Here is a 72,089-nt window from a genome sequence, read left to right on the forward strand (position 1 = left end):
ACTCCTGGGAGTTTAGGCATGAAGGCTAGCAGGTTCTATAGCCATTAGCAGTTCACAATGATTGTGAGTAATCAGGGGTGGCCCTCACAACAGGAAAGGATTCATAGCCCTGGCCCAGATGATGTTATAGGCCTGATTTGATAACAGGACTGTAGAAAGCTGGCTCTGTATAAACTGTCAAAATGAGATATAGGCCCTCATTACAACATTGGTGGTAAATGCCGCCTACCGCCGTGCTGATGGCCGCCAACATACCGTGACCGCGCGGTATATCGTTACGGGTATTATGACACACACAGAGAAATCCGCCACTATACAGACACCAACACAAGTCCACCAGCTCAAAGGTCAGTGATAAACTGGCGGTACCACAACCCACACCGTTACAGAAATATGCCCACAGCATCATGACCCACGAATCACCGCAGCGGACATTCAACCGCGGTAAACCATTGGGGGTACACACCGCCAGGCTCAAAATACACACACAATAACAAAACAACACCACATTGGACAATTCAAACTACAAGCACCTGACACACATACACACACCACACCTACACACCCAATCCAATATAAAACACCCACCCACAATACCCACAACCCCTTGCAACGAAAAAAAATATTGCCAACTGAGAGAGAGACAAGCCAGGAGCACCCACTGAATCTGAGCCACATAACACCATCACCCATACACCATCCACGCACCTCACAGCACACACCCCAACACATCACCCCACACACTCTCACACATACCACTCACACTACACCCATGGCACCACAAAGACACCCCAGGTTCTCAGAGGAGGAGCTAAGGGTCATGGTGGAGGAAATCATCTGGGTAGAGCCACGGCAATTCGGATCACAGGTGCTGCAGACGTCCATTGCTAGGAAGATTGAGGTATGGCAGAGAATCGTGGATTCCCCCTACGGGGGAAGGTGCGTTCCGTGGTTGCAAGACACCAGGTAGCTGTGCAGAGGATTGGTGGTTGACCCCCACCTTCTCCCCCACAACTAACAACATGGGAGGAGCAAGTCTTGGCATTCATGCATCCTAAGGGCCTCGCAGGAGTAGCAGGAGGACTGGGCGCTGGTAAGTCAAATCTTTACTACTATATCCCCCACCCTACCTGCATGCCATCACAAACTCCTACCCCTACTCTCAACCCCATCACTCCACCACCTCACATATACCCCACCATCACAACCCACCCATCCGAATACCAAGCCCTGCATGCAACACCAATGCATAGACACCCATCACGGACCTGCATGGACACCCATCACCACAGCATGCACACTAGTGACAATCACTTAGCCAAACCAAGCACAACTCACACAAGCCAAAGCTGCCTTGCTAATAACAACCACAGAGGGAAACATATCCGTGCACAAGATGGCACACGCAGATACAATAACACTGCATTTACATCCTCACAGGACCCCCACTCAACGTCACCGGAGAGGAGGTGCCAGCCACATCCAGTCACCCCCTGAAGAGGCCCACAGTGATGAGAGCAGCTCTGCACGCCTGGATCACGATGACCAACCCGGCCCATCAGGTACCTCTGGACAGTCGGTGACCCAGCCACAGTCCCAACCCACCACAGAGCCCTCCCCCCTCAGGAATCACCAGCACAGCACCCATCCAGCGGGCCCATACCTCTGTCCCCAGGACACATCAATCAGCATGGTGTCCACCACTACAGGAACCCCAGGCAACCCCACAAACACAGGACAATCAGGGACCTGGGGTCAGTGGCAGGGGGCACACAGTTCAAGGGACCGAGGCACAGGACAACAGGGAAGCTGGGAGGACTGTTGTGCGACAGGGGGAGGACAGGCCCAGCGAACCCACTCTCCACGAGGCACTTGCAGGGATCCTGGGAGCATACCACCATTCCCAGGAGACCATGGGCCAGATACTGTACAAGTTGCAGGAGACCCAGTGGCTGCAACAGGGACAGTACCTGGGGATCAGGGAGGACCTGAAAGACATCCACACCACCCTGGTCACCATTGCAGGGGTGCTGGCAGACATGGCCAACACCATGAGGCGAGGCAGTGGCACACCAACGGGCCCCTGACACTAGCCACCCCGAAGAACAGCCCTCCAGCTCCGCCGGCACTAGTGGAAGGAGGCCCCGCCACACGACCAACAGGCCACCAGCACCCCACCCCCTGCAGAAGGAGAACCACCCCGCAAACGGTCCCTGCGATCCAGGCAGAAGCCAGAGAACATTGCTAAGACCCCTGCCAGGAAATAAGACTCTCCTGATTGTCACCCTTCTGTTCCACTCTGTCACCCTGTCCACCTTGAAATGCCATTGCTCCACTTCCTATGCCCCCTTGGACAATGTACCTGTGATACAAATAGACTGGACTCTACCCTGGACTTTCCTCCATCAGCAACCCAGCCCATTTCAATACCCCCTCCACTTATTAGCACCAAAATTAACACCCTTTGAACAAATTCAAGTATGGAGTCTGTGGATTATATGACACATGTATTAGTTTCACAAACTGTAAACATTGAGGCCCTGATTCTAGCCCGCCAAGCGGGAACCGCCAGAAGACCGTACCGCGGTCACAAGACCACGGCGGTCATTCTGGGTTTCCCACTGGGCTGGCGGGCGACCGCCAAAAGGCCGCCCGCCAGCCCAGTGGGAAACACCCTTCCACGAGGAAGCCGGCTCCGAATGGAGCCGGCGGAGTGGAAGGGGTGCGACGGGTGCAGTAGCACCCGTCGCGAATTTCAGTGTCTGCTAAGCAGACACTGAAATTCAAAGTGGGGCCCTCTTACGGGGGCCCCTGCAGTGCCCATGCCATTGGCATGGGCACTGCAGGGGCCCCCAGGGGCCCCACGACACCCCATACCGCCATCCTGTTCCTGGCGGCCGAAACCGCCAGGAACAGGATGGCGGTATGGGGGTCGGAATCCCCATGGCGGCGCAGCAAGCTGCGCCACCATGGAGGATTCCCCAGGGCAGTGGGAAACTGACGGGAGACCGCCAGTTTCCCGTTTCGGACCGCGGCTGTACCGCCGCAGTCAGAATTGCCCTGGATGCACCGCCAGCCTGTTGGCGGTGCATCCGCGGTACCCTACCCGCTGGGTAGGAATGACCGCCTGAATTTCTAATCTGCTGTAATATTGACATAGGTATAACCTGTAGTGGGCAGCAATAAACACACCAGGAGCCAGAGTGGGGCACATAGATCTGAAAACCGAGATGCCAAAGGGTACAGTAAGTGGCCATAGACATAGGGAAATCAGGCTGCCGTGTTTAATGTCAAACACAAAACTGCAATGGAAGGTGAAGTTACAGTGTCTTACCTGTGTGTCATTGGAAGTACTGTTGAATGAGTGTACTCCTGTTGTCCACATTTTCTTCCTCTGCCTCCTCTTTGTCACTGTCCACAGGCTCCACCGCTGCCACACAACCATCTCCAGGCTCATCCTCCTGCAGAAAAGGCACCTGGTGTCTCAAGGCCAGGTTGTGCAACATGCAACGATGATCTGGCACACCTTCTAGGGTGAGTAGTACAGGGATCCACCTGTCAGATGGAGGCACCGGAATCTGGCCTTCAGGAGGCCAAAGGTTCTCTCAATTATCTTCCTTGTTCACCGATGTGCCTCATTGTAACGTTCCTCTGCCCTTGTCCTGCCATTCCTCACTGGGGTCAGTAGTCGTGAGAGGTTGGGGTAACCAGAGTCATCTGTAAATATCGAGGGATACCTGTTAGCCACACACTCACCCTTAGGGCCAAACCCACACCCATATACCTACATCAACTGGGTGGGGACCATGGGCTCACCTATGAGCCACACCCTGTGTCTCTGGAGTTGAGACATCACATATGGAATGCTGCTATTCCTCAAGATAAAGGCATCATGCACAGAGCCAGGATACTTGGCATTGACATGGGAGATGTACTGGTCTGCCAAACACACCATCTGCACATTCAGAGAGTGAAACCTTTTTCTATTCCTGAACACTTGTTCATTTCTCCAGGGAGGACAAATGCTAAATGTGTACCATCTATATCACCAATGATGTTGGGGATATGTCCCAGGGCATAAAAGTCAGCCTTCAGTGCAGCCAAATCCTCCACCTGGGGGAATACGATGTAGCTGCGCATGTGTTTCAGCAGGGTAGACAACACTCTGGTCAGCACGTTGCAGAACATTGGCTGAGACATCCCTGATGCCATGGCCACTGTTGCTTGGAAGGAACCACTTGCCAGGAAATGGAGCACTGACAGGACCTGCACTAGAGGGGGGATACCTCTGGGGTGGCGGATAGCTGAAATCAGGTCTGGCTCCAATTGGGCACACAGTTCTTGGATTGTGGCCCTATCAAGTCTGTAGGTCAGGATAATGTGCCTGTCCTCCATAGTCCCCAGGTCCACCAGGGGGTCTGTACACAGGGGGATGTCCCCATCTCCTATTCATCCTCAGCGGTTGAACTCTAGGGTGAAAAACAGTGAGCAGAGGGTCATATTCACACATATGTGAAAATAAAAATGCATTTCTTCGTTTACAGAAATAGTATGTGAATTCGAGAGTCAGTTGATGTGCCAATGTCTGCTGTGATGCAGTTAGGTGCCATGGCCTGTGCCCCCCTGATATGGCGGCTGCCTGACCTCTGAGGAGAGACAAGTGTAAATGGGGTAATTCCGCTGGCGTTGTGCGCCGTTGCGGTCGGTGGTCGATGACCGCTGCGCAACTTCGCATTTGGTATCATTGGGCCCTATGGGTTCCAGGAGCCATTGTCGAAGTATGCCAGTGGTGACGGTACGCACAGCCGCGGACGTGACCGCCATTTCCTATCTGTTCACTCACTTGCTACCTGACCTTCAACAGGAGGGCCCCCGCCTTCACTTTGGAGGAGTTGGAGAGACTGGTGGATGGGATCCTACCCCAGTACACTTTACTCTATGGTCCTCCAGACAAACAGGTGAGTACACTGTGAGCATGATGCGTGGGCCATGAATGTATGGATTGCTGTGTGTGTAAGCCTCATGTGGAGGGGGCTGAGGGGTCCTGGGCAGAGTGCTGCATGTTTGGTGGTCAATGTCTGTACATAATGGGATGGGAGGGATATTGTGGGCCATGAGTGTAATAGTCCGGACTGTGTTACTAATCCCTTTTTCTATGCATATTTTCCTGCACGTCAGCGCCCATCAGTAATAGGGTATTTGGCGTGCCATCGTCAAGGAGGTGTGGACCCTGGGGGTATTTCACAGGCAGAGCACCCACTGCCGGAAACGGTGGGAGGACCTGTGCCGCTGGGCAAGGAAGACAGCGGAGACCCAGCTGGGGCTGGCCTCCCAACGAAGAAGGGGTGCCCATCATACTCTGACCCCCCCTGCTGTTCTACATCCTGGCGGTGGCCTATTCGGAGTTGGATGGGCACTTGAAGGCATCACAACAGCCACAAGGAGGTGAGTACAGATTCGGAATCATGACTTTGCGCGCGTTAAGGTTTTACCTGGGTGGGAGATGTGGGCTGTGGGTGCCCCTACGCCAGGGCGAACATGGAAGTGTAGGTCCCTTGTTGGGCAGGCTCTGAAGCACTCCAACCCCAATAGTGTTAGTGGGCATCTACTACTGGGCAGGGTCCTGGGGGTTTCAGGTGTGCAGCTAATGGCGTTAGGCAGTGTACCCCATGGCCTCGTGACTAGCTTTGTAACTGGTAGTGCATGGCCTACTGCATAGGGATGATCCCTGTGTCGTGTACGCCAACGGTAGTGTTGTTGCTGGCATTGACCAAGTGTATCCTCTGTCTCTCCTCCCCCCCTTCTTGTTTTGTCACCCTGTCCTTGTGTGCATTTGCATCATCTGGCGGAGGAGCAGAGGCACCGGTGACGGAGGGAGCTGGATTTCACATGGGCCTGGAGGCCAAATCCACCGACGGTGAGGGCACCAGTGGGACGGAGGGCAAGGGGAGCACCACAACGGAGAAAGGAGGGGACACTACCGACAGCGACCCCTCCTCCGATGGAATCTCCCTGGCGGTGGCGGACACCTCTGTGCCCACTCCAACAACAGGTACAGCCACCACCCCGTACCAGCACTGCCCTCCCAGCAGCCCCTCAGCGTGTTTCACATGCCCGCTCACCCTGGAGGGTGGGCATCTCCTTTGCCCCAGACACCTCAGGCCCTGCCCCAGTCAGCCCTGCTGCCATCAGTGAGGAGGCTATTGACCTTCTGAGATCCCTCACTGTTGGGCAGTCAACCATACTGAATGCCATCCAGGGTGTCACAGAGCATTTGCAACAAACAAATGCATACCTGGAGGGCATTCACTCTGGTGTGGCGGCCCAACAGAGAGCATTCCAGCCTCTACCCAGTCCAAATCCCCTCAACCCCAACCTATCCCAAGCACACCTTCAGACCAGCAATCACCCAAATCAACACACAGAAGTGGCTCCGGCAAACACAAGCACCACACTTCACCTCACAGGCACTCACACAAGCACCAACTTCCACTGTGTCCCCCTCCTCCTTCTCCCCCAACTCCCTCCCAGTAGCGTCTCCACTCACACCAGTATGCACTATATCCTCATCCACTACCTCCATCACAAGCACGCCTATCACTACATGCCCCTCACTGGCAGTCACCATCCCCACATCCATGCACACGTCACCTGTGGCTTCTCCCACTGTGTCTGTGACCCCTCCTCCCAAAGTACACAAACGCAAGCACACACCCACCCAACAGCCATCCACCTCACAACAGCATCCAGCTCATGCAGCTGCACACAAACACAGCAGACTGACACCTCCTACAACCAGTCTCTCTTCCTCCACTCCCAAACCTTCACCCTCTTCCTGCCCTAGTGTCCCTAAGAAACTTTTCCTCACCAACATTGACCTCTTCCCTACCCCGCCACCCCACTGTCCTTCACCTCGGGCCAGGGTGGCCAGAACACAGCCGAGCACCTCAGCCACCCAGTCCACGGCTGCTGTGGTTTCTGCAGCTGTGAGAGGCTCCAAGGAGGCAACTGTCAGCCAGCTAGTGTGCCACCAACACCTGCCATGGCCAAGAAGGGTCCGTCACCTGGCAAGGGCAAGAAGGGAACAGCATCCAGCAAGGGGAAGGAGTCAAAGACTCCAGCTGGCAGAAGCAAGGAGGCACCACCATCTGCCAAGGGCAGGAAGGGGCACAGAACACCAGCTGTGGCACTTCGGCCGTCCGAGGCTGCAGGTGAAGGCCTAGAGGCTACCACCACAACCGCCAGCATCGCCACCTGCACCGCGGCCAGCACCTCCACCTGCACCGCGGGCAGCAGCACCACCTGCACCACCGCAAGCAGCACCACTGCCAGCAGCCCCAGTGGGAAGCCATCCAAGGCTGCAGGTGAAGGCCTGGAGGCTACCACCACCACTGCCAGCACCACCACCTACAGCGCAACTGCGATTCACTGAGCAGCCATCACTGCCGGAGAGCAGTGTGTAATGGTGACTACATGGCCTGCAGTGCGTCCTGGCCCCTGCAAAAGCTGTCGTTGTGACACCCAGGTGAGAGACTGTGACCTTGCACTCCAAAACATCTGCATCACAGGGCACAATGCCCCCTCCAGAACCAGTGGAAGAAGCCATCCACTCACCGCATGGGATGCTATTAATTGTGTTTGACCAATGACTTCGTGTTTCACCACTGCGCATATTAGTTGCTCAATGTTCACCAGTAGCACATTATGGTGGTCATTACAACCCTGGCGGTCGGTGTTAAAGCGGCGGTAAGACCGCCAACAGGCCGGCGGTAAAATTTTAGCAATTAGGACCGTGGCGGAAACCGCCAACAAAGACAGCCACTTTAACACTCCGACCGCCACAGCCGTACAAACAAACAGCGCGGCGGTCACTGCCAACAGACAGGCGGAGGACAAAGTACCGCCCACAGTATCAGAACAGGCCAATCCGCCACCTTTTCCCAGACGGATTCACCGCGGATAAAAACACGGCGGAAACAGGATTTAGAAGGGAAAACGCTCACCTCCTCGCACCCCACGAGGAACGAGGACACCATGGACCCGGAACTCCAAATTCTCCCTGCGATTGTCTTCCTGCTCCTCTACCTGGAGCACAAACGCCGGCGGCGAAGACCACGGTGAGTACTGCACCTACGACACAGGAGAGGGGGGAGGGAAAAACAGAGACACACACACGCAACACAACCCAACCCCACCCTCACCCACTACAAAACACACACTAATACAGCATGATACATCACAGTTACACCCCCAACCCCCCCCGGAAGAATGCAAAGACAATAGAAAATGAGTGTAACCATTGTAATATATTAAAATCAAGTAGGCAAAAATATATATATACACCATGTACAAAATATATACCAAGCATAGTAATCCAGGTAGTGCTCCAGTTAAGTCTGTGGAACACTGGGCCCACACGGTATGGGCGAGGCCCACTCAAGATCGCCGACCATGACGGAGAGAACACTGTAGGGGCATCAGATAGCAATAAAACAGGCACCTCAGGGGAAGGGAAAGAGGGGGGCACCTCAGCCAGTTGAGTGCACGACGCCAAATCCACGAGGGGGGCCACATGCCCACTGTTCAATCCTGGGGAGTGCAAAGCCACAGTCTCTCAAGTCTCTACAGTGGGTGGTTTGCCCACTGTTCAATCCTGGGGAGTGCAAAGCCACAGTCTCTCAAGTCTCTATAGTGGGTGGGTTGCCCACTGCTTCATCCTGGGGAGTGCAAAGCCACAGTCTCTCAAGTGGATAACAGTCTCCACTGGTTCTGGGGGGGGCATGGTGCCCAGAGTGCTTCATCCTGCTAAGGACTGAGGTAGTGGATGGATCTCTCCACTGGTTCTGGAGGGGGCTTGGTGCCCAGAGTGCTTCATCCTGCGAAGGACAGAGGTAGTGGATGGATCTCTCCACTGGTTCTGGAGGGGGCATGGTGCCCATAGTGCTTCATCCTGCTAAGGACAGAGGTAGTGGATGGATCTCTCCACTGGTTCTGGAGGGGGCTTGGTGCCCAGAGTGCTTCATCCTGCTAAGGACAAAGGTAGTGGATGTATCTCTCCACTGGTTCTGGAGGGGGCATGGTGCCCAGAGTGCTTCATCCTGCTAAGGACAGAGGTAGTGAATGGATCTCTCCACTGGTTCTGGAGGGGCATAGTGCCCAGAGTGCTTCATTCTGCCCGTGACGGACTCAGTAGCGTCAGTGCCCTTGGCGCTCATGGGCCAGCGTTGCTTGAGACGGCGGTGCCCTGTTCAGCGGTGCTTGAGACGGCAGTGCCTTGTTCAGCGGTGCTTGAGACGGCGGTGCCCTGTTCAGCGGTGCTTGAAACGGCAGTGCCCTGTTCAGCGGTGCTTGAGACGGCGGTGCCCTGTTCAGCGGTGCTTGAGACGGCGGTGCCCTGTTCAGCGGTGCTTGAGACGGCGGTGCCCTGTTCAGCGGTGCTTGAGGTGGTGGTGCCCTGTTCAGCGGTGCTTGAGACTGTGTGCCCTGTTCAGCGGTGCTTGAGGCAGCGGTGCCCTGTTAAGCGGCGGTCTCCTTTGCAGTGACTCAGCTGCTGACGGTCCTTCATGGCCCAGCGGGGCTTTTGCTGGCTGTCCTTCATGGCCCAGCGGGGCTTTTGCTCGCTGTCCTTCATGGCCCAGCGGGCCTTGTGCTGGCGGTCCTCTCTGTCCCAGCGGGGCTTGTGCTGGCGGTCCTTCATGGCTCAGCGGGGCTTTTGCTGGTGGTCCTTCATGGCCCAGCGGGGCTTTTGCTGGCGGTCCTTCATGGCCCAGCGAGGCTTGTGCTGGCGGTCCTCTCTGTCCCAGCGGGGCTTGTGCTGGCGGTCCTTCATGGCCCAGCGGGGCTTGTGCTGACGGTCCTCTCTGTCCCAGCGGGGCTTGTGCTGGCGGTCCTTCATGGCCCAGCGGGGCTTGTGCTGGCGGTCCTCTCTGTCCCAGCGGGGCTTGTGCTGGCGGTCCTCTCTGTCCCAGCGGGGCTTGTGCTGGCGGTCCTCTCTGTCCCAGTGGGGCTGGTGCTGGCAGTCCTCTCTGTCCCAGCGGGGCTGGTGCTGGCGGTAGCCTCCTGGGCAGCTGGGCTGGTGCTGGCGGTGGCCTCCTGGGCAGCGGGGCTGGTGCTGGCGGTGGCCTCCTGGGCAGCTGGGCTGGTGCTGGCAGTGGCCTCCTGGGCAGCTGGGATGGTGGCCTCCTAGGCAGAAGGGCTGGTGGCGGTGGCCTCCTGGGCAGCTGGGCTGGTGCTAGCGGTGGTCTCCTGGGCAGCTGGGCTGGTGCTGGCCTCCTGGGCAGCTGGGCTGGTGGCGGTGGCCTCCTGGGCAGCGGGGATGATGGGGGTCTTCTCCGCCGTGCTGCTCTTCCCAGACTTGTTAACTTTCTTGTGCCCCTTCCCCACCTTGGAAGGTGTCGCAGCTGACTCCACACTCCAACCTGTACCCCTGGGAGCGGCTTTGGTGGCTGGAGTCTTCCCCCTCTCCCGCCGGGCACTGGCCAACTTCTGATGCTTCACAGGTGGGGGACTGTCTGTGCTGTGGCTCCGTGCCACACTGGCTGCCCTGGTGGGCGGTGCTCTCCAGATTCCGGTGACTACAGGCACCACTGGTCCCGGAGATGTTGTGGCTGAGGTGCTAGTTCGGGCCCTAGGAGACGGACGGGGTGGGGGAGGTGTGGGAAAGAGGTCAAGGTTGGACAGGAGTCTTTTTGGGAGACACTGGGATGGGTAGCTGGAGGGGGTTTGGGAGTGAAGGAAGAGGTTGTGGTTGTAGGAGGTGTTCGTTTGCTGACTTTGGGTGAAGGTGCATGTGCTGGAGGCTGTCGTGAGGTGGATGGCTGTTGGGTGGGTGTGTGCCTGCGTTTGTGTATTTTGGGAGGGGGCATCACAGACACACTGAGAGAGGACACAGGGGACGTGTGAATGGTAGAGGGGGTGGTGACTGCACGTGAGCGGGGTGTGGTGGTGGGTGTGCTGGTGATGGTAGTAGTGGCTGTAGAGGTAGTGCATGCAGGTGTGAGTGTAGACGAGACTGGGAGGGAGGAGGAGGGGGACAAGGTGGAGGCATTGGATGTTGGTGTGTCTGCATGTGTGTGATGCTTGCGTGAGGTCATGTGGGATGTGTGGTGCTTATGTTTGCCAGAGCTTCCCTTGTGTTGACGTGTGTGCATGCTGGTCTGTAGGTGTGTTTGTGATAGGCTGGGGTACAGGGGATTGGGTCTGGGTGGAGGAAGGTGGAGGGGGGAGGCTAGACACAGGGACAATGGCTGCCATCAGTGCTGAGGCCAGAGTATGAAAAACTCGCTGAAGGGGCGCCTGACCAGAATGAATGCCCTCCAGGATTGCATTTGTTTGTTGCAGCTGCCTTTCTACACCCTGGATGGCATTCAAAATGGTAGACTGCCCAACAGTGAGGGACCTGAGGAGGTCAATGACCTCCTCACTGAGGGCAGCAGGGGTGACTGGGGCAGGGCCTGAGGTGCCTGGGGCGAAGGTGATGCCCACCCTCCCGGGTGAGCGGGCACGGGGCGAAGGCTGAGGGGCTGCTGGGAGGGCGGTGCTGGAAGGGGGGGTGGCGGCTGTACCTGTAGATGGGGGGGGCGCAGATGTTGCCACCACCACAATGGAGCTCCCATCAGAGGACGAGCCCGTGTCACTGGTCTCAGCTCCTGTCCCCGCCGTGGAGCTCCCCTCGCCCTCCGTCCCACTGGTGAAGTCCGATTCCGTAGTGTGGCCCTCCATGGCCATGTGGGATGCAGCCCCCTTGTGCTCCGGCGCCACTGCTCCTCCGCCTGATGATGCTAATGCACACAAGAACAGGGAGACCACAAAAAGGGGGGAGACGACAGAAGAAAGACATGTTGAGTGCATGCATTACCGCTACCGTTGGCGTACATGACAGACACAGAAGCCCCCCTGCACTACGCCGCGCTCTTGGGCTCCACTGTTCAATTCCTGGGAAATGGCCTACTAGGCTATGGACGACATCTGCACACATGGATGACACAGGGGCATGACTAGGTGTACTTGGCACTCTACAGAGGTGCGGTGGGGTGCCACATGGCCTGCCTTACGGAGGGACCTTGCCTACGGAACTCGGCCTGGCCTAGGGAAATCCACAGCCCACCTCCCCCACCCAGACACCTCCACTTGGTGCAAAATCAGCAGAATGCAAGTGTACTCACCCCCTTGTGGCTGCTGTGATGCCCTCAAGCGCCCATCCAACTCCGGGTACGCCACCGCCAGGATCCTGAACATCAGGGGGGTCATGGTGCGACGGGCACCCCTCCCACGTTGGGAGGCCATCCCCAGGTGAGCCTCCGCCGTCTTCTTGCTCCAGCGGCGAATGTCCTCCCATCTTTTCCGGCAGTGGGTGCTCCGTCTGTGGTAGACCCCCAGGGTCCGGACGTCCTTGGCAATGGCACGCCAAATATAATTTTTCTGGTGGGCGCTGACCTACATGATTTATACAGGGGGAAGAGAAACTTATTACCAACTGCACTGTCAAAGTGATTGGCCCCCATCCCTACCCTTGCCATGTGGCACATGCACTCACCGTCGTTTCATGCACGCCGCACTCTCCCCCCTTCCTTCTTACATCCACCCCTCTCCACACAGGCTTAGCCCATACAGCATGCTCCCAGTGTACTTACCTGTTTGTCTGAAGGACCGTCGAGTAGCGTGTACTGGGGGAGGACCCCATCCACGAGTTTCTCCAACTCCTCCGATGTGAAGGCAGGGGCCCTTTCCCCAGACACTTGAGCCATTGTCTCTTCCAGACCGGGGTCACAGCAGCACTTGCAGTGTAGGTCCTCTCCTGTCGAAGATCAGGTATCGAGTGATTGAACAGATAGAAAATGGTGGTCACGTCTGCGGCGGTGCGTACCGTCACCGCCAGCGTACATCATCATTGGCTCCTGGGGACCCATAAGGTCCAATGTTATCCAATGCAGCATTGCGCCGCGGTCTTCGACCGCCTACCGCGACGGTGTACAACGCCAGCGCAGTTACCTCACATCCCATTGTCCCACTTTACAGGTCAGGCAGCCGCCATTTCAGGGGCCCACATGGCTTCATTTTCAACTGCGTCACACATACCTAGGCCTAGACTCAACGCACATACAGGTCACTTTTTAGATTATGAATGGTGTTCTGTGTAAGCTGCGGGTACGTACCTCTGAGTTGTTTGACTCTGTGCTCGCTGTTGTCCTTCATAGGCACCGTCCGCTGGGACATGTGAGGAGATGGCGGCATCCTCCGGTGTACCGACCGTTGGTGGACCTGTCGACAATGGAGGAAAGACATGTGATAATCACATACATGCTTGACCGTGCCACAATCCAGGAACTGTGTACCCAGCTGGAGCCAGACCTGATGTCAGCTATCCGCCATCCCACAGGAATCCCCCCTCAAGTGCAGGTGCTGTCAGTGCTCCATTTCCTTGCAAGTGGGTCATTTCAAACAACAGTGGTCATAGCATCAGGGATGTCCCAGCCTATGTTTTCCAACGTGTTGTCCAGAGTGTTGTCTGCCCTGCTGAAACACATGCAGAGCTACATCGTTTTCCCTCAGGTGGAGGATTTGCCTACAGTGAAAGGTGATTTCTATGCCCTGGGACATATCCCCAACATCATAGGTGCCATTGATGGGACCCATGTGGATTTGGTACCCCCCCCAGGAGTGAACAGGTGTACAGAAACTGGAAGAGTTATCATTCCATAAATGTACAGATGGTATGTTTGGCAGACCAGTACATCTCCCATGTGAATGCCATGTTCCCTGGCTCAGTGTTTGACGCCTACATCCTGCGGAGTAGTAGCATCCCTTATGTGATGGGTCAACTCCAGAGGCACTGTGTGTGGCTATTAGGTGAACACCTGGAAGCTAGTCATTGGGAATGGTTGTCTGGGTCTGGGGATATCCCTCCAGTTTAGTGTGTGTCTAACAGTTGTTCCTCGCCATTCGCAGGTGACTCTGGTTACCCCAATCTGTCATGGCTACTGACCCCAGTGAGGAATCCCAGGACAAGGGCAGAGGAACGCTACAATGAGGCCCATGGGCGAACTAGGAGGGTGATCGAGCGGACATTCGGCCTCCTGAAGGCCAGGTTCAGGTGCCTCCATATGACAGGTGGATCCCTATTCTACTCACCAAAGAAGGTGTGCCAGATCATCGTGGCCTGCTGTATGCTTCACAACTTGGCTTTGCGACGACAGGTGCCTTTTCTGCAGGAGGATGGTCCAGATGGCGGTGTTGTTGCAGCTGTACAGTGAAGTCGAGGAAGCAGAGGAAGAAGACATGGACTACAGGGACTCAGTGATCCAGCAATATTTCCAGTGAAACACAGGTAAGAATACAGACCTGCCTACTACATATACTTAAACACTACTGCCTCTCTACTGTCTGTCGTTTTCACCCAGTGTATGGTCACTTTCCCTTACGATTTCACAGATCTGGGTCCCACAGTGCGACATCTGCTTTGATTCCTCATGGACTAGAGCTGTGTGACATAGGTATGTTGACATTACAAATGAAAGAGCTTTTTGCCACAATTATTGCTAATACAGTATTCCGAAATCACGGACTGACTCCAGATTGTTTTGTGCTTCAAGGGTGTTTATTTAAGTGCTCAATATTGGAGGGGGTTGTAAAATGGTGAGGGGTGATGGTGAAGGAATGTCCATGGCAGAGTCCAGTCTATAAGTCTCACAGGTGCATTGCCCAAATGGGCATAGGAAGTGGAGCTGGAGCAGTTTAAGGATTGACAGGGTGACAAAGTGAGACAGTAGGGTGACAATCAGGGTGGTCTCATTTCTTGGCGGGGGTCTTGTCATCGTTCTCTGTTTTTTTCCTGGATCTCAGGGACCGCTTGCGAGGTGGTTCTCCCTCTGCGGGGGGTGGGGTGCTGGTGTGGTGGTCCTGTGGCGGTGCCTCCTGTCCACTAGCGCCGGCGGAGGTGATGGGCAGTTCATCGTCCAGGCTAGTGTCAGGGGCCCCTTGTAGTGCCACAGTGTCCCTCCTGGTGTTGAGTACTTCCTTCAGCACCCCTACGATGGTGCCCAGGGTGGAATTGATGGTTCTGAGTTCCTCCCTGAAGCCCATATACTGTTCCTCCTGCAGGCGCTGGGTCTCCTGAAACTTGGCCAGTACCGTTGCCATCGTCTCCTGGGAGTGGTGGTAGGCTCCCATGATGGAGGAGAGGGCCTCGTGGAGAGTGGGTTCCCTGGGCCTGTCCTCCCCCTGTCGCACAGCAGCCCTCCCAGTTCCCCTGTGTTCCTGGGCCTATGTCCCCTGGACCGTGTGTCCACTACCACTGCCCCCAGGTCCCTGTTGTTGTTGGGGTGGTGGGTTAGCCTGGGTTCCCTGTAGTGGTGGACACACTGCTGATTGACGTGTCCTGGGGACGGAGGTATGGGCCCGCTGGGTGGGTGCTGTGCTGGTGTTTCCAGAGGGGGGAAGCTCTGTGGTGGCCTGTGACTGGGTGTGGGGAACCGACTGTCCCGAGGTCCCCGATGGGCCGGGCTGGTCATCTAGCTTGTTGGACAGAGGTGCTGTCATCACTGTGGGCCTCTTCAGTTGGTGGTGTGGACATGTGTGGACCCTCCTGTCCGGTGACGTTGGGTAGGGGTCCTGCAGGGGTATAAAAGGATGTTTATTACATCTGTGTGTGGCATGGTGTGCAATGGGTGGGTGACCGTGTACCCCAGTGCTTGCATTCTTGTGTGCGACCTTGTGTGATTATGGTTTAGAGGGGTGTATAGGTATGTGCAGTGGGCATGCTTTAGTGATGGGTGTCCATGCTTTGTTGTTGCATGCAGGGCTTGGTGTTAGGATGTGTGGTTTGTGATGTTGGGACATTTGTGAGGAGTTAGAGTGATGGGGGTGAGGGTGGGGGTATGTGATAGCTTGCAGGTAGGGTGGGGGATGTAATAATAAAGCTTTGACTTACCAGAGTCCAGTCCTCCACCTACTTCTGCGAGGCCCTCAGGATGCAGAATCGGCAAGACCTGCTCCTCCCATGTTGTTAGTTGTGGGTGATGAGGTGGAGGTCCGCCGCCAGTCCGCTGAACCGCCAGGTGGTGTCTTGAGACCACGGAACGCACCTTCCCCCGTAGGTCGTCCACCTCTTCCTGATGTCCTCCCGATTTCTTGGGTGCTGTCCCACTGCGTTGACCCTGTCCACTATTCTTCGCCATAGCTCCATCTTCCTGGCAATTGAGGTGTGCTGCACCTGTGATCCGAATAGCTGTCGCTCTACTCGAACGATTTCTTTCACCATGACCCTGAGCTCCTCCTCCGAGAACCTGGGGTGTTGTTGCTGTGCCATGGGGTGGTGTAGGTGATGTGTGGGGTGGTGTGTGGGGTGATAAGTGTGCTGATATGTAGTGGTGTGTAGTGTGCGGTGCGTGGAAGTTATGTGGGTGATGGTGTTGTGTGCCTGTGGATGCTTGTATTGTTGATGGTGGAGTCTCTCTCTGGCCTTCGTTCGTGATTTGTTGTCGTAAGGGTTTGTGGGTGTGTGTTTTATATAGTATTGGGTGTGTGGGAGTGGTGTGTGTATGTGTATCAGGTGTCTGTATTTCGAATTGTCCAATGTGGATGTGTTTTGTAGGAGTGTGTGTATTTTGAGCGCGGCGGTGTGTACCGCCAATGGAATACCGCGGTTGAAAGACCGCCACCACGTGGATTCGTGTGTCGTGATAGTTTGGGCGTATTTCTGTTGGCGTGGTGGTGGAGGTTTTGTTATCGCCAGTTTATCACTGACCTTTGGTGTGGCGGACTTGTGAGGGTGTCTGAATTTTGGCGGATTCCGTGCTGTGGGTCATAATAGCTGTGGCGGTTTTCCGCGCGGCGGTGTGTTGGCGGTCTTCTGCATGGCGGTATGCGGCTTTTACCGCCAATTTTGTAATGACCGCCTGTATGTTTTGTTCAGTTTAGGTGCCTATTGTCTTTGACATGGTGTTAGCCATTACATTCTGTATTCAGTTTAGCTGCCTATTGGCTTTGACATGACATTAGACATTACATTTGATATTTAGGTTAAGTTCCTATTGGCTTTAACATGTGGGGTTAGACATTGCAGTTGAGACATTGCAGATGAGCTGGGTTTTTCCAAGCTGTGTTTTTCCACATGATAGACCAAGCAGTGTTTTTTTCACACCAGACCTTAGCTGATAAGAGCACATAGATTTTGTGTTTACCTCGCAATCCAGTCTGAGAACGAGTGTTCTCGGGAGAATTGGCCACTCTCCAAGTTTTTTCGGTTCTCACACTGAGTTTGCTTTTAAGGATGACTCTGGACTACAGCAGAGGTAGATTGAATCTGCTTGACTTCTGTCAGGAACGGAGACGTCAGTTGCCTGTCTCCCGTTTGGGTAGAAAATCTCTTTCTCGCAGTTGACCGGAGTCATCAACTTGCAGACCCCAGAAAGATGAAGCTGAATATAGGCCCTACAGCCTTGCCCATACGGTGATGAATTTTGACTTTTATGCTTTGCTTTGAAGTTATGCTGTAATATAATCACATGCATTTGCTGTGTATATTGCAACTGAAAAGTACTTTGATATATTTTGCTTTCATTGCTGCAACTACTTTTGAATGTGTGCTTCCAATCTACTAATTTCATTTCTCAGGAACCTTGTGGTGAACAATAAATGTCTTCTTTAAACTCAGAAGTGCGTTCCAGAGAGGTTCTGTAAGCTCGGTTATGAGATAAGAGCAGGAAAGCAGAACACCGCATCCTTGCCAGGATGAAGCACACTGGGCACAAGGCCCACTCCAGAACCAGTGGAAGAAGGCATCCACTCAGCCCCTCCTTGCCAGGATGAAGCACACTGGGCACAATGCCCCCTCCAGAACCAGTGGAAGAAGGCATCCACGCAGCCCCTCCTTGCCAGGATGAAGCACACTGGACACAAGGCCCCCTCCAGAACCAGTGGAAGAAGCCATCCACTCACTGCATCCTTGCCAGGATGAAGCACACTGGGCACAATGCCCCCTCCAGAACCAGTGGAAGAAGGCATCCACTCAGCCCCTCCTTGCCAGGATGAAGCACACTGGGCACAAGACCCCCTCCAGAACCAGTGGAAGAAGGCATCTTCTTGAGAGACTGTGGCCTTGCACTCCCCAGGACCAAGCAGTGGGCAAACCACCCACTTGAGAGACTGTGGCTTTGCACTCCCCAGAACCAAGCAGTGGGCAAACCACTCACTTGAGAGACTGTGGCTTTGCACTCCCCAGGACCAAGCACTGGGCAAACCACCCACTTGAGAGACTGTGGCTTTGTACTCCCCAGGACTAAGCAGTGGGCATGGAGCTCCTTCCAGAAGCAGTGGCGTTGTACCATCTTCCGGCTGAGGTGCACTCCCATTCCCCGTCCCCTTGAAGTGCCTGTGTGTTTTCGATCTGATGCCCCTGCAGTGTTCTCTCTGTATTGAGGCAGGAGTCAAGTGTGGGCTTTGCCTATGTGTTTTGGCTCAGTGGGCCACGGACAATTTTTGAGTGGGCATTGTCCCGCCTTTTGTATATATTGTACATACTGTTTTTTCTTTATGAACGTTTTTCTAAGTATTACTAATATTACACTCATTTGACTCCATTCCTTTTGTCCTTGCGTTATTTCTGAGGGTAACGGGTTTGTATATGTAATGTTGTTGCATGTGTTTGTCTGTATAGTGTTGTGAGTGAAGGTGGGGGTGCGGGGTGTTGCGTTTTGCGTGTGTCACTCTCTTTTTCCTCTCCCCTCCCTTGTGTGCTAGGTGCAGTACTCACCATGGGTGGCGGCGGCGTTCATGCTCCTGGTGTATGAGAAGATACACCGGCATGGGGAACACCTGCAGTTCAGGCTCCATGGCATCTTGGTTGTACCTTGAGTGTCGAGAGTTGAGTCGTTTCCATTCAGAGTACTGTTTCCACCGTGCTTTTGATGGCGTTGGTACCGCCCTGGAAAAGCTGGCGGATGGGCGGGTTGTAATGGAGTGGGCGGTACATTGTCTTCCACCTGGCTGTTGGTGGTTACCACTGCGGTGTTTGCTGCTACCGCCGTGGCGGTCGGAGTGTTAAAGTGGCTGTAGGTGTTGGCGGTTTCCGCCGTGGTCATGATTCCAGTTTTTTTTTTACCACCGGCCTGTTGGCGGTGTTACCGCTGCTTTAACACCGTCCGCCAGGGTTGTAATGAGGGCCATAATGTGCACAGAGTCCAGGGGTTCCTCAGAGGCTTAACAGAGGCTAAAGTAGATAATACCAATGTTTTCTTTTTTGGTAGTGTGGTTGAGCAGTTCGGCTTATCGGAGGATAGTACAAAGCATTTGTTGTACACACACAGTCAAGAAATGAGGCACACACTCAATGACTAACTCCAGACCAATGTATTTATATAGAAAGATATATCTTGTTACTTTATTTCTAGAACCAACAGGATCTTGTTGTAGGTAAGTACATTTGCAAGTAAGTATCGAACATATGTATCAATTGTACTTTGTTTGAGTTTGGCGAATAAAACAGTTTACAGGCAAATAACACTTTTCACTTTCAAAAGTTGACACTGCAATTTTCAGAACTGTTCTTGGAGGGGAAAGTGGTAGTGCAGTTTTGAGGTAAGTTCTCAACTTACAGTTCCAGTCTCCGGGGTTAGAATGTCCACTGGTCAAGGTTCAAGATGACCCTAAACATACACCACCAGCACCATGGGGCCTGCTCTGTGCAGAGGTCAAAGTTGGTGTTAGATTTAGAATGGGATTCTATAGAGACTGGGGGCACTCAGAAACAGATCTGCTGGCAGGTAGGTTCCTGTGACTTCAGAGGGCAGACGTGAGAGTTTTAGGTGAGCACTTGGGGGGCTACAGGTTAGCACCAAACACACACCCTCAGCGGCACAGGGGTGGCTGGGTGTAGGGTGCAAACACAGTGTCGGGCTCCCAATACATTTCAATAGGGGGAGCCAGAGGGTCACAAAGATGCTGCAACCTGGGTCGAGGGGTTTGGTTCTGGAAAACAGAGGCTGGGACAAGGAGGAGGGCCACCTGCTGAATATTGCTGGACTGTCGGTCGGATTCCCCAAGTCGAGGGGGTTGCGTGTGCAAGGGTACCTTTGGGCGTTGGGTATCCTTGTCTGGTTCTCTTGTGGTCAGGGGGGTCCCCCGGATTTAGGCTGCAAGCGTCGTCATGTTGGCCTGGAGGTGTCAACCCAGGGTGGACACATGGTCAGAATCACACGGGGACCTGCTCTGGACTGGTGGGCTACCTGGATATGGGACATGGGCGTCAGGTGCAGAGCGGGCAGGAGTCGCTGAATCTGAATGGTTCTAGAGTCCTTCTTGGAGTTTCTTGTGCACAGGGCCACTGTCTTTGGGAGTTCTTGGTCCTCTGGTGGGCAGGCAGTTCTCTGGGGGTTTGTAGAGGTCACTGGTCCTGGAGGATGCATCACCTTTTTGTAGCAGGGCTTCTGAAGCTACAGACAGGCCGATAGGGCTGGGCCTAAGTCAGTGGGTGCCTTGAGTCTTCTCTCCTGGGGTCAGCTTATCAGTCCCTCTTCTTTCTTCTTTTCTTCTAGAGGTTGCTAGGAATCTGGTGAGCTAGGTTCAGGCGTGGCCTTAAATCCTAGATTTAGCGGCATCACAGGGGTCTGATGGCATTAGCCAATGGCTACTGTCCCTGAGGGTGGCTACACCCTTCCTGTGCCCACTCCCTTTGGAGAGGGGGGCATATTCCTAACCCTATTGGTCCCTTTCCTCCAAGCCAAGGGAGGGGCTCACTTCAGCTCTGAACACTGTAGGGGTGGTCCTAGCTGGAGTGGTCACTCCTCCTTGTTTTTCCTAATTTTCCTGCTGGAGTTGCCACCATAAGTGGGCATTAGTCCAGGGATCGGGCGTCTCCACTAGCTGGAGTGCCCTGGGGCACTGTAACAGGAGGCCTGAGCCTTTGAGGCTCACCACCAAGTTTTGCAGTTCCTGCAGGACGGAGGTCTGAAGCACCTCCAACCAGAGCAGGCTTTGTTTCTGACAGCAGAGGGCACAAAGGCCCTCACCCCATGGGGTCAGAAACTTGTCTTGTAGTGGCAGGCTTGCACAGACTGGTCAGCCTTACACTAAAGGGTTTGGTAAAGTACAGAGGGCATCTCTAAGATGCCCTCTGGGTGTGCTGTACAATAAATCCAACACTGGCAGCAGTGTGGGTTTATTGTGCTGAGAAGTTTGATAACAAACTTCCCAGCCTTCAGTGAAGCCATCATGGATCTGTGTAGTTCATAATGACAGACTCCCAGCTATATGTACTAAATATGACCACACTGCACTTACAATGTCTAAGAATGAACTTGGACACTGTATGGGCATATTGCTCATGCAACTATGTATCTGTGGTACAGTGCCTTCTGCCTTAGGGCTGTAAGGCCTGCTAGAAGGGCGACTTACTTATGCCATAGGCAGGGGTTGGTGCGCATGGCACCCTGAGAGGGATGCCATGTCGACTTTACCTTTTTCTCCCCACCAACACACACAATCTCTAATGGCAGTGTGCATGTGCTTGGTGAGGGGTCCCTTAGGGTGGCACAATACATGCTGCAGCCCTTAGGGACCCTCCCTGGTCACAGAGCTCTTGGTACCACTGGTGCCTTGTGCAAGGGACTTAGCTGTGTGCTAGGGGTGTGCCAACTGTGGGAACAATGGTACAGTTTATTGAAAGAACACTGGTGCTGGGGCCTGGTTAGCAGGACCCCAGTTCACTCTGTCGTCAGCATCAATATCAGGCAAAATGTGGGGGGTAACCATGCCAAAAGGGGCACTTTCCTACAGTGAGAAGCTACAACGTGTTGAGGGTGCTCATAAGATTAATGTAACTCAATATATCCAAGCTACCTGTAAATATCTTTGATTCAACTGGAGTTGCTGTTTGACGAATGCATTTGTGCAATGCCAACTAATTTTGTCACAGGAGTACTTCTAAACAAAATCATTCAAAATGTATTTGCTTGTTATTTGTGGTCATCCATACAGGTCAACGCCCATCAGAAGTGTGAGATATGAAATGCCATTTCAAAGAAGGTGCAGACCCTCTGGGTCCACAAGCAGCACAGTCTGCACCGTCAGAAGAGGTGGGAGGATCTGTGTCATGATACTAGAAAGTCTGCTGGAGGCCAGGTCAGGCAGTCCTCCTAGCGATTGAGCCGGGTGTGGCGCACCGTGATCCCCCTAATGGCCCGCATTCTTGCAGAGGCTTACCCGGACCTTGATGGCCAGTTGAGGGGCCAACAGCAGCATCAAGGGGGTAAGTCAGTCTGTGTAGATATTGTTATCTAACTTCTTTCAGTTTCAGCAATGTTGTATGCCATCAACATTAAGGTTGACATACATCCAAAGCCCATGAGGATTTCTGGAGGTATAAGTTAGTCAGACATTGTGTGATGCTGTGTGTGGTGTATTCGTTTGTGCAGAGGTTTGCTAGTAGATTCCTCATCACAAGGCAAGTACTGTTGTGAGCAGACACATGGTGGCATGCCAAAAAACAGGGTACCTGTATTTTCTCTATGTCATGAGGGGCAGTTGAACCAAACATGCCCTGTGTCATGATTCAGTCAGGTGAGATGCTCCATCACAATTGTGAGTAGGTAATGTAGGCCCCATTACTGGTGACTGTGGCAAACTGTGCAATTATGACGCAGTTGATATATCAGACTATACATTGGTAAGTCTGTGCTATGACAATATGAGAATGTGCATCTGCACCAAATGGACTAGAATTCTATGTACAGTGGCATAATTCATAATCTGAAACATGTTTGAAATGATTTTGCCCAGCAAACATCTAGTCAGTTCATGTGGACAGTAGCAGGTTGGCCTGAGGCCTTCGTCCTTTACAAATCTGCATTTAAGCCAGTCTATGTCAAATAACATGAACTTGTGTGCCAAATTGTATTGATTGCACCAAACAGGAATGTGTCCACATTGGTGAGAGTCACAGGTTCCGAAAACAACATTTTGGTGGTGTGCTCAGTTCTGTCCAGCAGAGAAATAGATGTTATGTTATGAAAATTTATAGCTACCCAAAGGCCTTCCAGCACTACACAGAAATCTTCCACAATACCATAGGGACAGAAATCAAAACAGCCATGTTTTCAGTAGCCGGCGGAAAGATAATTCGAGGCCAGTTTGACGTAAGGACTGATGTAAGGAATTCCACAATTTAGCGCCAAGATAGGACATGGATCTTCTGCCCCACTTGGCCTTTTTTATTGACTGAATTACCGCTGAAGCTGCCGATGATGACCTAAGATGTCTGACAGGCTTATGAAAAGTGGCCAAGGTTTGCAAGAATGGAGGACCTTTGACATACAGAGATCTATGGATACAGCATAGTGCTTTAAACTTTATCCGTTGCTCCAATGGGAGCCAATGGAGAGCTGTGAGGGCAGACTTGACCGATTCATGCCTGAGTACACTAAAGAGAAGGCGGGTAGCAGTATTCTGCACTACCTGCAATTTCTTTTCAACATAATTTGGAGCCCCAAGAAATAAGGCGTTCCCATAATACAGGCGCGAGATGATTAATTCCTGTATGATAAGTCTCTTCGCGATAAATGGAAGTTTTTTGAACACCTTTCTAAGAAGTCTAAATATGCCAAAACATGTGGCAGATATTTTTTTCGCCTGATGGTCCATGGACAGCCATGAAGAGCAATGTGGTACTTAAAGGAACATTTGCAGATGAAAGGTTGCATCACATAGATGTTGTAGTATCCCACCTTGAGAAGTCAATTTCCAGCCCAACACCTGGCCCTTTAGGAAATGTGAATACATTTGAGTTCTGTACTGCAGTGGTTCAGAGATGTTTCAAGGTGTATGTGTTTACTCATGCTATCAAAACCCTTTTTCATGTATAAGTGACAAAGGCATAAACGATATGGGAGCTGGCTTGGGGGATTACTAAACTTTGTGCACATAGTGCGTGTTGAACATTAATGTCTAATTTGCACAGAAAGCCTCAAACTGTTGTAACTGTGTTTTCAGCATCATCTGGGCAAGGTGACGACAGTGGCCACGTTGGTGGGAAGGAAGCAGACCACTGGGCATTGGGCGTGGACACTACTGACACTGAGAGACCGAGTGACATGGAGGTTGAGTGTACTGGCACAGAGGCCACCAGTGACTCTACATCTTCTTCGGAGGTCTCCAATAAAGACCAGTCCCTAGTGGTGGTGGACCCTGGAGCGATTGTGACATTTGAGTTGTCATCCTCCACCAACATTCCAAGCTTCACCCTCCCTCCTGCTACCTTTCTAGTTGGCCGTATCCACCCCACTAAAAGGGGCGGCGTCACCTTTGCTGCAGGCACCTCTGTCCCTTCCCCGGTGTTCCAGACTGCACTCAATCAGGAGGCTGTTGACCTATTACCGACTATGGCTGTAGGCCAGACCACACTTCTGAATGTCATCCTGGGGCTGGCTGGCCACCCCACCCCTGTCAAACCGAAATCCACCTCTCCCAAATGTCTTTCAACCCCTTCCAAATCCCAATCCACCGCTTCCAAATCCTAACCCACCCCTACCAAACCCACCCCTCCCGAACACAAAATGCCCCCTCCCAAACCCAAGGACCCCCCATCCCATTGAGATTATTGAGATGTCTGCTCTCTGCCCCATAGACGTCCCTTCCAGAGGAGGTTTATTTTGGCAGTGACATTAGAAGGCAAGCTGTGGGCATGCACCTACACTCCGTACTACAGGCCTAGTGCTGTAGCTTTCTCATGTACTGAATATTTGCTTTTTAATGAGAGAATTATGGCCCTCATTACGACCCTGGCAGTCGGTGGAGAAGTGGCGGTAATACCGCCAACAGGCCAGCGGACAAAAAAATGGAATTATGTCCATGGCGGTAACCGCCATGGACAACCACCACTGCTCCACTCCGACCGCCAGGGTGGTGACGACCGCCCAGCTGGAGACTTCTGTCTCCAGCCCGGTGGCCGTCACCAGACCGCCGGTGGTATCAGGACCCTGCATACCACCATGCATTTTGTGGGGTTTGGAACCGCCACAAAATCCATGGCGGTAGGCACTATCAGTGCCAGGGAATTCGTTCCCTGGCACTGGTAGGGGTCTCCCACATCTCCCCCTCCCCAGAGTCCTCCCCCCACACCCACGACCCCCCTACCACCCTCCAAAGGTGGCAGGACCCCCTCCTCACCCCCCCAACATCGACACACACACCCCGTCACGCACACAGACACTACCACCACACATACCCGCAATCATACTAACAGACATTCCAACAGACACACACAGTCATACACACACACATACATACACACATACATAGAGACATACACACAGACATACACACACACATACTCACAGACATACATACAGACAGACACGCACACATTTCCAAACACACAATACCCCCGCATGCATACACGCACTCACACACCCCCTCTACACACTCACACCCCCTCCCCTAATGGACGATCACCATACCTGGTCCGGTAGGGAACGGGATCCATGAGGGCTGCTCCACCGCCAGCACCCCGTCACCAGAACACCGCCACGCCGAATCATGGGATGTGATTCGGTGGGCGTTGTTCTGATGACGTGGCGGTGAGGTGGAGCAGCCTCCACTTCCCCGCCGACCGCCAGTATGGCTGCTGGCATCTCTCTGTCCGAAAAAGAACAGAGGGCTGCCAGCAGTCATAATACGCTGCGCGGAAAACCGCCTGCACTGGCGGTCTTCAGCACGGCGGTACCTCGGCGGTCTTTGAAAAAGACCGCTGAGGTCGAAATGAGGGCCTATGTCCATTTATAATACATTTTTATTTTCTGCTAATATACTTGACATGCACTTATTCTCATTTGTGACAGTGACCAACACAGTTTGTGTATTGTAGTTAATTAAAAAAATTGCATACATAAGTGTGGTACATATGTGATGGACATATTCATTTTGGTGCAAACATTCATGTTGTTACTGGACACTTACACCAAAATTAAATATGTTTCTGTTATTGTGACTGGAGAATGCATGTGTGTTAGAAATGGGGACTCTAGTTGGCAGGGGTATACACCCTTGTCCAAATCGGGACCACAATCCTAATCAGGGTACATCACACACAATTCAAATTATCCTGTGCCCAACCTCTGGTAGCTTGGCACTGAGCAGTCAGGCTGAACTTAGAAGGCAATGTGTAAAGTATTTGTGAAAGAAATCATACAGTAACACAGTGAAAACACAAAAATACACCACACAGGGTTAGAAAAATATATGATTTACCTGGTTAAATTAAGGTAATAAATGATGAAGATTCAATAAGCACAAGTTGAGATATCAGTTTTGCAAGATTCAAAAGAGTCTTGAATCTTAGCGCAAAGTAACTGGTTTGTGTCAAAAGGTACACGCACTGAGAGCTTAGAGGAGGAGATGTGTGGAAAAATAGGGTGTGCATCAGATTTTCTGGTGCGGCACAGACGATGCGTCATTTTTTTTCCACGCTACTAGGGGCTTGGCGTTGATTTCAGGCACGCAGTCTTGGTTCCTCACTGCGATGCGGGAATCTTATTGATGCCCAGGGATGATACAGGAAAATCCTGGGTTTGCGGGAAGAAATCACAGGCATTGTGTTGGCCCGGGAGGCGATGCATCTAATTTTCTTTCGCACGGCAGGCGCTGCGTTGATTCTTCACTCAGGAAGTCGGGCTGCATTGTTCAGGTTCGGCTGTGGGTCGATCCAGTAGGCTGTGTCGAATTTCCAGCCATAAGGCAGGTGCTGCGTCGATCCTTTGCTCGGGAAGTCGGGCTGCGTCATTCATGCTCAGACATGTAGCAATTTCTCAGTCGCCAAACGGCTATGCGTCGTTTTCGGCATGCTGCATGTTGATTTTCAGCACACAAGGAGTTTCCTGAAGCGATGAAGTCTTTTTAGCCCTGAGATTTCAGAAAACAGAAGGCAAGCTCAATCCAAGCCCTTGGAGAGCACTTCTCAACAAAGTCAGGAGGCAGCAGGGCAGCAGGGCAACAGCAGAGCAGCAGTCCTTCTCAGCAAAGCAGTCCAGGTGAGTACTTTGGGCAGCCAGGCAGTTCCTCTTGACATGCTGCAGGTTCAGGTCCAGAAGTGTCTGAGTTGGTGGGGTCAGAGACCCAGTTTATATATTCAAAGATGCCTTTGAAGTGGGGGAGACTTCAAAGAGTGGTTTTGAAGTGCACAAGTTCCCCTTTCAGAACAGGTCTGTCTGCCAGGGTCCCAGTAGGAGGTTTGGCTGTCCATTGTGTGAGGGGAGGCCACTAGCCTTTAAAATTTAAGTGTCAGACCCTCCACCCTTCCAGCCCAGGAAGACCCATTTAGTATGCAGATGAGTGCAGGTGTGACTGAGTATCCTGTGTTTGTGGTTGTCTGGGTGAAATGCACAAAGAAGCTGTCAACCATCCTAGCCCAGATGTTGATTGGAGACAGGCTGTAAGGCACAAATGGATTTTAAGTGCAGAGAAATGCTCACTTTCTAAAAGTGGCATTTCTAAAATAGTAATAAAAAAAATCCAACCTCACCAATAAGCAGGATTTTGTGTTACTATTCTGGCCGTACTAAATATGGCCTTGTCACCCCTTTCTGATCAGAATCTACCACTCACACAGTATATGAGGGTAGCCCTAATGCTATCCTATGAAAGGAGCAGGCCTCACAGCAGTGGAAAACGAATTTAGGAGTTGTCCACTACCAGGACATATAAAACACACATGCACCTGTCCTGCCTTTACCCTGACCTATGGGTTACCTTGGGCCTACCTTAAGGGTGACGTATATGTAGAAAAGGGGGAGTTTAAGGCATGGCAAGTACTTTTAAATGCCAAGTCGAAGTGGCAGTGAAACTGCACACACACGCCATGGAATGGCAGGCCAGAGACATGGTTATGAGGCTACTTATGTGGGTGGCACAACCAGTCCTGCAGGCCCACTAGTAGCATTCAATTTACAGGCCCTGGGCACATGTAGTGCACTTTACTAGGGACTTACAAGTAAATCAAATATGCCAATTGAACCAATGTTACAAAGTTTAAGGGAGAGAGCATATGCACGCACTTTAGCACTGGTTAGCAGTGGTAAAGTGAGCAGAGTCAGAAACGTGGAGCGAGGCAGGCAAATAGTTGGGGGATGACCACCCTAAGACTATCAGGTCTAACAATGTGTGTTTATTTTGACCTGATGGGTCAATGATATGCACATATGCATTTCACAGGGAACCTGGCACTTTACAGTTAAGTGACATCTAATGTTAGTGATATATTGCACACACCAAGGGGACATGTGAACTTTAAACATCTCTGCTATGTTTGCAGCTTGGCTGTAAGCTTGGTATTACATTCTGTGTACAACCACCTGCAGCATGTTGCAGTGTAATTGCCACATTATCATGGGTTTGTTTGGTTCAGATTGGGTATACTGTTTCAGTTCATGCTTTTGATATTTTGGGGGAATTATTGTAAATATCTGTGAGGACACATTCCTCTCTGTGATCCCTGTGACTTTTTGTGTATGTGTGCATTGCCAGGAAGGCAGTTTGTACCAGATTGGTGGGTGCTACCTATATCTAGAGGTCTGTTCTGATACATTTTCTAACTACAACATTAAACACTCAAGCATTGAGTGTTGCTTACAAACAATATTTCCCCATGCACGAGTCCTGTACTACTGTGAAGCAACAACTGAGAGGATAACAGGAATGACCATCACTTATCTTCTGTCCCGGCGATAACAGGGTTGATTTCCATCTTGGACCTGGCCCAGGAACAATGACAGGACTGGTAGGAGCAGGATCATGATGGCAGGAATTGAGGACAGTGTTAAAAAGGTAAGTCTCATGCTCATATAGCTCCAGAACTGCCATGCCCATCGTGATTGCCTCAGCAGAAAAAAGACCTGGCGCCCCGTCACTAGCTGCTTTAGCTTATGGCACCGTCGACGGTAGTTCTTGGTGGTGACCACGGACCAGTCTTTCCCCCATTCCCCCACTAACATCTAAATGAACCGCCATTGCAGCGGAGGGGTTTTCAGTCGAAAACTTGATGGCAGGGCCATTACCACAAACATCTAAATCAAACCCCAAGTCAGAGTCTTCGATCATACAACATGGTGCTCATTGGTGGCATTTGTTTTGTTTGGACTTTTGAATGGTCTTTTTATTATGCATTGTTATACCTGACTCCGACTCACTTCTGGGGAACACACAGCGTCGGCCGGAACAATGCCCTCCAGGTTGGAGAAAGTGCTTCCTTTTAGTGATAGGCCCTGTAGGAAATATGATTTAACCGAATCTGGAGATAGTTATGGTTACCACAACCCCATGCATGAGCCTGAGGATAACTAGTACGAGGAACTGGTGGAGGCCTGTGGTCTAGACACCTCACCAGGAACTGGCCTAGTTTTTCATCCTAGTGTGCTTAAAGAAGAAGGTACTTCATTTGCCATGTTGTGAAGAGGGCGGTTGAGGTCCTGGACCTTAAGCCGCCCTCAGTGGCAGTAAAGAAGAACATCTTGACAGAGGTGCTTTAATTGGGAGTCAGCCCCACAGAACCTCTCCTCTAATGAAGCCCTCACTGATGTCCTTCTCGGGTATGGGCCAAACCCTGGACAGGGGATCCTGAGCACAGAATGACTGCCCACCGTCCCACTTCTGGGGAACCAGCTTTCCTCAACCACCACCCCACCTCAAACAGTTTGGATGTCCTGGCCTCCAAGCCCAAAGTCACTCCTCGCACGCTACCTACCACACCACTGGATATGGAATCCAAGAGACTGGATACCTTCAGTAAGAACATTTTCTGATGGATACAACTACCTGTGGATTCCTCACCTAATGAATACTTCCATGGCGCCAGCATTCGACGGAAATCTTCTTACTAGTCTCTGCACGTCGACGAGGACGTCACTCTAGCCCACGCGACGCCGTCTGACGTCATACAGGCAATAAGAGGTCCTCGACGACGTGCGGACGTCAGTTCCCTTTTTTCCTTGCATTCGAAACGGTTATCTTCGAGGGAGCAACTGTTACTTTTGTGGTTACAGTGTATTTTTGCTGCGTAGTCTTTCGCTGTGGTAATAATGTCGCAGAGAAAGTCTGGATTCAAGCCTTGTCGTGAGTGTGGAGGCAAGATGTCGGTGACGGATCCTCATTCCGATTGCCTTTGGTGTTTGAGCTCCGACCACGACGTCTCGACTTGTGATTCATGCCAGCACATGAATCCAAAGGCCCTCAAGGAACGTGAGGCGAAGCTGTTTATGGCGAAATCGAAGGAGAAGCATCACAAGAAGTCTTCTTCTCCAAGACATCGGCGTCATCGAGACTCCCGGCGCCGTAGAGAATATCGGCGTCATTCGAAGGAGACTCGTTTCAGGTCTTCGGATCGGCGCCGAAGGACATGGGAGATCAGTCCCACGGTTACGGCGCATCCTTCGACGCCGTTGCCCTCTCCGGCGTCTCCAACTTCACCTGGACAGGCGTCGGTGATTGAGGTATTGGAGCCTCAGGTGTTTTCTCCGGCGTTGCAGACGTCGAGGCCGGCGTCGGGGTCGCCTCCGAGACAGGCACCCCAGTATCCGGCTTTTCCCACCCCTGGAGCCGATAGTTCCGCATTCTTGAATGCGAAGTATGCCATCTTCCAACAGATGGCTCCAGGGGGTGCTCCGGCTGGGCCTTTGGCCTTTTCATTGGGTGATCCTGCGCCTCTTCGGCCGGCACCCTTTATGCCCTTTCTCCCTTTTGGGAACGTGGGCTCGGCGCCAGTGTCGGTGCCGGTGGCCGCTCCGGTGGCTTCAGAGGGATTGGCCCCGGGGATTTCCATCCCGTCGACGTCGGGATTTCGGCCTGTGACTCCGGTGGGTCCATCTGCTTCGACTGCTCTTTCGTCGGCGCCGAAGTTACCTGTGGCGCCGGACGCGGCGTCGGTGGCTTCTGAAGATCGGCGCCGATCTTCGACTTCAGCGGAGGCATTGTCGACTCCGCGTATTGAACAACGGCTTCATTCGAGGAGACGTGCTCTCCGTGTATTAGAGGAGCAGGAGTACCAACGAGCCCTGGAGGAAGGAGAGCTAGAGGACTCGGGTGATGGGCTGCGTGGTCTGGAGTCGGCCAGTGGGCTGGACACTTCCCCTGAGTGGGATCTTTCGTCCCCGGGAGAATACACTGAGGAGGCTGCTTCCTTTCATGCAGTGGTACGGAAGGCAGCTAGTTTTTTGGACCTGCCTTTGCCAGTGGTGGAGGCTAAACAAAACCTTCTAACAGAGGTGCTACATCCGGCCTCAGCTGCGGCGGAGCCTCTTTTGCCATTTAATGACGCTCTGCTGGATCCGGTGTTAGAGGTGTGGAAGAGGCCGGCATCTTCCCCAGCAGTTCACAGAGCCGTGGCCAGGAGGTATCGGGCGGCTCCGACTGACCCTGGTTTTCTGTCTAGGCACCCTACGCCGGAGAGCTTGGTGGTGCAGGCCTCCTGTTCATCCAAGTCAGCGCCTGGTTCTTTCCCGACGGTGCCTGGGGACAGAGATTCAAAGAAACTAGAGGCGCAGTCCAAGAAGATTTTTTCGTCCTGCAGTCTGGCGTTGAAGGCCACCAACGCAACCTGTATCCTGGGGAGGTATATTCATGCTCTGATGGATGACATTTCCTCATCATTTACAGAGCTTCCCCAGGGTCTTTTGGATGTTGTTTCAAATGCCCAGGCTGCTGCGACCCAGATTATCCAGACGGGACTGGATACGACCGACTCGGTAGCCAGAGCAATGGGCACAACTGTGGTGGCAAGGAGACAGGCCTGGCTCCGTAACTCGGGCTTTTCTGCGGATGTACAGTCCACATTGTTGGATCTCCCGTTTGATGGGGACAAACTGTTTGGAGCCAAGGCTGATTCGGCCTTGGAACGTTTTAAGGAGAGCAGGGCCACGGCTAAGTCGTTAGGGCTCCAAGCTCCTTCTTCCACGGCCTCTTCCAGATTTTTCAGGAGGTTTCGTGGATTTGGGCGTGGCTCTTCCTCCTCTTCCTTTCGGGGAAGATATCAGCAACCTGCCTCTTCCCATCCCTATAGATCTTTTAGGGGGAGAGGTAGGGTCCGCACCAGAGGAGCCTCTCAGCAGCACTCTGCCTCTTCCTCATCCTCTGGCGGGGTGCAGCAGGGGAAGCAGCCTTAGGCTTCCACCATTTCGCACTCACTCCTCTCCTGTAGGGGGAAGATTACAGCATTTTCTCACCAAATGGAAGACTGTTACAACGGACACTTGGGTTCTCAGTATTGTGGGAAAAGGCTACACCCTTCCCTTTCGGGAGTTCCCGCCCCTCATCCCGCCCCGCCCTTCTTATTGTTCAGAAGAACACCTCCTGTTGCTAGAACAGGAGGTACAAGCCCTCCTTTCAAAGGGCGCGGTGGAGTTGGTCCCAGAGCAGGAAAGGGGTTGAGGATGTTACTCAAGGTATTTCCTGATTCCCAAGAAGGATGGTCGTTTGAGACCAATCCTGGACCTGAGGATCTTGAATTGGTTCCTCAAGCAGGAAAAGTTCAAGATGCTGACCCTAGCACAGGTGCTTTTGGCATTGAACAAGGAAGACTGGATGGTGTCTGTCGACTTGCAGGATGCTTACTTTTATATCCCGATACTCAAGTCACACAGGAAGTATCTCCGGTTTGTGGTGGGATCGCAGCACTATCAGTTTGCGGTCCTTCCGTTTGGTCTTACTTCAGCACCTCGAGTCTTCACGAAGGTGATGTCGGTGGTTGCGGCAGAACTCAGAAGGAAGGGGATAGCAGTATTCCCTTACTTGGACGACTGGTTGATCAAAGCCAAGTCCCCGGAGCTTGTGTCGCATCATCTGCAGTCAACAACCCAGTTGTTGTTCGACCTGGGTTTTTCGGTGAACGAGCCCAAATCTCACCTAGAGCCCTCTCAGCGCCTCCTGTTCATAGGGGCAGTACTGGATACAACATTGGGTCGGGCCTTTCCTCCGCCTCAGCGGATTCAAGATATTCAGGATTTGGTTCCAATGTTTCGAAATGGAGCGGTAGTTCCAGTCCTCAAGGTCCTTCGTCTGCTCGGTCTGTTTGCCTCCTGCATTCTGTTGGTCACGCATGCTCGCTGGCACATGAGGGCTCTTCAGTGGTGCCTCCGAAGGCAGTGGTCTCAACACAAAGGGGATCTAGAGGGTACTGTCAAGATCTCCAGAGATGCTGCTGTGGATTTGAAGTGGTGGATTGCAAGCAACAATCTTTCACAAGGAAAGCCGTTCCAGCAGTCGCCACCAGTGGCCACAGTCATAACGGATGCTTCCACTCTAGGGTGGGGAACTCATCTGGGGGATCTGGAGATCAAAGGTCTTTGGTCTCCAGAGGAACAGATGTTTCACATCAATCTGTTAGTGTTACGGGCTGTACGTCTGACTCTCAAGGCCTTCCTCCCTTCCCTTCGTGGTCAGTCGGTACAGGTCCTAACGGACAATACTACCACGATGTGGTACATAAACAAGCAGGGAGGAGTGGGGTCGTACCTTCTCTGCAGAGAAGCTCTTCGACTATGGTCCTGGGCAAAGGACCATCAGATTTGCTTGATAGCAAACCATCTGGCCGGAGTCTTGAACGTGCGTGCGGACAGTCTCAGTCGCCAATTCTCGGCAGACCACGAGTGGCGTCTCCATCCAGATCAAGTCCGTTTAATCTTCCAGAGGTGGGGGTTTCCTCGGGTAGATCTGTTTGCCACTCGAGAGAACGCGCATTGTCCGTTATTCTGCAGCCTCCAGTATCCGATGCAGGGAGCGTTGGGGGACGCGTTTCAAATAACCTGGTGCGGCCAGTTGCTTTACGCGTTTCCTCCCATACCCTTGATTCCTCGAGTATTGAGGAAGATTCGCCAGGACCGGGCTCTAGTCATCCTAATAGCTCCGGATTGGCCAAGGAGGGTATGGTACTCCGACCTTCTCCAACTCTCAATGTGCCCTCCGCTCCGTCTCCCTTTCAGGGCAGACCTCCTCTCGCAGTCGCAGGGGCAAGTTCTACACCCCAACCTCCAGAGTCTGCACCTACATGCCTGGAGATTGAACGGGGCAACCTGAGTTCCTTCTCTCTCCCGCCTGAGGTAGTGGATGTTATATTAGCGGCCAGGCGACACTCCACTAAATCTATCTACGCTAATAGATGGTCTAAATTTGTTGCGTGGTGTGGAGAGAGGCAGATTGATCCTTTGCATGCTCATCTATCGGACGTTTTGTCTTTTGCTCTGTCTCTAGCGCAGAAAGGTTGTGCAGTGGCTACCATTAAGGGTTATTTATCGGCCCTGTCAGCCTTCATATGTCTTCCAGACCAACCATCTTTATTTAAATCCCCTATTGTTATCAGATTCTTGAAAGGTCTTCTAAATAAATATCCTCCAAAGCCATTTGTTATGCCGCAATGGGATTTGTCCTTGGTCCTGACTTTCCTTATGGGGTCCCCTTTTGAACCTATGCATTCTTGCCCCTTAAGGTATTTGGTTTTAAAAACAGTCTTCCTGATAGCTATAACATCAGCAAGGAGAGTGAGTGAGTTGCAGGCCTTATCAGTAAAGCCCCCTTATACAACTTTTTATGGGGATAAGGTGGTGTTGAGGACCAAGGCTGCTTTCCTCCCGAAGGTTGTTTCACCTTTCCATTTGGCTCAGGCAATTACTCTGTCCACGTTCTATCCTCCGCCTCATCCTTCCAAAGAGGAAGAAAGACTGCACCGTCTGGACCCAAAGAGGGCGTTGAGCTTCTTTATTGATAGAACAAAGGATTTCAGGCTGGAGGATCAGCTGTTTATTGGATACGTGGGCAAGAGGAGAGGAAAGGCAGTCCACAAGAGAACACTATCCAGGTGGATTGTTCTTTGCATTAAAATCTGTTACTCTTTGGCAAAGAAGGATCCTCCTGAGGGCATTAGAGCTCATTCCACCAGAGCTAAGTCGGCCACTTCGGCCTTGGCCAGAGGTGTTCCTGTGGTCGACATCTGCAAGGCCGCAACTTGGTCGTCCCTTCACACTTTTGCAAAACATTACTGTTTGGATTCTGAGGTTAGAAGGGACGGCCATTTTGCATGGTCAGTGCTGCAGGATTTCTTGGTTTGACCATTTAGGCACCCACCGCAGGGCGTGGTACTGCTTTGGGACTCTATTCATTAGGTGAGGAATCCACAGGTAGTTGTATCCATCAGAAGAACGAGTTACTTACCTTCGGTAACGACTTTTCTGGTGGATACATTAGCTACCTGTGGATTCCTCACGGTCCCACCCGCCTCCCCGTTGCCTTTCTGGTCTTACCAAGTAATCCTTGAGTACGCTCCTCTTGGTCTTTGAGGGTGCAATAGATGTTGTATATATTATATTTATATATATGTATATATGTATATATCTTTGTGTATATACTTGATGTGTATATATATTTTAAAAAGAGAGAGTTATATATATATATATAAAAGATTTACAGTTATTCATGCAATGTTGTGTATTTTTACAATGTAATGGGATGTTGCCTTGCTCTTTCATTGCATTGCCTGGTTGTTCTCATGCACGTAAAAAATGATTGGTACTGACGTCCGCACGTCGTCGAGGACCTCTTATTGCCTGTATGACGTCAGACGGCGTCGCGTGGGCTAGAGTGACGTTCTCGTCGACGTGCAGAGACTAGTAAGAAGATTTCCGTCGAATGCTGGCGCCATGGGAGTATTCATTAGGTGAGGAATCCACAGGTAGCTAATGTATCCACCAGAAAAGTCGTTACCGAAGGTAAGTAACTCGTTCTTCTGTGCCACCTGCCTTGCACTGTGGTCAGTAAACACCATGTGCCACTTGAGCTGATATTCCCACATGGTTTGGGTATTTAATTGCGCAAGTGCTGCCCATGGTCTCGGAGGAGACCTGAGCCATCCTTTCCCAGGCTATTTCTGATGGCAGGACGAGGTAAGGTTCACCTTATACTGCAGACTGGATACACCCGACTTACCAGGCAGAGTGATAGCTTCATAAGTGGCACTCCGTTGCCATGCCTGGTTGAGATCTACTGGTTTTTCAGGGGATGTCCAGACATCCCTTATGGGCATGTGCTTCGAGGGCACTTGCCTGTTTGACAATAGGGCAGCTTCAGTGTTGGAGTGCTTTAAGGACTGCACGGCCAATGTCCGGTTACTGGGACTCCGCGCGGTCCCATGCAAGCCCTACTCTGCCTTTTGTCCCTTCTGAGACTACAGTAGGGTCTACCAACCACATCCATTCCCACCAAGCCAATGCGGCAAACAGGCTCCCCAGTCCTTTCATGGCCATGGACACGGTTCCCACAAGCCCTGTGGGACCCAAGGCCAGAGGTTCTCCAGTTTATTTTTGCAAAAACGGACAATATGTCCCAATCCCCCACATTCAAAACATTGAGGTCACCTATTCGTGTTAGTATCCAAGCGTGGTGCTCTACTTTTAGGGGGCTCTGGGGTGGTTTTGGAGTATTTTTCCATTCCTAGATACAAACTGTGAGGTGGGTCTAATGGTCTTTTTCCAATCTACTGGCATACTGGGAGAGTGAGCTCAAGCAAATGTAGTGGCCATGTCGACAGCTTGTTCTACTGAAAGACATGCATACTCCCTTAGCCATTTTTGAGTCTGATAAGGTAAGTGCTCAAGATATTGTTCAAGGTATATTTTGGTCATTATTTCTTCCTTTGTTGATTCTAATGGTTTTGACCATCTTTTGGCCTGGTCTTTCATTTTAAATAAAAAGAGATTTCAGTGTGTCTCCTGGGAGACCTCTTTCTTTCCTGAATTTGAGTCTGTAAGTCTCATCATCTACCCCAAGACGATCTAATATGACTTTATTTATATCAGTATATGTAGAGGTTCCATCTGAGTGACCTGATTAGCGCCCTGTGCATCACAAGTCAGTAAGGGAGCGAGATATAAAGGCCATTTCTCAGCTGCACATGAGCTACCTCTTGCAGCATGTTCAAAGTTTTAAAAAATGCAATTGGGTTTTCTCCAACAACATACTTCTGCAGGGGTAACATGGGACCTGGGGCTGTTAATCCTTTTTCTTGTGCTATTCTGGAAACTAGATCCATCTGACCTTCTGATACCTTGGTCATGTTTTCCCCTTAGGCTCGTTTGGAATTGGTAAAGACTTTACAATTTATTTCACCATGCGTCAAGTGTTTCTCCAGGGCCCACTCCAACTTTCTATGGCCCTCTCTTAGTCAATGTATTAGATTTTCCATCTTGTATCAGATGTTGTTATGCTCGCATTCGCCACCACTTGTAAGTCCCAGGCAACAACAAGGAGTCAAAAGACTGTTATATTTGTGTGTAGTCACTTTATTTACATTTTATATAGTCTTTTGATAAAGGGTATTCTAGACCGAATCGTTCTTTTCTCTTTTTTTCCAGGTCCAGAATCAGGAGAATGCCCCGGTCGGTTCCTCGGGGAGCAGGGAATATATGCCGGTAAATTTACTTTTCTAGATATGGTAGGGTACCACCACCTTTACTATACACATAGGTGGTCATTCCAACCTCGGCGGTAAAAGGCGCTTACCGCCAGACAGAAGACCGCCATAACACCGCGGCGGTCACGGTAAACCGCCACGGTCATTCTGACCCACACTAGGCAAACCGCTAAAATACCTCCATCCACAAAAGTCCGCCACACCAAAGGTCAGCGATAAACTGGCGATGACCAAACCTCCACCGTCACGCCAACAGAAATACGCCCATGCCATTACGACCCACGAATCCACGCGGCGGTCTTTCAACCGTGGTATTCTATTGGCGGTACACACCGCCGCGGTCGAAATACACATACACCTACAAAACACTACCACATTGGACAATTCGAAATACACACACCTGATACACATACACACACCACTCCCACACACCCAATACAATATAAAACACACACCCACATCACCCACAAACCCTTACGACCAGAAATTTCGAACGAAGACCAGAGAGAGACACCACAATCTACAAACAAGCATCCTCAGGCACACAATACCAATACCCACAGAACTTCCACGCACCTCACACAACACACCACTAAATAGCACCCCACCTATCACTACACACTCCACCCCACACATCATCCACACCACCCCATGGCACCTCAAAGACACCCCAGGTTCTCAGATGCTGAACTCAGGGTCATGGTGGAGGAAATCCTACGAGTAGAGCCCCAGCTGTTCGGGACACAGGTGCAGCACACCACCATTGCCAGGAAGATGGAGCTATGGAGCAGAATAGTGGACAGGGTCAACGCTGTGGGACAGCACCCAAGAAATCGGGATGACATCAGGAAGAGGTGGAACGACCTACGGGGGAAGGTGCGTTCCATGGTATCAAGGCACAACATCGCGGTACAGCGGACTGGCGGCGGACCCCCACCTCCTCCCCCCGAATTTACAACATGGGAGGAGCAAGTCTTGAACATCCTGCATCCTGGAGTATCTGGAGGAATGGACTCTGGTAAGTCTCATGTTCACTACTTCATCCCCCCGCCACCCCACCTGCATGCCAACTCATACCCCCACCCTCACCCCCTTCACAACTACCCCTTGCAAATGTCTCACCATCACAACCCACCCATCCCAAAACTTAGCCCTGCATGCGGCCCCAAAGCATGGACACCCATCACCAAAGCATGCCCAATGCACGTACCCATCACCCCCCCCCCCCAAAACACCGTCACAACAGCCCCCATAAAGGAATGCCAGCACTGGGGTACACGGGCACCCACCCATTGCACGCCATTAGCACACACAGAAGCAATAACCATACTTTTATACCCCTGCAGGACCCGAACGCCAGGTCACCGCGCAGGAGGGTCCACAAATGTCCCCTCCACCCCCAGAAGAGGCCCACAGTGATGACAGCAGCTCTGTCTCCCTGGATCTAGATGACCAGCCCGGTCCATCGGGGACCTCTGGACAGTCGGTTCCCCTCAGACAGGCACAGGCCACAGCAGACCTTCCCCCCTCTGGGAACACCAGCACAGCACCCACCCAGCGGGCCCATACCTCTGTCCCCAGGACACGTCAAACAGCGGTGTGTCCACCACTACAGGGAACCCTGGCTAACCCACCACCCCAACAACAACAGGGACCTGGGGGCAGTGGTAGTGGGCACACGGTCCAGGGGACAGAGGCCCAAGGAAACAGGGGAACTGGGAGGGCAGCTGTGCGACAGGGGGGGGACAGGCCTAGGGAACCCACTCTTCACGAGGCCCTCTCCTCCATCATGGGAGCATACCACCACTCCCAGGAGACGATGGCTACGGTCCTGGCCAGGTTTCAGGAAATCCAGCTTCTGCAGGAACAACAGTATATGGGGTTCAGGGAGGAACTGAGAAACATCAGTACCACCATGGGTACCATCGTAGTGGCCCTGAATGAGTTAATCTCCACATTGCGGACCACTGTGGCACCTCAAAGGGCCCCTGACACTAGCATGGACCAAGAACTGGCTACCACCTCCGCCGGCACTAGTGGACAGGAGGCCCCGACAGAAGACCAACAGGCCACCAGAACCCCACCCCCTGCAGAAGGAGAACCACCCCGCAAGCGGGCCCTGAGATCCAGGAAGAAGACAGAGTAACATGTCAAGACCCCCGCCAGCAAAGGATACCGCCCTGATTGTCATCCCACTGTCCCACATTGTCACCCTGTCCAACCTTAAACTGCCCCTGCTCCACTTCCCACAGGCATTTGGACAATGCACCTGTGAACCTGATAGTCTGGACTCTGTCATGGACAATCCTCCACCATCACCCCTCACCGATTTGCAACCACCCATCCAAATTAGAGCACTTGAATAAACACACTTATTGCACATAAACAATCTGGAGTCTGTCTGTGATTTTAACAAATGTATTAGACAGGACAGTGCCAAAATTGTTATTCACATTGTGATGCCAAAAAACCGCAGTCACACAGCTGTAGTCCATGGGGAAACTAAGCAGATGTCACGCAGTGGGGTCCACAGCTCTGAAAACGGAAGGGAAAGTCACAACACAGTTACCATACACTGGGGGAAAAAGTCAGACAGTAGAGAGGTAGGAGTCTTTAAGTAAATGTAATATGCCGGTGTCTACTCTTACCTGTGTGTCACTGAAAGTATTGCTCTATTACTGTGCTCCTGTTGTCTATGTCGTCCTCTTCGGCTTCCTCTTCTTCACTCTCCACAGGCTCCACAGCTGCTACAACACCACCATCTGGACCATCCTCCTGCAGAAAAGGCACCTGGCGGCGCAAAGCCAGGTTGTGAAGCATACAGCAGGCCACGATGATCTGGCACACCTTCTTTGGTGAGTACATTAGGGATCCACCTGTCATATGGAGGCACCTGAACCTGGCCTTCAGGAGGCCAAAGGTGCGTTCGATCACCCTCCTAGTCCGCCCATGGGCCTCATTGTAGCGTTCCTCTGCCCTGGTCCTGGGATTCCTCACTGGGTCAATAGCCAGGAAAGGTTGGGGTAACCAGAGTCCCCTAATAGCCACAAACGGTGCCTCTGGAGTTGCCCCATCACATACGGGATGCTGCTATTGCGCAGGATGTAGGCGTCATGCACAGAGCCAGGGAACTTGGCATTAACATGTGAGATGTACTGGTCTGCCAAACAGACCATCTGTACATTCATCGAATGATAACTTTTCCTGTTCCTGTACACCTGTTCACTTTCTCCGGGGGGTACCAAAGCAACATGGGTCCCATCAATGGCACCTATGATGTTAGGGATATGTCCAAGGGCATAGAAGTCACCCTTCACTGTAGGCAATTCCCCCACCTCAGGGAAAACGATGTAGCTCCGCATGTGTTTGAGCAGGGCAGACAACACTCTGGACAACACCTTGGAAAACATAGGTTGAGACATCCCTGATGATATGGCCACTGTTGTTTGAAATGACCCACTTGCTAAGAAATGGAGTACGGACAGCACCTGCACTAGAGGAGGGATCCCTGTGGGTTGGCGGATGGGTGACATCAGGTCTGCCTCCAGCTGGGCACACAGTTCATGTATAGTGGCTCGGTCAAGCCTGTATGTCAGAATGACATGTCGTTCCTCCATTGTCGACAGGTCCACCAGCGGTCTGTACACGGGAAGATTCCTCCATCTCCTCGCATTGCCAAGCGGACGGTGCCTAGGAAGGACAACAGTGAGCACAGAGTCAATCAACCCACAGGTACATTCCCACAGCTTGCACACAACACGATTCACTATGCATTGAATGGTGTGTATGAGTGTTGAGGAAAGGCCTAGGTATGTGTGACGCAGTAGAAATTAAGCCATGTGGGCCCTTGAAATGGCGGCTGCCTGACCTGTAAAGTGTGACAATGGGATGTGAGGTCAATGCGCTGGCGTGGCACACCGTGGCTTTAGGCGGTCGAAGACCGCTGCGCAAAGCCGCATTGGTTCACATTGAATGCTATGGGTTTCAGGAGCCAATGACGATGTGCGCCGGCGGTCGCGGTACGCACCGCCGCGGGCGTGACCGCCATTTTCTATCAGCTTAATCACTCGATACCTGATCTTCCACAGGAGAGGACCTACACTGCAAGTGCTGCTGTGACCTCGGTCTGGAAGAGACAATGGCTGCTGCGACTGGGGAAAGGGCCCCTGCCTTCACTTCTGAAGAATTGGAGAAACTTGTGGATGGGGTCCTCCCCCAGTATGCGCTACTCTACGGTCCTCCAGACCAACAGGTAAGTACACTGGGACCATGCTTTGTGGGCAATGCCTGGGTTGAGTCGGTGGATGAAAGATGGTGGGGAGGGGAGCAATTGAGTCATGCATCAGACGACAGATGAGAGCATGTGCCACATGGCAAGGGTGGGGATGGGGGGCCACTCACATTGAGCATGCAGAAGGTGATGACAATTTTTCTCTCCCTGTACATGTCACATAGGTCAGCTCCCACCAGAAAATCGCGATTTGGTGTGCCATCGCCAAGGACGTCCGGACCCTGGGGGTCCACAACAGACGGGGCACCCACTGCCGGAAGAGGTGGGAGGACATCTGCCGCGGGAGCAGGAAGACGGCGGAGGCTCTGCTGGGGATGGCCTCCCAACGTAGGAGGGGTGCCAGTCGTCAATTGACCCCCCTGATGTCCCGGATCCTGGCGGTGGCCTACCCCGATTTGGATGGGCGCGTGAGGACATCACAGCAGACACAAGGGGGTGAGTACAGTCTCATTCTGGTGACTTTGCGCGCAGTGGAGGTGTCTGGGTGGGGGAGGAGGGCTGTGGGTCTCCCTAGGCCAGGGCGAATTCTGTAGGCTAGGCCCCTCCGTAAGGCATGGCCCTGTGCCCCCGCCCCCACCTCTGTAGGGTGCCAAGTTCAGGTGTCCATGGCCCTGTGTCATCTATGTGTGCAGTTGTCGTCGATAGGCTTGTAGGCCATGTCCCACGGATTGCGTAGTGGACCCCAAGTGCGCGGCGTAGTGCAGGGGGCTTCTGTGTCTGTCTTGTCCGCCAACGGTAGAGGTAATCCATGCTCTTAACATGTCTTTATTTCTCCCCCCCCCCCTTTTTTGTGGTCTTCCTGTTCATGTGTGCATCAGCATCATCAGGCGGAGGAGAAGTGGCATCGGAGCACGAGGGAGCTGCATCTCACATGGCCATGGCGGGCCATGCAACTGAGTCGGATTTCACCAGTGAGACGGAGGGCGAGGGGAGCTCCACAGCGGGGACTCGTGCTAATGTCAGTGGCAGCGACTCGTCCTCTGAAGGGAGCTCCCTTGTGGTGGCGGCAACATCCGTGCCCCCCGCAACAACAGGTACAGCCGCCACCCAGCGCACCAGCACCGCCCTCCCAGCAGCCCCTCAGCCTTCGCCCCGTGCCCGCTCACCCAGGAAGGTGGGCATCTCCTTCGCCCCAGGCACCTCAGGCCAGGTGGCGAGTGACACCCATGCCTGGGCCGGAACCGCTGAACTGGGCCCTTTCAAACAAGCACCGCTGAACTGGGCCCTTTCAATCAAGCACCGCTGAACTGTGCCCTTTCAATCAAGCACCGCTGAACTGGGCCATTTCAAACAAGCACCGCTGAACTGGGCACCGCCATCTCAAGCACCGCTCCGCTGGGCACCGACGTCTCAAGCACCGCTCCGCTGGGCCCTTCATCTCAAGCACCGCTGAACTGGGCCCTTTCAAACAAGCACCGCTGAACTGGGCACCGCCGTCTCAAGCACCGCTGAACTAGGCACCGCCGTCTCAAGCACCGCTGAACTGGGCCCTTCATCTCAAGCACGACTGAACTGGGCACTGCCGTCTCAAGCACCGCTGAACTGGGCACCGCCGTCTCAAGCACCGCTGAACAGGGCACCGCCGTCTCAAGCACCGCTGAACTGGGCACCACCGTCTCAAGCACCGCTCCGCTGGGCCCTTCATCTCAAGCACCGCTCCGCTGGGCACCGCCATCTCAAGCACCGCTGAACTGGGCCCTTCATCTCAAGCACCGCTGAACTGGGCCCTTCATCTCAAGCACCGCTGAACTGGGCACCGCCGTCTCAAGCACCGCTGAACTGGGCACCGCCGTCTCAAGCACCGCTGAACTGGGCACCGCCGTCTCAAGCACCGCTGAACAGGGCACCGCCGTCTCAAGCACCGCTGAACTGGGCACCGCCGTCTCAAGCACCGCTCCGCTGGGCAACGCTGTCTCAAGCACCGCTCCACTGGGCCCTTCATCTCAAGCACCGCTCCGCTGGGCCCTTCAGCTCAAGCACCGCTCCGCTGGGCCCTTCAGCTCAAGCACCGCTCCGCTGGGCCCTTCATCTCAAGCACCGCTCCGCTGGGCCCTTCATCTCAAGCACCGCTCCGCTGGGCACCGCCATCTCAAGCACCGCTGAACTGGGCCCTTCATCTCAAGCACCGTTGGCCCATTGGCGGAAGGGGCAGGCCCGCATCTGTGTCGGGCAGGGCTGCACGAAGCACTCTGGGCACTAGTCCCCCTCCAGTACCAGTGGAGACTGTTATCCACTTGAGAGACTGTGGCTTTGCACTCCCCAGGATGGTACAGTGGGCAAGCCACCCACTGTAGAGACTTGAGAGACTGTGGCTTTGCACTCCCCAGGATGGCACAGTGGGCAACCCACCCACTGTAGAGACTTGTGAGACTGTGGCTTTGCACTCCCCAGGATGGCACAGTGGGCAACCCACCCACTGTAGAGACTTGTGAGACTGTGGCTTTGCACTCCCCAGGATGGGACAGTGGCCATGGAGGCCCCTCGTGGATCTGGCGTTGTGTACTCATGTGGCTGAGGTGCCCCCCCTTCCCTTCCCCCTGAGGTGCCTGTAGTTTTTCTATCTGATGCCCCTGCAGTGTTCTCTCCGTTGGTGTCAGGTATCTTGTGTGGGCCTTGCCCATGTGATTTGGGCCCAGTGGTCCACGGACAATGACAGCTAGAATTATCGGACTTTTAATATTTATGTATATATTAGTTTTAAATGTGTGATATTTTTATAAGGCAATAATACAATATATTCGACTGTTTATGATCTATTCCTTTTGTCTTTGCATTCTTTCGGGGGGGGTTTGGGGGTTGTAACAGTGATGTATTGCTATGCATTGATGTGTGTGTTGTAGTGGGTGGGGGTGTCGCGTCGCGTATGTGTGTCCCCGTACTATTTTCTCCTCCCCCCTTCCCTGTGTCGTAGGTGCAGTACTCACCGTTGTCTTCTGCGCCGGCGTTCGTGCTCCTGGTAGAGGAGCAGGAATACAATAGCTGGTAGGATGTGTAATTCGGGTTCCATGCTGTCCAGATTCCTCGTGGGGTGTATGGAGGTGAGCGTTTTCGGTTTGAAATGTCTGTTTCCGCCGTGTTTTTATCGGCGGGGCTACCGCCCCGGTAAAGGTGGCGGATTGGTGGGTTGTGATAGGGTGGGCGGTACATTGTCTCCCGCCTGTCTGTTGGCGGTGACCGCCGCGCTGTTTGTTTGTCCCGCCGTGGCGGTCGGAGTGTTAAAGTGGCGGTCTCTGTTGGCGGTTTCCGCCAGGGTCGGAATTCAATTTTTTTTAACCGCCAGCCTGTTGGCGGGTTAGCCGCCGCTTTAACACCGACCGCCAGGGTTGGAATGACCACCATAGTGATTAATAACCCTTTTCTTAGGGCTGTATCATATAGTGCTTCAGGTGTCTTTAAGATTCAAATGGGGAATTAGTTAAGAGCCACTAAGGTATGGGGTGTACGTTAATCGAACATCCTGACCTCCATAGCTTTGCCATCACCAATAGCCCGTGTATGCACATAAAAGAAATGCACACCAAGCAAAAGAAAATCCATGAGCTAGTAACCGTAACACTTAAAATATTCTACGGTCAATCTCCCTTCTTGTTACCCACCTTTCTTCCCCAACCCTGAACCCAATCACACACCAGTGAAAGCCACGCTGCTTCTGGAGCATGATTGGAACTTTTGGCCTGGCCGGTGGGGTTCTTCTCTTACTGATAATGCATAGTCTGTACGTAGTCGTGATCTGCTCCCGATCTGCTTCTAGACCGTTCTCACTCGCCCTCGCGGTCTTCAACAGTTCTGGCTGCCGTCCCAGTTTCTGGTGATGCCAACTCCACAGGGTTGTTGGCGTCTTCCTTCTTCGGTACAACGTGCCTCTGCAACTTCTCCTGCCACTATGACGTGCCGCCTTGATCTTCTGGCATCTCTTTGTGTTGGTTTCTGTGTTCCGAACCACACCTCCAGTCCCTCCTCCTCAGTCCCTGTGATATCTACCTTAAAGGAGCAGGGGCAGCCTGTGAGAGAAAAGGGTTCCTTTACTCGAGTGTCAGGTGCCTGGTCACAGTCCCTAACTCCACAGCCATGTCCTGCTGAGGAGACCCACTGCATGGATTGTTATGTTAGTGTTTTCAAACTTTGTTGCTTTCTTTAAACAATGACATCCTATAAGGATACAGTTGATGATACACATTTACAAAACATAATTACAACCTGAATAAAAGGTTATTTTTCAGTAATTGCAAAACGATACCATCATGAGTGCTCATCATACTTCCCTTAAAAAAAAGTTGTTTGTGATTGTGCTCGACCCTCTGCTCCCGTCCTGCTGAATCTGTAGTGGCGGTAGTTCATCATCTCATTCTGATTCTGGCTCTATGTTGACGTTTTGAGGACCCTTCCTTGTGGCTATGTTGTGAAGAATAGCAGATGTGGCAATGATTTTGAAACAGGTTTCTGGTCTGTAGAGTAGAGCTCCACCAGTCTTATGTAGGCATCTAAAATGTGATTTCAGTACTTCAAAAATCTGTTCAGTTATTGATTGCATTGTTTTATGTGCCCTGTTGTACTGCCTTTCACATGTGGTTCTTGGATTCAAGTATGGTGTCAGTGTCCAAGGGAGCCAGGCATATGCACTGTCTCCTTAAATAGTATGAGAAGGAGAAACAATTAGATTATCCTACAAACATGCTATTAAACACGGAATGAATTGAGTTTGCAGTCCTCTAAGTAAAAAAAAAAAAATCACCAAAATCACCCTTAGACAGATGGTTATTTATTCCACTGTAGCACAACATAAAGGAGTTGTGTGTGCTGCCTGGGACTCTGGCATGAGGCATCACCCACTACCTGAACATTGAGTGAATGGGTGCCTTTCCTGTTTCTATAAATGAATTCACTTGCAGGGGTGACACATACCCGATAAAACATAAATTTTGTGTCCTGTACATCTTTGGGACTGTTTGGGGAAAAACAAATTGGTTCAGTTTGCCAACCATTAAGTCTAAAAAAATATAAAAGCAACCTAGAAAATGCACTTTGTGACACTCTACCTGACACTGCTATAACTCTCTGGTAAACTAAAAGGTGTCAACAGAACAATACCTGCACATGTGGTGGAACTGCATTGCTTCTGACTGTTAAGGTTTGTAGCCGGAAATGTACCTCTACTCAGCCTATAATTCTCATAAATCTCCTCCTCAGTCTGTTCAAACAGGGTAGCCTTCACTCTAAATGTCCTCTTCTGGCTCCTTCTACTTTTCTGCGTACTAGACAAAATCCTTATCCTCCTCACCAAGACATACGCCGCTGCCATTCTGAAAGAGCCAGGTGCATTAACTGTGACTATTTATAGTTTACACCTGATTACCAACTTAAACACATTGATGGTATTTGAATTTCCTAAACAGCCATTTTGTGAATAATCTCAGTTAGGAAATCCTTTGTACAGTGTTAGCAAACTGCTATTTGGCGACACCAATTTGCAATGTTCAAATTTGAAATACACAAAATTCCTTTTGTACATGTGTAAATTCCATTTTACATTTCTAAGTGACTTGAAATAGAGATTCAAACCTTTAGGAAATGCAAAATGGCTTTGTACATATGGCAAGAACCTCTACCAGATACGCGTTTCCAAAGGTAAGTAATTTGGGACCAGGTGTACGTACAGTTCATTTAGCGATATCCAAATAGCGATTTCATCTGAATTACCATTAATAAATCACTAATGCTAATGTACAAAAGATCTGTTTTCCCAATTAGTGAATAAGTTACATTCATATTCACTTTTTAGCGAATTCCTAATAGGCAATTGCAAAAATTACAAATCTATATTAGGAAATCAAACATAGAAAAAGTTGCTTTTAAGGAACCAGGCTCTCATTACAACCCTGGCGGTAAATCACGCTTACCGCCGTGCTGTCGTCCGCCAACATACCGTGGCCGCGGCGGAAATCCGCTACAGGTATTACGACCCACATCTCGTAATCCGCCACAATACAGAGACCCACACAAGTCCGCCACACCAAAGGTCAGTGATAAACTGGCGATAGCAAAACCTACACCGTCATGCCAACAGGAATACGCCCACAGTATCACGACCCACAAATCAACGCAGCGGTCATTCAACCGCAGTAAACCATTGGCGGTATACACCGCTGCGCTCAAAATACACACAAATTTACAAAATACAACCACATTGGACAATTCAAAATACACACACCTGATACACATACACACACCACACCCACACACCCACACCACTATAAAACACACACACACATTACCCACAACCCCTTACAACGACATTTTTGGAAGAAGCAGAGAGAGAGAGAGAATAGCAAACACAACACCAGCATCCACAGACACACAACACCATCACTCATACAACATCCACGCACCTTAAAGAACACACCCCAACACAACACATCACACAGCACAACAAACATCACCTCACACATCACCCACACCACATTATGGCACCTCAAAGACACCCCAGGTTTTCTGAGGAGGAGCTCTGGGTCATGGTGGAGGAAATCATCCGGGTAGAGCCACAGCTATTCGGATCACAGGTGCAGCAGACATCCATTGCAAGGAAGATGGAGCTATGGCGGAGAATTGTCGACAGGGTCAATGCAGTGGGACAGCATCCAAGAACACGGGATGACATCAGGAAGAGGTGGAACGACCTACGGGGGAAGGTGCGTTCCGTGGTATCCAGACACCAGGTAGCCTCCATCCGTACAGAGGACTGTCGGTGGACCCCTAGCTCCTCCCCCACAACATGGGAGGAGCAAGTCTTGGCAATCATGCATCCTGAGGGCCTCGCAGGAGTAGCAGGAGGACTGGACTATGGTAAGGCAAATCTTTACTACTTTATCCCCCCCTACCTGCATGCCATCACAAACTCCTACCCCTACCCTCACATCCATCACCCCAACACCTCACAGATACCTCACTAGCACAACCCACAAATCCCAATACCAAGCCCTGCATGTAACACCAATGCATGGACACCCATCACAGACCTGCATGGACACCCATCACCAAAGCATGTCCAGTAGAGAGACTCACCCGTGCCACAAAATCACCACTCACACAAGGGCCAAGGCAATAATGCAAGCACAGGAGTAGAGGGAAACTCACAAATTGCACAGGATGGCACACACAGATACAAAAACTATGCATTTACACCCTAACAGGACCCCTACCCAGCATCACCGGACAGGAGGGGCCAGCCATGTTCAGTCCCCCCACAGAAGAGGCCCACAGTGACGACAGCAGCTCCGCACGCCTGGATCAAGATCACCAGCCCGGCCCATCAGGGACCTCGGGACAGTTGGTTCCCCTGCCACAGTCCCAAACCACCACTGAACCTCCCCCCCTCAGAAAACACCACCACAGCACCCACCCAGCGGGCCCATACCACTGTCCCCAGGACACGTCAATCAGCAGTGTGTCCACCACTACAGGGACCCCAGGCAAACCCACTAACCCAGGACGATCAGGGACCTGGGGTCAGTGGTAGTGAGCACACGGTTCAGGGGACAGAGGCACAGGACAGCAGAAAAGCTAGGAGGACTGCTATGTGACAGGGGGAGGACAGGCCCAGGGAACCGACTCTCCAGGAGGCACTCACCAAGATCCTGGGAGCATACCACTATTCCCAGGAGACAATGGGCCAGATACTGGACAAGTTTCAGGAGACCCAGCGGCTGCAGGAGGGATAGTACCTGGGGATCAGGGAGGACTTGAAGGACATCAACACTACCCTGGTCACCATTGCAGGGGTGCTGGAAGACATGACCAACACCATGAGGAAGGCAGTGGCACACCACCGGGCCCCTGACACTAGCCAAACTGATGAACAGCCTTCCACCTCTGCTGCCGCTAGTGGACAGGAGGCCCCGCCAGAGGACCAACAGGCCACAAGTACTCCTCCCCCTGCAGAAGGAGAACCACCCCACAAACAGTCTCTACGATCCAGGCAGCAGCCAGAGACTATTGCCAAGACCCTGTTAGGAAATAAGACTCTCCTAATTGTCACCCTTGTGTCCCACCCTGTCACCCTGTCCACCTTGAACTGCCATTGCTCCACTTCCTATAACCCCTTGCACAATGCACCTGTGATCCACATAGACTGGACTCTATCCTGGACATTCGTCCACCATCACCCCAGCCCATTGCACATCCCCCTCTACTTATTAGCACATAAATAAACACCATTTGAAAAAATACAAGTATTGAGTCTGTCAAATGATTGAACTATGTATTTGTTTAACAAGCTTTAAACACTGCAATACAACTGTACAGTAATGTATCCATAGGAATGACCTGTAGTTGGCAGCAGTCAACACACCAGGAGCAATAGTGGGGCACAAATATCTAAAAATAGAGATGCCAAAGGGTACAGTAAGTGGCCATAGAAGTGGGAAAATCAGCCTGCCAGTGATAATGTCAAACACAAAACTGTCAATGAAAAGTGAAGTTACAGTATCTTACCTGTGTGTCATTGGAAGTATTGTCGTATTATTGCACTTCTGTTGTCCTCATCCTCATCCTCTCCCTCCTTATCTTCAATGTCCACAGGGTCCACTGCTGCCACACAGCCATCTCCAACCTCATCCTCCTGCAGAAAAGGCACTTGCGACGTAAGGCAAGGTTGTGCAACATACAGCAATGCCACGATGATCTGGCACACCTTCTTGGGTGAGTAGTACAGGGATCCACCTGTTAGATGGAAGCAACGAAACCTGGCCTTCAGGAGGCCGAATGTCCTCTCTATGATTCTTCTTGTTCGCCCATGTGCCTAATTGTAACGTTCCTCTGCCCTTGTCCTGGGATTCCTCATAGGGGTCAGTAGCCATGAGAGGTTGGGGTAACCAGTGTCACCTGTAAATATCGAGGGACAACTGTTAGACACACACTAACCCTTAGGGACCCACACCATCCCATACACCAACACCTACTGGGTGTGAACCAGGGCTCACCTATTAGCCACACCCGGTGCCTCTGGAGTTGAGCCATCACATATGGTATGCTGTTATCCCTCAGGATAAAGGCATCACGCACAGACCCAGGATACTTTGCATTGACATGGGAGATGTATTGGTCCACCAGGCACACTATCTGCACATTCATGGAGTGAAAGCTCTTTCTATTTCTGAACACCTGTTCCTTTCTCCAGATGGAGGAGGGGGCAAATGCAATATGTGTACCATCAATAGCCGCAATAATGTTAGGGATATGTCCCATTGCATAGAAATCTGCTTTCACTGTGGCCAAATCCTCCACCTGGGGGAAAACGATGTACCTGCGCATGTGTTTAATCAGGGCAGACAACACTTTGGTCAGCACTATTGAGAACACTGGCTGAGACATTCCTGCTGCCAAGCCCACTGTCACTTGGAAGGAGCCAGTTGCCAGGAAATGGAGCACAGATAGGACTTGCACAAGAGGGGGAATCCCAGTGGCTGACGGATAGCAGATATCAGGCCAGGCTCCAGTTGGGCACACAGCCCTGTCCAGCCTATAGGTGAGTATCATGTGCCTGTCCTCCATTGTTGCCAAGTCCACCAGGGACCTATATATGGGGGGATGTCTCAATCTCCTATTCATCCGCAGCTGTTGCAATCAAGGGGGTAACACAGTGAGCAGCTGGTCAGTATCCCATATTTCCAACACTAGACTTCATTGCATGTTGTGACTTTAACAGTATATTGTTGTATAGGCACAAATGGTGCCTATGTGTACTGTGACGCAGTTAGGTGCCATGGCCTGTCCCCCTTGAGATGGCATCCGCCTGTCCTGTATGAAGGGACATGTGGAAATGAGGTAATTTCACTCACGTCGTGCGTCGTTGCAGGAGGCGGTCGAGAACCGCCGTGTAACTCCTCATTGGATACCATTGGGCCCTATGGGTTACAGTGGCCAATGGTGATGTACGCCGGCGGTGATGGTACGCACCGCCGCAGACATGACGCCATTTTCTATCTGTTCACTCACTTGCTACCTGACCTTCAACAGGAGAGGACCTACACTTCAAGTGCTGCTGTGACCTGTGTCTGGAACCGACCATGGCTCGTGTCACTGGGTAAAGGGCCCCTGCCTTCACCGCTGCTGAGTTTGAGAGACTGGTAGATGGGGTCCTACCCCAATACCGAATGCTGTATGGGCCTCCAGACCAACAGGTGAGCACACTGTGAGCACGATGCATGGAGCATGAATGCATGGAGTGGTGTGTGTGAGGGCCTTGTGTGGGGGGGTTCGTGGAAAGGCCCTGGGCAGCCTGCTGCATGTATGGTGGGCATTGTCTGTGCATAAGGGGATGTGAGGGCTATAGTGGGCCATGAGTGCAACAGGCAGGACGGTCTGACTGATACCTTTTTCCTATGTGTATTTCTCTGCAGGTCAGCGCCCATCAAAAGAAGGGTATATGGCATGCCATCGCCAAGGACGTGGGGACCCTGGGGGTCTAAGGCAGGCGGAGCACCCACTGTCGGAAACGGAGGACTTGAGAAGCTGGGCACTGAAGACGGCAGAGGCCCACCTGGGGATGGCCTGCCAACGAGGAAGGGGTGCCCATCGAACCCTGACTCCCTGATGGCCCGCATACTGGCGGTGGCCTATCCAGAGCTGGATGGGCGCTTGGGGGCATCACAGCAGCCACATGGGGGTGAGTACAGTGCCACAATATACTACTTGCATCCGGGTGGTGGATGTGGGTGCCCCTAGTCCAGGCCGGACATTGCAGGGTAGGTCCCATGTTGGGCAGGGTCTGATGTAAACCTCCTCCAACCAAGCTAATAGGCATCCATTACTGGGCAGGGGTCTTTGGATCTCAGGTATGCTGCAATTGGCGTTAGGTATCACTGTCCATGGGCTGGTGACTAGCATTGTGACAGTTAGTGTATTGCCTAGTGCGTAAGGCTGTTCCCTGTGTGTGTGTGTGTGTGTGTGTGTGTGTGTGTGTGTGTGTGTGTGTGTTTGTGTGTGTATGTCGTGTACGCCAATGGTGGTGTTGTTGCCGCCATTGACCAAGTGTTTTCTTTGTCTCTCCCTCCCCTTTTTGTGTTGTCACCCTGTCCTTATGTGCATTAGCATCAACTGGCGGAGGAGCAGAGGCACCGGCGACGGGGAGAGCTGCATCCGACAGGGCCCAGGAGGCCGAATCCACTGACGATGAAGGCACCAGTGGGACGGAGGGCGAGGGGAGCACACGGCGGAGACTGGAGAGGACAGTTCGGACAGTGCTACCTCCTCCGATGGAAGCTCCCTGGTGGTGGCGAACACCTCTGTGCCCACCCCAATTACAGGTACAGTCGCCACCTCCCGTACCAGCTCTGCCCTCCCAGCAGCCCCTCAGCGTGGTTCCCGTGCCCGCCAACCCAGGAGTGTGGGCATCTCCTTCACCCCAGGCACCTCAAGCCCTGCCCCAATTAGCCCTGCTGCCCGGAATGAGGAGGCTATTGACCTCCTGCGATCCATCTCTGTTGGGCAGTCAACCACTGTGAATGTCATCCAAGGGCTGGCAGCCCATTTGCAACAAACAAATGCATTCCTGGAGGACATTCAATCTGGCATGGCGGCCCAACAGAGATCAATCCAGGCTCTGGCCTCCTCCCTGGTGGCAGCCTCCAACTTCCTCTACATAATCCTTCCTCTACATAATCCCATTCCCCTCAACCCCAACCTATCCCAAGCGCACAGGCAGACCAGCATGCACCCAGGACAACACACACAGGATTGGTTCAGGCAAACATAAGCACCACACATCATCACACAGGCACTCACACAAACGCCATCCAGATGCAGACATACCAGCATCCACTGCCTCCACTGTGTCCCTCTCCTCCTCGTCATCCACCTCCCTCCCAGCACTACATCCTCATCCACTACCTCCATCACCAGCACACATATCAGTACACACCCCTCACTGGCAGCCACCACCCCCACATCCATGCACACGTCCCCTGTGTCTTCTCCCACTGTGTCTGTGCCCCCTCCTTCCAAAGTACACAAACGCAAGCACCGAGACACTCAACAGCCATCCACCTCACAACAGCCATCCACCTCACAACAGCATCCAGACCATGCACCTGCACCCAAACACAGCAGACAGACACCTCCTACAACCACTTCCTCTTCCTCCGCTCCCAAACCTTCACCCTCTTCCCACCCCAATGTCTCTAAGAAGCTTTTCCTCTCCACCGTTGACCTCTTCCCTATCCCCCCATCCTTGACGTCTGCCCAGGGTGGTCAGAACCCAGGCGAGCACCTCAGCCACCCAGTCCACAGCCACAGTAGTGTTGACAGTTACTGCAGGTGGGAGAGGATCCTGGGCACCAGGAAGCAACACTGAAACGGTGCCTCCAAAAGGTGCTTTAAGGAAGGGCAAGGAGGCACCACCAGCTGCGACAGGGAAGGGCAAGGAGGCACCACCACCAGCGTTGAGGAAGGGCAAAGAGGCACCACCAGCTGTGACAGGAAAGGGCAAAGAGGCACCACCAGCTGCTACAGGGAAGGGCAAGGGGGCACCACCAGCTGCGACAGGGAAGTGCAAGGGGCAGTCCCCAGCTGCTGACAGGAAGGGCAAGGGGCCTGCACCAGCAGGCAGGAAGGACAGGAGGCCTGGTGCTGGGACTCATTCAGGGCCACCACCACCAACCATGGTGGTTCAGCCATCCGAGGCTGCAAGGGAAGGGCTGGAGCCTTCCCCCACCACTGGCAGCACCACCACCAGCACCACTGCCAGCAGCCCCAGTGGCCAGCCGTCCGAGGCTGCAGGGAAAGGGTTGGAGCCTTCCCCCACCACTGGCAGCACTGGCACCAGCAGCAGCAGCCGTAGTGGGCAGCTGTCCGAGGCTGCAGGGGAAGGGCTGGAGCCCTCCCCACACCACTGCCAGCACCGTAACCAGCACCACTGCCAGCAGCAGCAGCCCCAGTGGGCAGCCGTCCGAAGCTGCAGGGGAAGGGCTGGAGCCCCCCACCCCCACCACTGCCAGCAATGCCACCAGCACCACTGCCAGCAGCAGCTGCCCCAGTGGGCAGCAGTCCGAGGCTGCAGGGGAAGGGCTGGAGCCTCCCCATACCATTGCCAGCACTGACACCAGCCCCACCACTGACACCACTGATCAGCCGTCACTGCCGGCGGACAGTGTGTAGTCCTGCGTCCATGGGCTGTTGTGCGGCCTGGCCCCTGCATATCCTGTAGGTCTGACACCCAGGTGAGAGACTGTGACCTTGCACTCCCCAAGATCTGCATCACAGGGCACAAAGCCTCCTCCAGAACCAGTGGAAGAAGCCATCCACTCACCCCATCCTTCCCCGGATGAAGCACACTGGGCACAAAGTCCCCTCCAGAACCAGTGGAAGAAGCCATCCACTCACCCCATCCTTCCAGGCTAAAGCACACTGGGCACAAAGCCCCCCACAGAACCAGTTGAGAAGCCATCCACTTGAGACTGTGGCCTTGCACTCCCTAGGACCAAGCAGTGGGCAAACCACCCACTTGAGAGACTAGGGCCTTGCACCCCCCAGGACCAAGCAGTGGGCAACCCACCTATTTGAGAGACTGGGGTCTTGCACTCCCCAGGACCAAGCACAGAGCATGTAGCCCCCTCCAGAACCAGTGGTGTTGTATCATCTTCCTGCTGAGGTGCCCCCCCATTCCCTGTCCCCCTGAGGTGCCTGTGTATTTTCGACCTGATGCCCCTGCAGTGTTCCCTCCGTGTTGTTGCAGGAGGGAGGTGGGGCCTTGGCCTATGTGTTGTGGCCCTATGGTCCACGGACATTGAGGACTGGGCAGTGTCCCAACATTTGTAAATATGTATATATGTTTGGATTTTGATGCACTTATTCATGTTATTTTATCATATTACACTCACTTTCTTCAAATCATTTTGTCCTTACAGTATTCTTGAGGGGTACGGGGTAGATATGTTATGTTGCTGCTTCTGGTTGTGTGTATGGTGTTGGGGTGGGGGGTGTTGCGTGTATGTGTGTCACTCTTTTTCCTAACCCCTCCCTTGTGTGCTAGGCGGCAGTACTCACCGTGGTTGTCTTCGCCGGCGTTGATGTTCATAATGCAGCAGAAGGTAGACGAGTATCGGAAATATGTGCAGCTCGGGCTACGTGGCATATTGGTTGTTCCCTGAGTCTCCACAGGTGAGTCCTGACTTCTGTGCAGTGTTTCCGCCATGCTTTTGATGTCGTTGGTGTAGGACGCTGGCCTGGCTTGTAGTGGGTACCAAGGGGTACTTACACCTTGCACCAGGTCCAGGTATCCCTTATTAGTGTAGAGGGGTGTCTAGCAGCTTAGGCTGATAGAAAAGGTAGCTTAGCAGAGCAGCTTAGGCTGAACTAGGAGACGTGTAAAGCTCCTACTATACCACTGGTGTCATATGCACAATATCATAAGAAAACACAATACACAGATATACAAAAAAATAAAGGTACTTTATTTTTATGACAATATGCCAAAAGTATCTCAGTGAGTACCCTCGGTATGAGGATAGCAAATATACACAAGATATATGTACACAATACCAAAAATATGCAGTAATAGCAATAGAAAGCAATGCAAGCAATGTACAGTCACAATAGATTGTAATGAGAGCACATAGGTATAGGGGCAACACAAACCATATACTCCAAAAGTGGAATGCGAATCACGAATGGACCCCAAACCTATGTGACCTTGTAGAGGGTCGCTGGGACTGTAACAAAACAGTGAGGGTTAGAAAAATAGCCCACCCCAAGACCCTGAAAAGTGGGTGTAAAGTGCACCTAAGTTCCCCAGAGAGCACAGAAGTCGTGATAGGGGAATTCTGCAAGGAAGACCAATACCAGCAATGCAACAACAATGGATTTCCGGACGAGAGTACCTGTGGAACAAGGGGACCAAGTCCAAAAGTCACGATCAAGTCGGGAGTGGGCAGATGCCCAGGAAATGCCAGCTGTGGGTGCAAAGAAGCTGCCACCGGATGGTAGAAGCTGTGGATTCTGCAAGAACGAAGAGGACTAGGAACTTTTCCTTTGGAGGATGGATGTCCCACATCGTGAAGAAGCTTGCAGAGGTGTTTCCGTGCAGAAAGACCGCAAACAAGCCTTGCTAGCTGCAAGGGTTGCGGTTAGGGTTTTTGGATGCTGCTGTGGCCCAGGAGGGACCAGGATGTCGCCAATTGCGTGAGGAGACAGAGGGGGCGTCCAGCAAGACAAAGAGCCCACTCAGAAGCAAGCAGCACCCGCAGAAGTGCCAGAACAGGCACTACGAAGTGGAGTGAACTGGAGCTCACCCGAAGTCACAAAGGAAGGTCCCACAATGCCGGAGGACAACTCAGGAGGTCGTGCACTGCAGGTTAGAGTGTCGGGGACCCAGGCTTGGCTGTGCACAAAGGAAATCCTGGAAGAGTGCACAGGAGCCGGAGCAGCTGCAAATCACGCGGTACCCAGCAATGCAGTCTAGCGTGGGGAGGCAAGGACTTACCTCCACCAAACTTGGACTGAAGAGTCACTGGACTGTGGGAGTCACTTGGACAGAGTTGCTGAGTTCCAGGGACCACGCTCGTTGTGCTGAGAGGGGACCCAGAGGACCGGTGATGCAGTCTTTTGGTGCCTGCGGTTGCAGGGGGAAGATTCCGTCGACCCACTGGAGATTTCTTCGGATCTTCTAGTGCAGAGAGGAGGCAGGCTACCCCCACAGCATGCACCACCAGGAAAGTAGTCGAGAAGGCGGCAGGATCAGCGATACAAGGTTGCAGTAGTAGTCTTTGCTACTTTGTTGCAGTTTTGCAGGCTTCCAGCGCGGTCAGCAGTCGATTCCTTGGCAGAAGGTGAAGAGAGAGATGCAGAGGAACTCTGATGAGCTCTTGCATTCGTTATCTAAAGAATTCACCAAAGCAGAGACCCTAAATAGCCAGAAAAGGAGGTTTGGCTACTTAGGAGAGAGGATAGGCTAGCAACACCTGGAGGAGCCTATCAGAAGGAGTCTCTGACGTCACCTGCTGGCCCTGGCCACTCAGAGCAGTCCAGTGTGCCAGCAGCACCTCAGTTTCCAAGATGGCAGAGGTCTGGAGCACACTGGAGGAGCTCTGGGCACCTCCCAGGGGAGGTGCAGGTCAGGGGAGTGGTCACTCCCCTTTCCTTTGTCCAGTTTCGCGCCAGATCAGGGTATCCCTGAACCGGTGTAGACTGGCTTATGCAGAGATGGGCACCATCTGTGCCCATCAAAGCATTTCCAGAGGCTGGGGGAGGCTACTCCTCCCCAGCCCTGACACCTTTTTCCAAAGGGAGAGGGTGTAACACCCTCTCTCTGAGGAAGTCCTTTGTTCTGCCTTCCTGGGCCAAGCCTGGCTGGACCCCAGGAGGGCAGAAACCTGTCTGAGGGGTTGGCAGCAGCAGCAGCTGCAGTGAAACCCCGAGAAAGGTAGTTTGGCAGTAACCGGGTCTGTGCTAGAGACCCGGGGGATCATGGGATTGTCTCACCAATGCCAGGATGGCATTGGGGGGGCAATTCCATGATCTTAGACATGTTACATGGCCATATTCGGAGTTACCATTGTGAAGCTATACATAGGTAGTGACCTATGTATAGTGCACGCGTGTAATGGTGTCCCCGCACTCACAAAGTCCGGGGAATTTGCCCTGAACAATGTGGGGGCACCTTGGCTAGTGCCAGGGTGCCCACACACTAAGTAACTTAGCACCCAACCTTTACCAGGTAAAGGTTAGACATATAGGTGACTTATAAAGTTACTTAAGTGCAGTGGTAAATGGCTGTGAAATAACGTGGATGTTATTTCACTCAGGCTGCAGTGGCAGGCCTGTGTAAGAATTGTCAGAGCTCCCTATGGGTGGCACAAGAAATGCTGCAGCCCATAGGGATCTCCTGGAACCCCAATACCCTGGGTACCTCAGTACCATAAACTAGGGAATTATAAGGGTGTTCCAGTATGCCAATGTAAATTGGTGAAATTGGTCACTAGCCTGTTAGTGACAATTTGGAAAGAAATGAGAGAGCATAACCACTGAGGTTCTGGTTAGCAGAGCCTCAGTGAGACAGTTAGTCATAACACAGGTAACACATACAGGGCACTCTTATGAGCACTGGGGCCCTGGCTGGCAGGGTCCCAGTGACACATACAACTAAAACAACATATATACAGTGAAATATGGGGGTAACATGCCAGGCAAGATGGTACTTTCCTACAGTTGGTATATCCCCGGAAAGGGTGGCGGATAGGCCGGTCGTAATAGTGTGGGCGGCATATTGTCTTCCGGTGGCTGTTGGCGGTTACAGCTGTGGTGCTTGTTGATTCTGCCGTGGCAATCGGTGTGTTAAAGTGGCTGTCTGTCTGAGCGGTTTCCACCGTGGTCATAATTCCATTTTGGTTACCGCCGACCTGTTGCCGGTATTCCCGCCACTTTATCACCAACCGCCAGGGTTGTAATGAGGGCCATAATATTTTAGTTCTTGTGCTCTAGAAAAAACACTGCATTTTAGTGTTTGTTGTATTTTACCAATACATTAAAGGAGTTACAGTACCAAAAATATTTCTTTATGTTGAGAAACACATGTAGAATAGTTTTGTTTTAAAAACATTAACAATCAAAGTAGCCAGTAATGAGAGAAATTAATTTTGAATTACATTTTTTTTTATTTTCATGTTACACAAAGGCAGTATCGTAAAATACATCTAAATATTTCTGACCGATGTATCACAGCACAGGGAGCATGACAGTGAGTAAGATGACACTAATGAAAGCCCTTGTGATATGGAGCAATACCTGCCAGACAGACAGTGGCAGCTCCTCTGCTATGGTGGAGGAGCATCGCCCCCCTGGCAGCAGCCTCAAAAGTTAACAAAAAGACAATAATAAAAAAGGTTTATTATCGTTTCATTTTTCAACTTGGGCTGGGCTGAGCCTTGTGGCGGGGTCATCGCAGTGAGGGGGCGGGTGGGGGTAGTGGCACTGCTATCAGTGCACATGTGGGCCATCTCAGGATGGCCAAACCCACATGCGCATTGAGCTGTCTCCAACCCAAGTTGCGTTGCCGGGTTGGAGACAGCAGGCACTGGCTCCCAGTCTGCCTGGGAGACCAAAGTGAGGGCACTCAGGCGAATCATGACACTGCTTTCATGCTGCCAGCAGCATGAGAGCAGTGTCAGGATAGACCACAGGGCAGGCTTGGAGCCTGTGCCTGCAGTTGAGAGGAGCAGAAGACTGTTGCCACAGTGAGCTGCAGGAAAGTTATTCTATGTTTGTTTTGTTTCCGTTTGTTTTCTTGTCGTCCACCCCTTCCACCCTAGCCCCCGCCCCGCCTCCCAGCCCCCACACCAGCCATTACTGCACACAGACAGATCAAGTAACAGACAGAAGAAGAGATACCCCACCTCACCACACCACTCCAACATCTTTGAAAGGCAGACAGATGTGTTGCAGGGATTTGAAGCATTGTCTTAGTGCCACAGCTTCTCATACTGCTGATCTCCGTGTTGTGAATAATGGTTCAGAGACATATCAATTGTTTGGGGTGGTTAGAGATGTCAATGATGTCTGTGCAGTGCCTGCATTCAAAGAAATATAACAACTGTAAATAGTCAACTAATGTGTATGAATCACACAATGTCACAATTGCTTGATGGGCAAGAAAGTTTTAGAAAAACAGTTAAGGATGGTCTAATTATGATGAATGAAAACTTTGCTAAACTCATTGAATCTATTGATAAACTTGTAACAACGGAACAAGACCACACAACTCAAAGGCTTAGCATCACCAATACTTTTTGCACTTTGATATATTAAGCAGATCCGTTAACCGTCTGGCTCAGGCTACTACCAATTTATCCAGCTAAACTGTAAACATACAATCTGAGATGGGTCACTGAAGATGTGATGCAGCATGTGGCTTAGTGCAGGGTGCATCTGCCTTAAAAAATACACAAAACAGTAGTATATCAGGCCCACAGGGTTAGGTGATGGTGAGGAGTTGTCAAGCCTAAGTAGATTAACCCGGTGGCAGCCAAGGATGTAACGGTTACGTCCTTGGCTGCGGCACTGTGGCACCAAGGACGTAACCGTTACGTCCTCAGACCGGCTCATGGGGGAGTGCTGGGGGCAGATCGGCCTATTATAATTAGGCCTGGGGACAGAAACCCCTAGACAGCAGGGATATATATATATATTTTTGTTTACCTTCTTTTTTATATATGGGGAGCGACTCCTTAGGCAAGGGTCGCTCCCCTGGGAGGCAAATTGTATTTAGGCCATTTCTGCCCCCACTTGGGGGCAGATCGTCCTATTTTAATTAGGCTGATCTGCCCCCAAAGGGGGCAGAAACCACCAGGCACCAGGGACTTTTTTTGGTGCCAATTTCACGTAAGGGTCGCTCCCTTGGGGAGGAAAATTTATTTTAGGCCATTTCCGCTCCTCTTGGGGGCAGATCGGCCTATTTCTATTAGGCTGATCTGCCCCTGAGGGGGAGACGGGTGGGGGGACAGAAACCACTTAGGCACAAGAGGACATTTGATTATTTTGGGTTTTGGTTTTACATTTGGGCCATGACAACTTGGCTAACTCTCAAAATTGTCCCACTAGGAATGGTGAGGGTTGCACTTTTTGGACTTCGGGACGCTGCCATGTAGGAAAATCCACCATACCTAGACACATCTGAAAACTAAACATCTGAGTGAGTCAAGGGTTGTGTGCTTCACATGCACCGCACTATTTTCTTACCCACAATGCCCTGCAAACCTCCAATTTTGCTGGAAATAACACATTTTCCCCACCTTTTTGTGATGGTACTTCCGGAATCTGCAGGAATCCACAAAATGCATACCTCCCAGCATTGTCTCATTTATCCCATACAAATTCTTCTGCGCTTGTCAGCCTAAAAATGTTTTTTTTCAAACTGCCCTTTTGGACACGCTTTGGTTCCCCCTCAATTTCGACATGTTTTTGGCTCTTCCCTGTCACAGGCACTTGGACCACCTATACAAGTGAGGTATAATTTTTACCAGGAGACTGAGGGGAACGTTGGGTGGTAGGAAATTTGTCCCGGTCCAGTGATCCCACACAGAAATGTGGGGAAAAATGTGACGTGATTTTTTTAGCTAAATTTGAGATTTGGTGAGGATTCTGGGTAAGAAAACACTGGGGGATCCACACAAGTCACACCTCCCTGGACTCCCTCTGGTGTCTAGTTTTCAGAAATGTCTGGGTTTGGTAGGTTTCCCGGTATGGCTGCTGAGCTCAGGACCAAAAACACAGGTGACCCCCGCAAAAACAGGTAGTTTTGAATTTGAGCATTTTGTCCAGATAGTGTTTTGGGGCATTTCCTTTCGCGGGCAATAGGCCTACCCGCACAAGTGAGGTACCATTTTTATCAGGAGACTTGGGGGGAACGCTGGATGGAAGGACATTTGTGGCTCCTCTCAGATTCCAGAACTTTCTGTCACCGAAATGTAAGGAAAAGGTGTTTTTTTAGCCACATTTTGAGGTTTGCAAAGGATTCTGGGTAACAGAACCTGGTGAGAGCCCCACAAGTCACCCCGTCCTAGATTCCCCTAGGTGTCTAGTTTTCCAAAAATGCACAAGTTTGGTAGGTTTCCCTAGGTGCTGGCTGAGCTAGAGGGCAAAATCCACAGCTTGGCACTTTGCAAAAAGCAGCTCTGTTTTCTTTGGGAAAATGTGATGTGTCCACGTTGTGTTTTGGAGCATTTCCTGTCATGGGCACTAGACCTGCTCACACAAGTGAGGTACCATTTTTATCGGGAGACTTAGGGGAAGGCTGAGTGGAAGGAAATTTGTGACTCCTCTCAGATTCCAGAAGTTACTGTCACCGAAATATGAGGAAAAAGTGTTTTTTTGGGCCACATTTTGAGGTTTGCAAAGGATTTTTGGTAACAGAACCCGGTGAGAGCCTCACAAGTCACCCCATCCTGGATTCCCCTTGATGTCTAGTTTTCACAAATGCACAGGTGTGGTAGGTTGCAAAAAACACGTCAGATTTCAATGTGAAAATGTGATGTGTCCATGTTGCATTTCCTGTCGCGAGCATTAGGCCTACCCACGCAAGTGAGATACCATTTTTATTGGGAGACTTGGGGGAACACAGAATAGCAGAACAAGTGTTATTGTCCCTTGTCTTTCTCCACATTTTTTCCTTCCAAATGTAAGAAAGTGTGTATAAAGGCGTCTATTTGAGAAATGCCCTGTAATTCACATGCTAGTATGGGCACCCTGGAATTCAGAGATGTGCAAATAACCACTGCTTCTCAACACCTTATCTTGTGCCCATTTTGGAAATACAAAGGTTTTCTTTATACCTATTTTTCACTCCTACAAGCCCTATATATCCCAGCAGACGTAACAGTATATTGCTTTCCAAAATCTGACATCACAGGAGAAAGTTACAGAGTAAAACGTAGAGACAAAGGCCTGCTTTTTTCATCTCAATTTCAATATTTCTTTATTTCAGCTGTTATTTTCTGTAGGAAAGCCTTGCAGGATCTACACAAATTACCCCTTGCTGAATTCAGAATTTTGTCTACCTTTCAGAAATGTTTAGTTCTCTGGGATCCAGCATTGGTTTCATACCCATTTCTGTCAAAAACTGGAAGGAGGCTGAAAGCACAAAAAATAGTAAAATTGGGGTATGTTCCAGTTAAATGCCAAAATTGTGTTGAAACGTGGGATTTTCTGATTCAAGTCTGCCGGTTCCTGAAAGCTGGGAAGATGTTGATTTTAGCACCACAAACCCTTTGTTGATGCCATTTTCAGGGAAAACACCACAAGCCTTCTTTTGCAGCCCTTTTTTCCCCATTTCTTTTTTAAAAAACAAAATGTTCGCAGTATTTTGGCTAATTTCTTGGTCTCCTTCAGGGGAACCCACAAAGGCTGGGTACCTCTAGAATCCCTAGGAGGTTGGAAAAAAGGATGCAAACTTGGCGTGGGAGACTTATGTGGATAAAAAGTTATGCGGACCTATACGGAACTGCCCCAAACAGCCAAAAACAAAAGGCTTGGCACCTGAGGGGGAAAAGGCCTGGCAGCGAAGGGGTGAACAATAATTCTCCTTATATGATAATTCTCATTACTCCATGGCACATGATATACATTGGGGTGTACAGTGAGCTACGCATACAATGGATTCACCAGGAGCAAGATCCACAACAAATGGTTCCTTATCAGATTATGGCACCGAGTGAGACATTGCAAATACTTTGTGTTGAAAGTCTCAATGAATGATGTGATTATTCCTGCTACTGTTGCAGATGACTTTGAATACTGAAACTGTAAATTCATAACACCTAATTTACAGGTGTATACCACTTTAAATAATGAAGATCCTTATTTGAATGCATTGAACTACAAAGAAATGTTTGCTTCCATCATTACACACAATACTACATACATAGAACTAGTTATCCTAGAGAGATATACAATTACACTCAATGGAAGCATTGTGAAGCTCTGCCTCTTCTATCTTCCAAGTTTCTTAAATAAATCCCCCTATTTCCAGAGAGAAGACAGGTCAAATCCCCCAGCTTTCTATTTTTCAAGGCTCCCACAACAACTCCAGAATAATTGGATTTCTTCAGAGATATTTAATCAAATCGTAGCCGTACGGAAATATGAGTATTAGAAAGAAAAGATGAGAAAAGTATTTGGGGAATCAAATATTGACAGATTCAAGGTAAAGAAGCCCAGATTAGAACATACATCATAGCAAAAGAGATTATTTTTCTGAATGAAACCATCCAGAAGACTATCTGTCTGGGATTTAGAACCATATAAGATCGGAAAAAATCCCTTAAAACCAAAGGTTAACTTTACATTATTCACGAATTGGCAATCACAAATGAATATCTGTTACTCTGAAATAAATTATGTGATTCAAAATGAAACCTATAATTTCTCCTAGTTCCTTCCAGAAAGTTTAGCTCTATGGATTTTCTGGAGACCCTAAAAAATATTTTTATTATTCAGTGCAGGTTGCATTTTCTTTGAAACCCTTCAGCTTTTCCCACACCAGAATCTAGGCTAGCATTAATGCTGTCGCATTTGACGGGAGATGCAGCAGCTTGGCAAATGGTATTGGTGGATCAAGACAGTCTATTACTTTATAATGTGGATAACTTTAAAGATGAGTTTTGTCATGTATATGATCAATGAACGTTAATACAATGTGTAGATTCAGAATTATTAGATTTAAAACAGGGGAGCAAAGATTTAGGCCCTCAGTACAAGATCTCCGATAGACAGCCAATGTACCACACCAACCACCAGGGCGGAAACAGCCACCACGGCGGTAGCCGCCTACAACTAGGCAGAAGTCAATGTTCCACCCACCATATTATGACCCTGCAAACCACCACCTTTTCCGGGATGGTACCAACGACATCAAAACCCTGGATGAAACAGACCTCAGAAGGGAAAGTACTCCCATTGGAGACACAGGCAACAACCACGCCTCCATGGAGCCCGAGCTGCATATCTTCCCCATGATTTTCTAAGTGCAGCTCCACCACGAACACCAACGCTGGTGAAGACGATATTGGTGAGTACAGCCGCCTAGCACACAAGGGAGGGAGGGAGGAAAATGAGAGTGACCCACACACGCACCACACCATACACACAATCAGCTGCATTACTAAAACATTTTTGCCCCGTACCTCGGATGAATAATGCAAGGACAAAACGATTTTGAAAAAGTGAATGTAATGAGAGCAACACATCAAGATAAATAAGTGAGGCAACATATAATAGATATATACATATGTACACAAAAAGGAACACAGCCCAGTCCACAAAGTACTTAGTCCACATGGCCACAGGCCAAAGTCCAAGGCCACACATGGCACCTACATCAACACGGAGAGAACACTGCAGGGGCATCATTTGGGAAATAGGCAGGCACATCAGGGGGGCAGGGTGTGGGGGGTCACCTCAGCCGGGAGATGTAACAAGACCACTGGTTCTGGAGGGGGCAACATGCCCTGTGCTTGGTCCTGGGGAGTGCAAGGCCAGAGTCTCCCAAGTGGGTGACTTTCCCACTTGCTCTGGAGGGGGCAACATGCCCTGTGCTTGGTCCTGGGGAGTGCAAGGCCACAGTCTCTCGAGTGAATGACTTGCCCACTGGTTCTGGAGGGGGCATTGTGTCCTGTGCTCTTGATCCTGAGGAGTCTGGGTTAGGTGGGTGTCTTACCCACTGGTTCTGGAGGGGGCATCGTGCCCTGTGCTCTTGATCCTTGGAAGTCTGGGTTAGGTGGGTATCATACCCACTGGTTTTGGAGGGGGCATCGTGCCCAGTGCTCTTTATCCTGGGGAGTGCAAGGTCACAGTCTCTCAGGTGGGTGTCATACTCACTGGCTTTGCAGGGGGCAGGCTGCACAGAAGCCCATAGAGGCAGGATTACATACCGTCCGCTGGCGTTGACGGCTGCTCGGTGGTGCTGCTGCTGCTGCTGCTGGGAGGCTCCTGCCCATCCCCTTCAACCTGGGACGGCTGCTCACTGGAGGTGGTTGTATTGCTGCTGGTGGGGGGAGGCTCCTGCCCATCCCCTGCCATCTCGGACGGCTGCTCACTGGAGGTGGTGGTGCTGCTGCTGCTGGAGGGAGGCTCCTATTCATCCCCTGCAACCTGGGACAGCTGCTCACTGGAGGTGGCGGTGCTGCTGCTGGTGGGGGTAGGCTCCTGCCCATCCCCTGCAACCTTGGATGGCTGCACATGGTTGGTGGTGGGGGCTCTGTCACAGTTTCTGTCCCAGGCCCCATGCTCTTCCTGCCTCCTGGCAGCTGGGGCAGGCACCTTAGTCTTCCTGCCAGCTGGGGCAGGCTCCTTTCCTTTCTTAGCAGCAGCTTGGGCAGGCTCCTTGCTCTTTCCGGTAGATGGAGCAGGCTCCTTTCCCTTGAGGCTGCCTGGTGCAGGCTCCTTCACCCTCAGGACATGTACCCTGAATCCTTTTCCACCACGAGTGGGTGTAGTGACGACTGGGCCCGTGGAATGGGTGGCTGAGGTGCTTTGCTGGGTTCTTCCCACCCTAGCCAGACGCGCAGGATGGGGGGCAGAGGTCAATGGTGGATAGGAACAGTTTTTTAGGGACATGGGGCAGGAAGAGGGAGAAGGTTTGGGAGTGGAGGTTGAGGGAGTGATTGTTGGAGGTGTCTGTCTGCTGATTTTGGGTGCATGGGCTGGATGCTGTTGTGAGGTGGATAGCTGTTGGGTGTCTGAGTGCATGAGGTTGTGTACCTTGGGGGGGGACAGACACAGTGGAAGAGGACACAGGGGATGTTTTCATGGCTGTTGTGGAGGTGTCTGCCAGTGAGGTGTGTGTTCTGCTTGGTGTGGTGGTGATGTTGGTAGTGGATGATGATGTAGTGCATGCAGATGTGAGTGTAGACGGAACTGGGAGGGAGGCGGAGGAGGAGGAGGGGGAGACAGTGGAAATAGTGGATGTTGGTATGTCTGCATCTGGATGGTGTTTGTGTGAGTGCCTGTGGGATGAAGTGTGGTGCTTGTGTTTGTCTGTACCACTCTTGTGTGTTGTCTTGTGTACATGCTTGTCTGCCTGTGTGCTTGGGATAGGTTGGGGTTGAGGAGAATGGGATTGGGAAGAGGAAGTTGGAGGGGGAGGGGGAAAACTGAGACAATGGATGCCATCAGAGAGGAGGCCAGAGCCTGGATCAATCTCTGTTGGGCCACCAAGCTAGGTGAATGCCCTCCAGGAATACATTAGTCTGTTGCATCTGGGCTGCCAGCCCCTGGATGGCATTCAAAATGGTTGACTGCCCTACAGAGATGGATCTCAGGAAGTCAATAACCTCCTCACTCAGGACAGCAGGGCTGACTGGGGCAGGGCCTGAGGTGCCTGGGGTGAAGGAGATGCCCACCCTCCTGGGTGAGCAGGCACGGGCAACTCGATGAGGGGCTGCTGGGAGGGCGGTGCTGGTACGAGGAGGGCTGTACCTGTAGCTGGGGTGGTCACAGAGGTGTCTGCCACCACCAGGGAGCTTCCATCAGAGGAGGTATCTGTGTCAGAACTGTCCCCTCCAGTTTCCGCGGTGGTGCTCCCCTCGCCCTCCCTCCCACTGGTGCCCTCAACGTTGGTGGACTCTGCCTCCTGGGTCCTGTAGGATGCAGGTCCCTCCGTCACCGGTGCCACTGCTCCTCCGCCAGTTGATGCTAATGCACATAAGGAAAGGGTGACAAAACAATAAAGGGGGGAGAGACAGAGAATAAACTTGGTCAATATCTGCACCAAAACCACTGTTGGCGTACACAGCACCCTCACACACAGGGAACAGGCCTACGCACTATGCATTGCACTACCTGTGATATTGCTAGCCACCAAGGCATGGGGAGGAGCACACACCGGCAAATGCAGCACACCTGGGACCCAAGCAGCCCTGACCATTAGTGGTTGCCTAAAAGCTAGGTAGCAGCATTATCCATTCAGAACCCTAGCCACCAGGGGACCTATGCTGCAATGCCAGGCCTGGTCTAGGGGCACCCACTGACACACATCCCCCACCCGGATACCACCCTACCATGCGTAAGTTGTAATGATGGGCACTGTACTCACCCCCTTGTGGCTGCTATGATGCCCTCAAGCGCCCATCCAGCTCAGGATGGGCCACCGCCAGTATGCAGGCCATCAGGGGGGTCAGGGTTCGACAGGCCCACCTTCCTCGTTGGGAGGCCATCCCCAGCTGGGCCTCTGACGTATTCTGTGCCCAGCGTCTCAGGTCCTCCCACCGTTTGCGTCAGTGGGTGCTCCGCCTGCCGTAGACCCCCAGGGTCTGCACGTCCTTGCCGATGGTACGCCATATACCCTCCTTTTGATGGGCGCTTGTAGGAGGCTGGACTGGCTTGTAGTGAGTACCTAGGGGTACTTGCACCTTGCACCAGGCCCAGTTATCCCTTATTAGTGTATAGGGTGTCTAGCAGCATAGGCTGATAGATAATGGTAGCTTAGCAGAGCAGCTTAGGCTGAACTAGGAGACGAGTGAACCTCCTACAGTACCACTTAGTGTCATATGCACAATATCATAAGAAAACACAATACACAGATATACTAAAAATAAAGGTACTTTATTTTTATGACAATATGCCAAAAGTATCTCAGTGAGTACCCTCAGTATGAGGATAGCAAATATACACAAGATATATGTACAAAATACCAAAATATGCAGTAAGAGTATTAGAAAACAGTGCAAACAATGTATAGTTACAATAGGATGCAATGGAGACACATAGGGATAGGGGCAACACAAACCATATACTCCAAAAGTGGAATGCGAACCACGAATGGACCCCAAACCTATGTGACCTTGTAGAGGGTCGCTGGGACTATTAGAAAATAGTAAGGGTTAGGAAAATAGCCCACCCCAAGACCCTGAAAAGTGAGTGCAAAGTGCACTACAGTTCCCCAAAGGACATAGAAGTCGTGATAGGGGAATTCTGCAGGAAAGACACAAACCAACAATGCAACAATGATGGATTTCCAGTCGAGGGTACCTGTGGAACAAGGGGACCAAGTCCAAAAGTCACAAGCAAGTCGGAGATGGGCAGATGCCCAGGAAATGCCAGCTGTGGGTGCAAAGGAGCTGCTACTGGACAGTAGAAGCGTAGGTTTCTGCAAGAACGACAAGGGCTAGAGACTTCCCCTTTGGAGGACGGATCCCTCACGCCGTGGAGAGTCGTGCAGAGGGTGTTTTCCCGCCGAAAGACTGCCAACAAGCCTTGCTAGCTGCAAATCGTGCGGTAAGGGTTTTTGGATGCTGCTGTGGCCCAGGAGGGACCAGGATGTCGCAAATTGCGTCAGGGGACAGAGGGGACGTCCAGCAAGACAAGGAACCCTCTCAGCAGCAGGCAGCACCCGGAGAAGTGCCAGAAACAGGCACTACAAGGGTGCGTGAAATGGTGCTCACCCGAAGTCGCACAAAGGAGTCCCACGTCGCCGGAGAACAACTTAGGAGGTCGTGCAATGCAGGTTAGAGTGCTGTGGACCCAGGCTGGACTGTGCACAAAGGATTTCCGCCGGAAGTGCACGGAGGCCGGAGTAGCTGCAAAAGTCGCGGTTTCCAACAATGCAGTCTGGCGTGGGGAGGCAAGGACTTACCTCCACCAAACTTGGACTGAAGAGTCACTGGACTGTGGGAGTCACTTGGACAGAGTTGCTGGATTCAAGGGACCTCGCTCGTCGTGCTGAGAGGAGACCCAAGTTACCGGTGATGCAGTTCTTTGGTGCCTGCGGTAGCAGGGGGGCGATTCAGTCGACCCACGGGAGATTTCTTCGGAGCTTCTAGTGCAGAGAGGAGGCAGACTACCCCCACAGCATGCACCACCAGGAAAACAGTCGAGAAGGCGGCAGGATCAGCGTTACAGAGTTGCAGTAGTCGTCTTTGCTACTATGTTGCAGTTTTGCAGGCTTCCAGCGCGGTCAGCAGTCGATTCCTTGGCAGAAGGTGAAGAGAGAGATGCAGAGGAACTCGGATGAGCTCTTGCATTCGTTATCTAAGGAATCCCAAGAGACAGAGACCCTAAATAGCCAGAAAAGAGGGTTTGGCTACCTAGGAGAGAGGATAGGCTAGCAACACCTGAAGGAGCCTATCAGAAGGAGTCTCTGACGTCACCTGATGGCACTGGCCACTCAGAGCAGTCCAGTGTGCCAGCAGCACCTCTGTTTCCAAGATGGCAGAGGTCTGGAGCACACTGGAGGAGCTCTGGGCACCTCCCAGGGGAGGTACAGGTCAGGGGAGTGGTCACTCCCCTTTCCTTTGTCCAGTTTCGCGCCAGAGCAGGGCTAAGGGGTCCCTGAACCGGTGTAAACTGGCTTATGCAGAAATGGGCACCAAATGTGCCCATGAAAGCATTTCCAGAGGCTGGGGGAGGCTACTCCTCCCCTGCCTTCACACCATTTTCCAAAGGGAGAGGGTGTAACACCCTCTCTCAGAGGAAGTCCTTTGTTCTGCCATCCTGGGCCAGGCCTGGCTGGACCCCAGGAGGGCAGATGCCTGTCTGAGGGGTTGGCAGCAGCTGCAGTGAAACCCCAGGAAAGGCAGTTTGGCAGTACCAGGGTCTGTGCTACAGACCACTGGGGTCATGGGATTGTGCCAACTATGCCAGGATGGTATAGAGGGGGCAATTCCATGATCATAGACATATTACATGGCCATATTCGGAGTTACCATTGTGAAGCTACATATAGGTAGTGACCTATATGTAGTGCACGCGTGTAATGGTGTCCCCGCACTCACAAAGTCCGGGGAATTGGCCCTGAACAATGTGGGGCACCTTGGCTAGTGCCAGGGTGCCCTCACACTAAGTAACTTAGCACCCAACCTTTACCAGGTAAAGGTTAGACATATAGGTGACTTATAAGTTACTTAAGTGCAGTGTAAAATGGCTGTGAAATAACGTGGACGTTATTTCACTCAGGCTGCAGTGGCAGGCCTGTGTAAGAATTGTCAGAGCTCCCTATGGGTGGCAAAAGAAATGCTGCAGCCCATAGGGATCTCCTGGAACCCCAATACCCTGGGTACCTCAGTACCATATACTAGGGAATTATAAGGGTGTTCCAGTAAGCCAATGTAAATTGGTAAAATTGGTCACTAGCCTGTTAGTGACAATTTGAAAGAAATGAGAGAGCATAACCACTGAGGTTCTGATTAGCAGAGCCTCAGTGAGACAGTTAGTCATAACACAGGTAACACATTCAGGCACACTTATGAGCACTGGGGCCCTGACTAGCAGGGTCCCAGTGACACATACAACTAAAACAACATATATACAGTGAAAAATGGGGGTAACATGCCAGGCAAGATGGTACTTTCCTACAGCGCTGACCTGCAGAGGAAATACACACAGGAAAATAGAATTAGTCAAACAGTCCTGCCTGTTACACTTATGGCCCACCATACCCCTTCACATCACCATTTCCACACACATGGGCCAGCAAACAACCAATACGACGCCCAGAGGACATCCACTGAGCCCCCTTATATGAGGCCTTCACACACAACTCCATGCATTCATGCCACATGCATCATGCCCACAGTGTACTCACCTGTTGGTCTGGAGGCCCATACAGCAGTCCGTACTGGGGTAGGACCCTATCCACCAGTCTTTCCAACTCCTCCGAAGTGAAAGCTGGGGCCCTTTCCCCGGTCACACAGGCCATGGTAAGTTCCAGACACAGGTCACAGCAGCACATGCAGTGTAGGTCCTCTCCTGTTGAAGATCAGGTAGCAAGTGAGGGAAGAGATAGAAAATGGCAGTCACGTCCGCGGCGGTGCATACCGTCACTGCCGGCGTAGATCACCATTGGCCACTGTAAGCCATAGGGCCCAATGTTATCCAATGAGGAGCTGCACG

Source organism: Pleurodeles waltl, chromosome 3_2 (assembly GCF_031143425.1).
Source record: "Pleurodeles waltl isolate 20211129_DDA chromosome 3_2, aPleWal1.hap1.20221129, whole genome shotgun sequence".
NCBI lineage: Eukaryota > Metazoa > Chordata > Amphibia > Caudata > Salamandridae > Pleurodeles > Pleurodeles waltl.